The following is a 72,089-nucleotide window of genomic DNA, read 5'->3' on the forward strand; positions in this document are numbered from 1 at the left end:
ATGTCACCATTCAAGAAAGCAGTAACAATGTCTGATTGATGTACATCCCAACCAAAATGAGCTACCAATGCACAGAAAACGCACAGTAGTCATATGACAAGTGGGAGCAAAAGTCTCTTCATAATCTATGCCTTTTTGCTGTGCATAACCCTTTGCAACAAGTCCAGCCTTATGGCAATCAATCTCACCATCTGGCTTGCGTTTCAACTTGTAAACCCACTTCGTACCAATGGCCTTTTTGACAGGGGGCAAATCACATAAAGTCCACGTGTCATTTTCTATAAGTGCATCATATTCTGATTCCATGGCAGCCATCCAATTTTTTGAATTATGTGCTTCATCAAAAGATAGAGGCTCCTTAACATCATGTAAGCTAGACACAGCCAAAGCATAACAATTTGATGCATAAGATGCATGGCGAGAGCCTGAACGAGTACGACTAGACAAAGGTGCATCCAATTTACTGTCACGCAAAGTGTGCACCAGCCATTTTGGCATACCTCTAGCCTGCTCACTTTCAGCCCTTTCCTCATCAACCACATCATGTACATCGGCATTAGTAATAGGCTGATCTGTAACATTTTCAGAAACCCCCATAGGCTGTACATTTGCCTCATTGGAACTTACATTCGTATTTCCACCACTGAAAAGAGGCAACAAAGTGTCATAAATGTCATGTGAGATTACATTACTGTCTCTAGTACATGATAGCAAGGGTTGAACAGAATCTTCCACAAACACTACATCTCGTGAAACCAAAATACGTTTTGTTTGCGAATGATACAACCTGTAACCTTTGCTTTCAGCACTATAACCAACAAAAATACATTTGACAGCCTTATCATCCAATTTTCTGCGCTTTGTTTGTGGCGCCAAAGCATATGCCAAACAGCCAAAAACACGCATGTGCTCAATAGAAGGCTTTCTATCATGCCATGCTTCATATGGAGTAATAGACTGCAAAGCTTTCATAGGACACTTGTTTAGTACATAAGTGGCACACATGATGGCCCCAAGCCAAAAGGAATGCGGCAAAGCTTGACTTTTGACCATACATCATGCCATTTTCGTAAGTGTACCTATTTTTCGTCTCAGCAACACCATTTTGCTGAGGTGTATAAGGCATTGTACATTGGTGTTTTATCCCACGACTAGCCAGAAATGCATTGAATTCATGAGACATATACTCCCCCCCTCGATCGCAACAGAGGGTGCCCATAGTACATTTCGAGACATTTTTAGCCATAGCTAGAAATTGTTTGAAGCACATAAAAACTTTGGACTTCGCTTTAAGCGGAAATACCCATGCATGCCTGGAGTAATCATCAATGAAAGTCACGAAGTACAGGTAATTGCCCAAAGACAGAGTTTGCATGGACCCACAAACATCACTATGCACAAGCTGCAACTTGTTTGTGGCCCTAAATGAACCATCCTTTGGAAACTTAGAACGCTGCATTTTACCCAGAATACAACCTTCACAAACATGTTTGACAGGTGCTTCAAGAGGCGGCAAAGAAGCAACCATATCAGATTTCTGCAAACCCAACAAACTGGCAAAATTCAGATGACCAAAACGTACATGCAAAAGTTTTGCATCTGAAATAGCCCTTGAATCTGCAACTGCATTTGCAAAAATTTTGTCCACACTTGTCATACAAAGTGAGCTTATACAGCCCACGACACAAAAGGCCAGATGCAACAATTTCATCACTGTATTGTGAAAACCAAACACCCAATGTATCAATCATTAAACTCATCGTCGTCAAAAGTTATGTAACAATCCATGTTACGTAGTAATCCGCTACTAGCGAGGCTATGCCAATGTTTATTGTGGGTGTTTTCATATTTACTTTGCCTTGAGATTTAACTAGATTTATACGTTGAAGTTGATAGACTACTCCCATCTACACCACCTTGACAACATATGAAAAATTTCCATTGAGGATCTTGGTGTTTAGGCTTTCCTTAGCCACCTTCGCTCCTTGAATCAACATTGAAAGGCCAATCTATTCCTTCCACTGCACTTGGGCATCATTCTCTCTATCCCATGTGACCATATGCACCTCACTCATAGATTAGAGCATGCCCACAAACAATGGACCACTGATTGAGCAACTGCTACCACTTTAGATTCCGTTCTCTCTCTTGCATTGTCCAGCTCCTTAGGGAGGACTAACTTGGTTGTTTTAGCATGTGAGTTTGAGCAAGTACATGGATATTCTTTCATGCATGCTACTCTAGGTCCGCTATTGCTCCTAGGAGCATGGATTTACCGAGGATGCTACTAAGGAGAGTGGGACACATAACTTCTAGGCTTAGGGAGGATGCAAGCAGAGGTAAATTAACATTGAGAAGAGATCACTGAGAAATGGGACATGACAAGGGGTTGATATTGCAAGGGGGCAAGATTAGTGAAAAGGCCCAAGTGTAAAGCTACGACTCTCTCTCTCTCTCTCTCTCTCTCTCTCTCTCATAAGCTATGGCTCTCTCTCTCTCTCTCTCTCATAACCTTTTACTTGTGAGTGTAAAGGTGGTAAATATAAAGGGACCTTAGGATCATTATTGCATGACCTTAGGATCACTATTGCATGCAATGAAAGGAAATTGCCATATTTAGAGGGCTTCCAGACTATCATTGAAAATGCCATACAAAAGTTATCACAACGGAAGTTTGAGTGCTTGCTAATATAAAATTCAATCATATTGTCAAATTTGTGTCAATGCTTGGTATAGAAGCCATTCCCATTGTTGAGAAGTGAGGATATTGCTTTTTAAGTTTGTAAATTTGTCTTCATGTTCATGTACCTAGGGCCATTTGCATTTTCAATGGCATCAAGCTCTAAGGTAGGGCACAAAATGTGTACCTGAAAAAGAGAGGCCTTGCACATCAAATGGATATAGACTCTCTCTTTAGGTGGAACAATGCACCCCATGTGCTCTTGGTGTTCCTTCGATTCTTCCAACTTTACCAGTAAAGTGTAGGCTTTACTATTAAAGTCGTTGGCTTTACAATATTAAAACTAGAGAAAAGCAGCATAAAGGCAGCAACAAAGAGGGGCTTTTAAAAGGTTGGTTGAGAAAAAGCTTTAAAAGTAAAAAGTCGTTTTGGCTTTAAAAAAATGAAAGGTGTACTACTCTAGCTTTAGCGACTAGCACTAAGCCACCAGTCACTCAAATGTGACATTTCAATAGCGCAGAAACGGACGCCAGTGAGATTTGAACTGCCACCTGGCCAGCGCTCCTCCACGAGCTCCCAAATGCCAGAAAGCCTTTTTGCATTGCAAATGGTCGCTTGCCAAGTGTACGGATGTGCTGACGCCACGTGGCCTACTGGCCCCCACCATGTGAACGGCCGGCAACTTCGGACAAAACTCGAAAGGCAAGGCTTAGTTGCACGAAAAGAAACCCGCTTTTCGAAAAGTGCGTGCCACGCTGAAATTTTCTGCGACTGTGGCGCCCGTAATGTTTGAAAACTTTCCACGTGGCGAGTGTTTGTCAGCACGATCGAGCAAACAACGGTGGAGATTAAGTTCTTGCCTAAATGCCATCCGATCCGGCTTTCTGCCTACCTGGACATTATGCAGATAAGCGTCCACGCTGGCTGTTTACATGTCTTGCTTCGGAAAGATTGACGGCCTAGATGAGTTTGCAGGAGTCCAGGTGGATCTCTTGCTGACATGGATGTACCACGTGTTAGGACAGGACGGCTGACGTGGACCCCGGCATCACTCTTACTAACTAAAGCTCAGCTTTTGCTTGCCCATTTTTGGGCTCCCGCGCTCTCTGCAGAAAAACCCTAAAGCGACTTTCCCAATTTCGCCATAGCCACGGTCCCTCAAGCTCTAGCTCCGATACTTCTTCTTGCAGAAAACGCACAGAAGCTCAGTATCACGCATAATTCTTTCGGCGCTGCCAAAGATTTGCAGACGCACCCTCCATCCTCTCACACCCTTCGCTGCCGTACATGTAGCGGCGACGCCATGGAAAAACTCACCCTTGAAAACGGTGGAAGGGCAGGCAAGCCTGTGCCTTGCCCGCGGTGTCAAAGCTCCAACACTAAATTTTGCTATTTCAACAACCACAATGTGAACCAGCCCCGCCATTTTTGTAGAGATTGCCAGAGATATTGGACAGCAGGAGGCTCTCTGCGCAATGTTCCAATCGGGGCAGGCAAGCGGAAGCACAAGGGCCCCCATGCCATTCCCACCAAACCAGACAACCTGCCGAACATCTTCTCTTTTCATCCAGATCAAGGTGTGTATCCTCCATCTGGTGAATCCCCCAACGTTTTGTCTTTCAAGCAGCATGTAGCACATAGCTATGTTGAAAGTATGCCAGTGGAAACGCACACAGCTGCCGTGCCACAAATGCCTGTTGTGGTTGAGAGCAAACCCCAGGTCATGCCTACTTTTGCATCGCGACCTCATGTATCTGTGAGCTATGATCATGCAGCAAATGTTGCACCACCACAGACAAGAGCTTTTGTATGCTCGCCAGGTTCAGACAAGATAGGGTTCACTGATTTGAGAAAGCAGCCGTCACTTTCCCTCGGGTTGAATCTTTCCAAGGAGGCAAATGTGCAAGAAGGCGTTGGAAAAATGGCGTCACACATCAACCAACAGCTGCCTGGTCTCTCATCATCGCAGAATGTTTGCAAGCAAGATTTGCGACCCCTGCAATATAGCACCGAGCGGGATGAATCTACTGGATGCTCATCAGTAACAGCAAATTTAGGGCCTTCTGGCTTGGAAGCAGCGGCAGAGTCCACAAACCCTACATCGAAGGCGCCCGCAATGCCCCCAGTGGAGCAGGCTACGGGCGTGATGAACCCCATGGCTGCATTGGGGGCATCAATGTGTCCGCCTTGGTTATGGCCCTTCATTTTGAGTGGCCGTAATGTCGTACCTTCTGCTGGTGTCCCTCAAGTTGACCCGACTTTTGCTGCTGCAGCTATGGGTGCCATGGCTAGCATGTCCCCAATTAACCCAGCGTTTGCAGCAGCCATGGGGGCTATGGCTGGTGGCAGGCTACCACAGATTGACCCGAACGTTATGGCAGCGGTTACCGCAAGTTTTATGCAGCTTCCACATGTTTGGAATCCATACACATGGGGCTTACCATGGAATTCACCATGGAATATGACAAATGCAGTAGTAAATGCACCAAATGCCTTCAACAAGCGCCCAGCATCCCCCACCCAACAGGAGGGCGGAGCCTCAAAATTAGCGAAAAAAGATCATCTCCAAGAAGCATCTCAAAGCAGTGGTGTGCAGACCGCTGAGGTAGTGAATGCTGCAAACTTTCCATGTCCTGCTGGATATTTCGACGCTTTTAGACCAAAGACTGATGCATCCCCGTGTAAGCCCTCTGCGGCTGTGCAGACGGATGAGCATGTGGATACGCATCAACAACAAGCGTCACCACACTTGAATCCGGCAGCTCAAGCCAGATCAGCTGCCTTTCAAGAAGGTAATTGAATCTGAATCTAACATTAAGCACCTACTACTGGGTGGTATACAACCTACACTCGTGTTGGCAGATCATTGGCGGGCCAGCCATTGCTATGTATTTTCTCTTTGACAGGTAAAAGTTTGATCACTTACGATTACCATACTATTTTTACGTGCTCACAGTGTCCATTTTTCAGTACATTTAATGCTTTGGACTTCATGGCAATTTGGATTTTCAGTATTTATGGTCGTGTTTTACAAGTATAGTGCTAGTACAGTTTAGGCACTCGTGCACTTCTGTCGCATTTCTAGCATCAAAGCTGTTGGCAAGATAAATGAGCTCTTCCTTATTTTGGGGCAAAAAGATGAGTACAGTAAGTACCCTGCAAAAGAGAAGAGCACAGGCCCTCACAAAAGGTTAGTTTTCATTGCAATTATAAGGGCAGTAATTTTCTATTGTGATTCATGGTGTATGCAAAACTATCCTGTTATGAGCATCAATTGAGACAAGTTAGCCTTTCATGGGAGTCTATTTGAGGCAAGTTACCACAATGATTTGTTTACCTGCAGAGCTTATATACAAGGAAGGTGTCACATCACTCGAAAAACGCGCATAATTGAGGAACTACTAATTTCAATGCTTACAATAAACTGGCTTTTGATGCACCTTTACCAAGGCAAGTTCTGAGGCTTCCCTTGGAAAGTCTTTAAATTTTGCACTTCACACATTGGCAATTTGTTGATACCCGATGGTTTAAGGTCATGATACTTTTGATTTGCAATGAATTTTGTCATTTACTTCTTGTTTTAAGTGGCCTTTAATTTTTCATATATAATAGAGTTGTGAGAGTAAATTCATTGAGATCAATCTTACTCCTCCAACCGTGTTCTCTCACTTTGCTCAAGGAGAGGAGGAGGCTATGTGTTGCGTAGTTGCCTCATGTGTATTTTATCCTTCACCAACAATCCTCATGTGTATTTTATCCTTCATGTGAGGTATCAATGCATTGATATCTTATGCTAGTGCTCACTATTTAGGGTTAAGTGAGCCTCAATATTGAGGATGTACAAATTTATTTTTTTCGACACACAAGAGGGCCCACAGGAGGAGGTGCTTATCCCTTCCAAATATTAGCCATGTTACATGGTCGGGCAAGGCCCGTGTCGGATCGGGCAAGAGCCACACGCAGGCATCACCATAACCACCTAATTGATGCACCATGTGTTGTGAATGACGGAGAGAACTCGTAGCAACCAACTAGGAACCTCCTCCTTGAGTGACCCACCCTAGGAAGAGGATGCACTCGAGCTGAGGGCAAGAGCTCTAGCAACGTGAACACCAGGTGAGCACAAGGTGTCCCTCTAGAGTGTGAGATTTAAACCCACAACCCGTAAAGCCTTACGGTTAGACCAACTCTTTGAGGACGATGGACAATTTTCTTCTTTATACATGTCTCAATTTTTGGCTCTCTAAAAGAAGCCTTGGAGGAGAAAAGAGTTAGGTAGAGATTTGAAACTTTATTATTTTCAATACTTAGTTGATGTCCTTTTCATGTGAACAATTGAGTTCTTTTGTTTAGTTTTTCAATGGGTCGTTTTCATATCACAGCCTTAGATGACTTTACTTCTTTCTCAAATTTTTTCTTTTAGAATGTGAGCATGAACCCTCACCTTGTTTTTCTTCAATTGTTCATCTACCTTGGTCAATGTGAGTAGATGACCAAGGTAGCACATCTCCTCATCTACCTTGGCCCTTGCGACAGTGAGTTTTGTTATGTAGGTGCTAGCAATTGCTCTAGCATCGGCTCTTGTTATTACTTTGGGAAAAATGAATTCATGCTCCGCTTTATGTTTAGATAAGTTTGGAGAGAGAATCACTTCGAAATGATACAATGGTGTTTAGCTTGTCTTTGTACTTTTTTAGGCAAGTTCTTGGTAGGTGATCTACGCTATGTTTTGCACATCGTATAGGAACATCTAGCCAACTTGCTTTGCACCTTTCTAGCTCTTTATGGGAGTTTAGTTGACTGTATCTTTGCTCGCATAGATCTTGAAATATTTTGTGTATGAAACACCTGAGACACATTGAGTTATCAAACAACAGAGTGAGCCTATATAGGAAGATGTACACGAGCAACCAGGAATCAACAATAAAAAATCGTTTGCATCAATCCTCATGCTAGCTAATCACTTGTTGGTTTCTCCACTAAACAAACTTCAAAAACTACCAAAATCTAAGAGACTAGGCAAGGGTTAATAGAACACATTTGGACCAATGAACGAATTTCAAACACTACGAAACTCTAAGAGACTAGGCAAGGGTTAATAGAACACATTTGGACCGTGGAATCCCATTTTTGAAAGGTACATAAATTGTGATCGTTATTTTATCGATTTTTAGGTTAGCAAAAACTGAACAAAAGTCATCTAACATCGCGTCGTAGGGTTTAGAAACAATGTTCTACCAAAAGATTAGCATTTACACTTGATAATATCACAAAAACTCACAAAGCATAGTCGCAAATCTTCACCAAACTCACATTTAGTACATTGAAATGATAGAAAAAGAAGAGAAACACAATGCACTTAACGGATATTGATTTGAATTACCACATTGCAAGATATGTTGATTACAAAGTAGCAATGCTCTCTTCTCTACTCGCCCGCACAAGAGTTCTCCTTGAAGCTTCTTAGTGAGTGACTTGTATACTTGAGGCTTCTAAAAACGATCTTTAAGCTCAATTCCCATAAGCATTATACATTTCCATCAAAAGTGGGACAAATCCACTTAAATCATACTATGTGAGCTTTATGTATATTTACAATAAGAATACAAATGAAGAATCTAGTAGGAAATTGGTTAGATGGGCATTTGTAGTTGGCATCTTCAAACACTTCTTAGCTTGTCCCTTGGCATGACCATGTGCAGGATGGTCTTCGGATTGGTCGTCTTTGAGTGAAGAGCTTCAAAACTCCTTTTCCGTTGATGACACTCCCCTTCCTTGTGACTGATCTTTGTCTTTGTAAGTTCTCGTTGTTACATTGACATTGAGGAATCTTGTAAGGTACATGCAAAACTAATCACAAACCAAGTGACTAGAATACGCTTTCTGTGTCAATGACCATAACTAAATCATAAAACAAAATCGAAGATAACTTAAGCAATTGCAATCCAATTTGACCAAATTTCATTAGTAGACCTAAACCATGACTATCCATACGTGCAAGAATGTATACAAGAAAATCACCAAGAAACACATGCGATGTAAGAATGGAGTTGATGGGTGCTTCAAGGACCAAACTTCACCAATAGACTTGAACTATGACTATTCAGAAGTGCGAATATATACAAGAAAATTGTCAAGAGAAACATGTGGTGTAAGAATGGAGTTGATGGGTGCTTCAGAGGAACAAATGTAGCACATGTGACATCAAAAGAGGTTTCAATAGCTTCCACTTTTTCAATAAGGGTTTTTGTTATAGAATCTCCTCCACTCATATCTCATGGCACTCATTGTGTGGGTGTCTTTTGGATTTTTCTTCTTCACATTACCATATTTAAATTACATAGACTTCGACTCTTGTGCTCACCTATACTAGCATGAGTGACACAATGTAGATATGATCAACTCTTCTAGCTTGAGGAATACCTTAGCTCTAAAACCCTTAGACTTCAAAAAGTATTACTTGAAGCTTTGGGACTAATGCCTTGCTTGTTTTTCAACTTAGCTGTCCAAATTCGACTATGTCAAAGGATGTTTTTTGCACCTTGGTGGTTTGATTTAAATTCTTATGCTTACCTCAAACATGTCATCTGGACCTTATAAGTTTGGATCTTCAAAAAGAGGATTGTTGAAGGAGCTTTGCCATATCTATTTGGTTGTTTCTGAATCTGTCACTCATGTAGTGGCCTTGTCCTTTTTAGATTCTCAAAATTCCACTACCTGCTTTACTTTCAGAGTAGACTATTTATAAGAGTCTTTGATGATAATTTAGTTCATGTTGCGTGTCCTTTGTTTAGACTTTGGCTTAGCTTATAAAAGGATTTTGGAACCCATATCCTTGTGTTACCTTGATAGAACCCTTGTGCTTCAAGTAGCATGACAGGAACAATCTTTCGTCAATGTTTAACATAGGATTCCATTGATCAAGTAGAATTGGATTCCTCCATACTTTTGCAGTAACATGAGACTTTGGAACCCACTCCCATTTCCTGTCGAAAGGTTCTTGGGAGATAAAAGCCTTTAATTGTTGTCCTTGTTTTATTTTTGTTCCACCAACTTGTTTTCACTTCTTGGTTGATGATTTCTTCATGCCGTAACAGTCCTTGGCTTCTCTGCATAGACTGTGATTTGTGGGATTGGTACCCATAATTGAATTTGACCTTCAAACTAGTTTGGCACTTCCAAGTTGTAACGAGAAGCTATCCAAACCATGTGCTCATGCCTCCTTGCTACTTGTGGATCTTCCATCCAGACTGGATCATCGATTTAAACATGATTGCTTGGGACAAACACTTCTCCCACATATTTTTTCTTTAAAGGTCTCATGGAAGAATATTTTGGTTGATAAACCTTCGATTTTATGTTGAAAGCTAGATATGAGGAGCCGTTATTGATTAGCTCCTATCATTGACTAATTTTTTGTTTCATTGCATCCTTTGCAATATCTATCTGCACTATGGATTTTTGGGGCTTTATTGCAATGAAAATTTGGTTGCTCAATTTTTTGCTTAGGCTTCTATTGCGTTGCACTTCATTGATTATTTTTGGCTTTTTTGAGGGCTTTGTTGCAATGGAAATTTTGGTTGCTAAACTGTTTGCTTAGGTAAAGTTGGCTTGCACACTGATCTACTTCACAGTTGAATTTAACTTTACATTTCTCAGTTATGAATGGTTTTTTCTTTGTCACATGGGCTTGTGATGCTTCTGGGACTGTTGATGTTACTATTGTTGACACTCTTTGTGGTAGTTCAAAAAACGATGTTTATCTCCTTTTTGTTAGGACTAGTCTCTCTTTGATGTAATAAGAGTCTATTATCTAGCCACATCAAAGTTAGGAATTGGTGTTTTAGAACTTGTGTACTCTATTTCTTCCACCTCTTTCATCATCAAAGCTAGGAATTGGTGTTTTAGAACTTGTGTAACATGTTTCTTCTTCCTCTTTGATTGATGGAATTTTCATCATTATCTAAGTGCTGTAAGAATTAAATTCTCTATAGCATAAGGATCTATTATAGTTGAACATGTAACTTTGATTCTTGTCTTCCCACATATGTGCAAGTTGATCATTGTAGGCAATAATTAATCTTTCACACTTTCTTTGGTCTTCTCTTGATCTTGAATTTGTTGAACATCTTGTGTCAAACTTGAAAACATTGCTTCTTCGTAAACTTTTAGTTTTGCATTATTTGGAGTAAGACCCTTTGAAAAAATTGTTGCCGATTTTTCAAGTATGTCGATGATGAAATATTCATGTTGCTGATCTCCTCCCATGCTTTGTGCTTTTGCAACATGATCCGTGATGTACCCACTTATTCTAATTTCTTTGCTCTTTAAGTCAAAGTTCTCATTAGCTTTTTTCAAAATACTTAGCATAAAATAGAGAACTATGTCGTACAAAAATTTGTCTTAGAGAAATATCTTATGGATGTTTTGTTTCTTAATTGTATGCACAAAGTTTCATTTTCCATACATCTTTCTTTGTTGTCACTAGGGCTCTCTTGAATTATTCCAACCATTTGGAGGGAAAGGATGTCGTATCCATCTTCATCACAAACCTTTGTAGGAGTTATTTCATTTACAAATACATACAATGTGGCTAGTATGTGATCCCAATCAAAAGGTTCAAACAGATGTTTGAGAAAAGGCTTTGGAACATACCCTTTGTTCTCTACCGTCCTCCCCAATATACAGTCCTCTTTTTATAGGTCTCCACACTCAGATGCACCACACATCCAAATGGATTTTTTCGATTGCATTCATTTAGGAATATCCCGTTTGATCTTGGTACTTGATCAAATTCCTCAACCGGTGTCTTCGTGACATTTTTATAGGAGTAGTCTTTGAGATCTACCGTGGTTGTTGTGTTGTCATGCCTTATGTAGATGTGGTCATAACTCCAATCTTGAACCATTTTGAGCTATCGCATGAACAAACGTCCCAAAATGATGTTAAAATTGTTGTCCTTACCAAAATCCACTATGGAAAATGTGTGCTCTTACTCTATTCCACAGGAAGTGACTATCACATGCTTTAATATCCCTATGGGTCACTCTACATAGCCATTTTCCAATTGAAGCTTCATGCATGTCTGTCTTAGCGATGGTTTTCCCCACTTCTACCATATTTCCTTCATAACTATGCCTATTGCTACTCCACTATATAAAATGCATGTTGTTTTGACATTCTCATATTCTACGGGTACGGTGGTGTTCGCATCTTCTCCTTTGCAATTTTTGCCCATTTTTTATAGAAATGGTCTCGATGCTTTTTTGTTATATGTATTTTGCTTCCTTTGGCTCTAATACAATGGTTTTGAAAGAAACAATTACGCTCTTTTTTTAAACTTCAACTCATACATGCAGTTTTGCTAGCGTTCTAGTACACTAGATGGGAGTTGATATGAGTTCTTGTAATCCGCTAGAATCTATTGTTTTAGGGGTGGTCTTTCATTGTAATGGCAAAAATTTGACTGCCGAGTTAGCCTCATGTTCTTTGATGTGAGAGGGCAAGACCCTCAATGTGCAAGGTTTGCTTTCTTTTGAAGCGATATATCCCATGTCACCATAGAGAGACTTGATATCAAGGTCTAGGTGCTTATGTTCCATATTGATCCTAGGGATGGGGATGGGCTGATAGGTTGCGCTTCCCTCTTTTGTGTTTCTTAGGTTGAGTCCTAATGGATCTAAAATCAGTTTTTTTTGGGTTTAACGCAGTTTGTCCCTCTTACCCACAATTTTATTCATGGATTTTCGAGCATGAGCTCTTGTTACCACACTAAGAGGAACAATTTCCTTGGTGTTCGACCCACTTGAACTAGGTACAAGGCGGAATTTCTATCATGTTGGTCGCTGTTTTTCCTTCTCTATTAGGATTTTCTGGGCAATCTTGAATGAGATGCATCATGGCACACTCTATAAAAAATCCAAATAGTGGCACTGCTTCTTCTTTGTACAAAAAACATATAGGCCAATGATTACCTTCACACTCATAACATGTTCCTTTTTGCTGAGGTTTTTGCAGTGGTCATTGATTCATGGATATAGCCACTCTAACATGGTTACAGTTTTTGTTACACTCATGCTTTATCCGTTTTTGTTTGATTGCGCACCATTTTGGTTTTTGTGGCTCGTTTTTCTCTAATGGTTGCGTTTAAGTGTATGTAACATCAACTTTTTTGTCATTAGAAAATGGTGGATGTGGTCCTAGCATAGGGTGCAATCTCTTAGTCCCTAGTATAATATTGTCTTGTCCCACTCCATATCTTGGTGGTGGTATTTGGTTCATAGGTGGAGGATTGTATGGTTGCTCTCTCACTAGACTTTGATTGTAGTAGTACTCATTGGTTTCACAATTGGTCCCTTTTATTCAAAGGTACATCATCCTGGTTGGTGTGGTACATTTGGTAGTGTGGGTTTTGGTTGTGTGTAACACTGAGTGGTAGGATGATCACCTCCATACACGTCACACTTCCTCATTTGAATTTTTTAAAAATTTTGTGCTTGTTTAAAGGGTTGGTTCATCCTTCTGACTACCTCTTGAACTAGTTGTTTGCCATTGGCTAGTGGTTGGGTTGTGTTGGTTGTTTGAGCTGTAACTTCACTAGCGGTGGAACTCAATTTAGTGGTTAAGGCATCAATGTCTTCTGATGCTTTGTAGTTGTCCACAAGATACAACTTTGCCAGGTGACTACCCACTTTGTGAAGACACTAATGGAGTTATCTGTGTTTTGATTCCTTGAATTTTCTAGGGTACATAATCACATTTGAACTCCAGATTTTACTAGCAGCTAGATGATGCTATTTGTAATCTATTCCCCTATTTTGTGATTAGTTTGGATCCCAAAATTACAAGATCCTTCGTATTTTAAAAATTTAGATTGTGTTTCTAGTTTGCTTGATTTGAAGGGGTTTTCACAATCTTTTTGAACTCAAAAAGTTGGTTATGGCTTTAGCAAATCCCTATGTTTCAATCTGCACTCTTTTTCCAACTTTTTGGTATGAGGTACATGAACCAAGTTTTATGTTTCTTCACATATGGACTTGAGCTTTGTGTAGCTTGTCATGCTCTATGTCTACAAGCTATTCCAATTTGAACTTCTTTGATGGGTCAAATCTCAGTTGTTTGGTTTATACCTCCGTTTTTATTCATCTGTCTATTTTTGGCAAGTTTGCTTTGATCTTTTTCAACGTTTGTGATGGCCAAAATACCTACGTTGGTTTCTCCTTACTGTCTCTATATCCTGGTTATCTTTTTGGCCAAAAATCACTCCAAGGTACATGAATTCCATTTCAATTTTGGCAAGATTTTGCTTCAAGGTTTATATCACCTATAAAGGAGGTCATTTTCAATTTATTGCAATTTTTTTTTTGTGATTTGAACCTCAAAAAGTCAAAATCTCCTTGTGTTTTGTTCTAGTGACTTGACTTGTCCTAGTTTTGTGGTTTTGATGTGGTTTCAAGGATCTTTTTGCATCCAAATGGGTGCTCTTGATCTTTGCAACTGTGATGAAGACTCATGATCAACGAAACATTTTGAGTTTTTTCTTCGAGGTATATGAATCGTGATGTAATTTTTTGCAAAATTGAACCAAACTTATCACACATGTTCCTCAGGGTACATGGAAGCTACTCCCATAATTTTTGTGTGATTTGGATTTGACTTGCCCTGTTTTCCAACACTTCTTCAAATTTCAAATATTTATGGTCATTTTGTCCAAAATTTGGTTTTTGTCCAATTTTTGCATCTCAAAGTGATAGTATTTTGATTACCCAACCTACTCCTATGAACTTGAAATGATAGAATGCAAAGAAATGAACACAACTTGAAAAAATGGCTAATGTTAGTGGAATGCACAACACTCTGAAAGCAATAAGAAAATTGGAAGTGAAATGTTATGTTTACCTTTAATCACAAACCTCTTTGCTACCAAATGAAAGAGGTAGCCAATCCTTGACTCCTAGACTCTATCAAGTGAAAAGACCTCATTTTGTCACTATGTTGCTAGTGAAATGGAATGGGTTTTAAGGTTTAGAAGAACACTAGTATGGCTACAAAGTCATTCAACCATCGAAAATGGTGCTAATGTTTGAGAATCTTTGTGACAGATGTCTATATCATATCTATCTGTACTAACATATACAATATGAGCGACCTAATGAGGTATGTAGACTCATATAGTTTATTAGACTTGATGGATTGAACCTATGTAGGAAGATGCAACAAGAGCGTTCACAAATCAACAATTAATTTTGTTAGGCAAATAGACTTTCATTGCATGCAATTACTAAGGTTCCTTTATATTTACCACCTTCACACTCACTAGTCAAAGGTTATGAGTGTGTGTGTGTGTGTGTGTGTGTGTGTGTGAGAGAGAGAGAGAGAGAGAGAGAGAGAGAGAGAGAGAGAGAGAGAGAGAGAGAGAGAGAATGAGTGTGGAGTAGCTTTATGAAGTGGAATTGGAACACAATTGATGCGCTTGAAGAGCGATTGTGCTCATCATCTAGGATGGTCGCTTCCCTTCCCACACCTTGTGGAGACAAAGTACTAAAGAGATTGGGCGAGGGACCTAATACATGTGTAAGACCTAGCTAAAAACATTATTATTAAGGAGAAAATAATTCCAAGAGGACATTTGACATGTTTCGACACTTTCCCCTCTCGCTATTTCTAGCCTCTCTCTCTCTCTCTCTCACACACACACACACACACACACACACACACACACACCCCTAAGTACTTATACATCTAGTATTTAACCTAGTACAAAAGCTGACTCTTTACGAGGTTGGTTAGGGTTTAAAAAAAAATTATCCCCTCAACCCCTCAATACAAATTCCCCACCCTCCCGCTCCCTCCCTCCTTTTGGGACTGGCCCCTCAAGCATCACTTTGATAAATTTTTAGCCTCTCAAAGGTACATGAAGTATGGGACACTACCCCAAAATAATGGTAACGGGTGGGCATTTCTGGATACTGAGTTTAATGACTTTGTGCATATCGAGTAGTTCACACTTGTCATTTACAATATTTACCTCACGACCTTACTGCCACATGAGCTCTGTGCTCCTGCATGCTGCATGATGATGTTCTTTCTCTCTTCTCTCCCACTCAATCCCCTATGGGACCATGACGATTGTCGTTTGTAGCCAGACACTTTGGAAATCGAGAAGAATTCAAATACGCAAGTCTGCATCATCATGAAGCACTATATAAAGGTGAGGATGGCCCTAAGCCCCTCACTTAGTCTTTTTGCGTGGTGTTTATGTTGGACTAAAGAGAGATTTTGAGGGATTTTCACGGAAGCTTGCCTACTCTCTAACCATGGAGCTTATGGAAAAAGATGGTGCTTCTCAGGTTCGCTTTTTGTAAAAGTATATTTTTACTAGCTTTTTTGCAGCAGACGTTCTGGTTTTATATGGTTTGCAAGGAAATTTTCTAAACTAAATTAAGAGAGATGGTGTGGCTTGAAATTTAGCAGCCATGAGAATTAAAACAAACTAGTCCATTAACTTACGTGCTTTCTTTGGTCTTTTTAGATGACACACGTAAAAAAACAGTGGTCGACAGACCTTTTTTTTAAATTTGTTTTGACTTTGGGCATAAAAGTCACTTGGCCTGAGTAGATGAATGAGGATCGGAGGGTTAAACCCTTGCCACTGGCAAACTTAAACATAGCTATGGGCTAACTTAGAAAGTGTAAAAAAAGGGGGAGGCACACATCAAGTGCCCAATAGGTACTTGTCTGATGGTCAAATGTCGGATTTTAATTGTTTACTACACCTTATTATGTTTTATGCTTGGGTGGGGCATGTACTCTGTAAAAACTGAGATCATGGCCATCTTTGGATGAATAAAGATACTTGACACTGGTTCGTTCCCATGCACTTCAAATGTAAGCTTGGTAAAGCTTTTGAGGCCTAAGTATTGGCTCGTTTTTCTATTGACTCACCATTTTAGGCTATAGACTATGGTTTTGAGCCGCTGATGCCATTGAAGGAGGGTAGGATGCACCGGGGATTCATCTGCTTACTGGCTAGTCTAATATCGTGAGAAAGAAGAGAGGGGATGCAAGTATAATTTACCCCTTGTGTCTTCGGGCTGTACAAGAGAGTTTGGCACTGAATTTTTTTTGGTGTTTCCATCATGAAGCAATTCCTTGCAAGCGATGCAAAGGACAAAGTGCTCACTAAATGGCGGAGTTTGAGGCTTCTCTCTCATGAGTCTATCCACATATATGTGGACAAGTTTTGGGATTTACATCTCAAGGCTACTGTCTTTCAAAAGATAGACTTTGTCGAGCAAAAGCAACAATTTTTTTGTGCGGAATTACCTGAAGAAATGATCGAGTTTGTCAACTCCCAATGGCCTGGTTCTAACACCAAAGTAATCCACCATACCATGGTTGCTTCTCGCATCAATTTCCAACAAGGGGCTAGACGGAATGTCAAACCCATGGAAAACAAAGAAAAAAATGATGCAAAGGGAAAAACCAATGCCGAAACGTCTTCCCAAGGCACTTCCTACAACAACAACAATAGGTCCAAGGAGAAGGGAGTTTACAAAGGTAAAAACAAACTCTCTCATGAAGAGCTTGAAGCTTTTCGCAAGGACCATAAGTGTTTTAAGTGCGGGGAGCAAGGACATGGCTATCGTTCTTGTCCCAAGAAAAATGCTCGCAATGAGACTCCTAGGGCTTCCACCATTGAAGCTCGAAAAGAGGATGCTCATTGAAAAGGATCATCTCTCTCCTATGCTTGGGGGAAGGTAAGGGAGAATGATGCCTTCATCTTGTTTGACCCTGGCTCTACTCACAACTTCATATCAATGGAGTTGGCCACCAAGTTAGGCATTCAAGGTTTTGAGGTGGGAGATATTGTAACGGCTGACACAGATTTCAAGGGACAACAAGACTCCGTTACTCCCTTGATTGTGAAGTTGACACTTTATGTCCAAAGCTATGTCGACAAAGAAAACTTTTTCATCTCTCCTCTCAAACATGAGGATGATATCCTAGGGGCGCCATGGTTTGATCACATGGCTGCCAACATGAAGTTCCTTGAGAGGAGAATCTACTTCACCTACGAGGGAAAGAACATGTATATAGATGCTAATGAGTCTGGTTTTACTATACCACTTGTAGATCCTCTTGCCCTTGATAAATCAATGAAGAGATCAGTTTCTGCGTACATGATTTTTGTCAAAGAGTCCCTAAAAGGTCCTAATGTTTCATCAAAGGTGAATGGTGGGAATCAAGAAGAGTTAGAATTGTCTAACTTTCTAAAAAGGATTCCAATATGTGCTCATAGATGATATCCCTATGGACTTACCTCCAAAATGAGGGGATGATGACCATGAAATTGAGCTCCTATCAGGAAGCTCACCACCTAACAAACATCCTTATCAAGTTTCCCAAGCTGAATAAGAGGAGATCATGAGGCAAGTACAAGAATTGGTAGACAAATGGATGGTGAGGCCTAGCTCCTCTCCCTTTTGTTCTCCAGTCCTTTTAGTGCAAAAGAAAGATGGAACATACCGCATGTGTGTGGAGTATCATGCACTAAACTATATCACTATCAAAAACAGATTTCCCGTACCTCGGGTAGAAGATCTGTTTGATAATCTACAAGGCTCTACCTACTTTAGTAGGATTGACCTTAAAAGTGGCTATCATCAAATAAGGATAGTGGAAGAAGGTATCCTTAAGACCGCGTTTTGTACAACGTTTGGTCTTTATGAATATCTAGTCATGCCTTTTGGATTGACCAATGCACCTGCCACATTCAATCGTTTAATGGAGGAAATGTTTAGACCCCACCGCAAGTTCACTGGAGTGTTCTTTGATGATATTGTCATCTACTCCAAGTCCTTGGAGGAACACAAGAAACATCTTCAAGTGATTTTTCAAGCATTGAGGGAGAACAAGCTTTTTCTCAACAAAAAGAAAAGCAAATTTTTCCTTCAAGAGATTCAACATTTAGGTCGTATTATCTCTCAAGATGGTATCCGTATGGATCCATCAAAGTTAGAGGTAATAAAAGCATGGCCTAATCCAAGGAATCTACATTAGCTGAGAAGCTTATTGGTATGTGTGCATATTATAGAGGCTTCATAGCAAAATTTTCTCAAAAATAGCAGGACCATTACATGACTTAACAAAGAAGAACGTTAAGTGTTCATGGATTGATAAGGAGCAAAGACTTTGACAAACTCAAAGAGAAGCTTATGTCTCAACCAGTCCTCATACTTCTGGATCTCTCAAAGCCATTTGAGGTCCAATGTGATGCTTGTGGTGATTGCCTTGGAGCAGTCATGCTTCAAGAAGGGCATGCCATAGCATATGAGAGCCGAAGGCTCAATACGGATGATTAGGTCTTGGGAATTTATGAGAAAGGGATTTTAGTTGTTCTACATGCCCTATACACATGGAAGCACTATCTATTTGGGACTCCATTCATTTTACGAATAGACCATCAAAGTCTCAAGTACTTCATGACACAAACAAAGCTTTCCGACAAACAAATGAGGTGGGTAAATTTTCTTTTGCAATTTAATTTCCACATTGCTCACATTGCTGGTAAGCACAATCAAGTGACTGATGCACTTTCACAATGACCAAAAAGTTAATGCTGTGTCTATATCAAGTCACAATGATCTATCCTCTATGATGGATGAGTATGCTACTGACCCTGACTTTAAAGACATAATGTCAGCCCTTGCTCCATGGATTTTATCTTTGGATTACCCAAGTCTATCCATGGGAATATGGACAATAGTCGATAGGTTTAGCAAGCAAGCACACTTTATCCCTATCAAGAAGATTATATAGGCACACCAAATGGAAACTCTCTTCATATCCCAGATTTTCAAACACCATAGATTGCCAACATCCATCATGTCAGATAGAGATCCTAGAATGACCAGTAATTTTTGGAAAGGTCTCTTCAAAAATCTAGGTACAAGATTGAATTTCTCTTTGGCCTATCACCCACAAACAAATGGCCAAAGTGAGATAGCCAATCTTACTATTCTTGATCTACTAAAGACCTATGTTACAAAAGTAGATCAACGCTCTCAATGGGAAAAGTAGTTACCTCTTGTAGAGTATGCGTATAATAATACCATCTAAACTTCTACGGGAAAAGCATCTTTTGAAATCATAGAGGGAAGACCTAAATGTCCCTTTCTACTTGAAGTACATGGGAAGATCTTTGCTGCTACGATGAGTATAGCCGTGACCTGCAAGCATCTTTTCAAAAGATTAAGGAGGCTATATCTATCTCTCAACTAAGGCAAAAAGCTGCTGCTAACAAGCACAGAAGGGCCTTAATGTTCGAAGAAAATGATTGGGTCTTACTTAAGTTTCCTAAGGCTCGGTTAAGGCAAACGACGAGCAAAAATCCTACAGGCCATCAAAAGTATTATGCTAAACTAGCAAAAAGATACTTTGGTCCTTTTAAATTTTTGAAGCCAATCAATGAGGTGGCTTATCAACTCAAGTTACCTAACCATTGGCTCATACACAATGCTTTTCATGTAAGCCTACTTAAGCCCTACAAAGGAGAGCCTCCAAATGAACCAATTATTGAAGATGCTCCCAAACTCAAAGACCAAGAAGAGGTGCTACAACCCGAAGCTATCCTTCGGCATGAAGACAAGGTACTACAACATGGTAAGATTATCAGATGGTATCTTATTAAGTTCAAAAATTATCCTTTTGAAGATGCTAGATGGATGCAAGGAATCCAGCTTAAGGATAGTATGAACCTTGTCAATGCTTACAATGCTGCATTAGAGTAAGAAAATGTACATGTTTCTTTTAAATGATCAATGTTTTTGTCTTATAAGACTAATTCTCTCTTTATTGTGCACAAATTTAAGTAGTATGCATACTAAGAATCATGTTTGTGATGACGACGTCTCTCAAACACCATGTAGAATTTGTCAATCTACTTGGGAGGTTGAAATGGACTAAAGAGCAGATATGCTTGCGGCAGCTATGTCTCACAAGCACCAAATGGATTGGTCATCCATCTTGGAATGATGTCATGGGGTAAACAGGGATCCTCTACCCGCTAAGACAAATTGACTAATGGCTATGGCTTTATCTCTTTTACCTCATAGTTAAGGATGACTATGATTTCAAGAGAGAGGTAATGTCATAAAATCTAGTATCTAACCAACCCAAATGATTTTCTCATATTAAACTGATCATTTAATGTGGGATAATAAACAAGAAAAAGAGTTAGAATATAGACATGTGCTTAAGGATTTATCTCAATACGGGGCCAATGGTAAAGGGGTCCAAATGAGAGATGGTCTGTCAAAGAGCAATGCTACCTAGCTAATGGAGCTTAAAGACCTTAGGGTTAGCTTCATTAAAGATCTCCAAAAGTTAGTGCTAAAAAGTCCTTTGAACTTATGCAAGCTAGGGCTAATCTCGAGGTGGGAATGGTACCCAAGCATGAGGTGCTAAGACGCTTAAAATGGTTGTGAGAACCTTGCCCAAAGCTTGAGGTTATTTTTATGCTTAAATGACTAAGGTTTTTGAAATGTTAAATTCAAAGATAAGTTCTCAAGAGGCATGAACTCCCATGCTTGATTGACTAAGGCTTGAAGTATTTAGTTCAAAACAAATGACACATGCTTGCTTGATTGAATAAGTCCTTGAAGTATTCCATTCAACCAAATGACTTAATAAGCATAAAAGGTACATGTTCAAATGATCCGCCACATGTGGCCCTCATGATGTGCTTGAATGCTATTGGTTAGGTTTTAAAGGGGTCTAATGAGAATTTAGATACATAAAAATAAATAATTAAGTTCTTTCTCTCGAAAGAGGAAACATGTCCAAAGGAAATAAGAAAATAATGAGAGAGAGAGAGAGAGAGAGAGAGAGAGAGAGAGAGAGAGAGAGAGAGAGAGAGAGGGAGAGGTGTGGACCAAGTATGAGAGGGGGGATATACTCTCCCACACACACACACACACACACACACACACACACACACACACACATTCTCTCATTGTGTGGAGTGAAAAAATGCAAGAGCTCCATCTCCTTCTCCAAGTTTGTTGAGAAGTGGAGAGCCTACACCAACACTCTTGGCTATGGAATGCAAAACCAACCAAGAGCCATGTTTCAATGCTTAAGCTTGCCATATTCTTCATCTTCATTACTATGCTATTATGCTATGCTAAGCAAGAAGAGTGATGATAAGTGAAGAACTATTTCTTTCTCCTATAGAATGTTTCTTCTTCCTCTTCCCTACCCTCATTCCCCGCTAGCTCTCTCCACCTTCAAAGGTGTTTGACGCCTTGGGACTGAGGCTTGGGATAGTTAATGCTTTTTGCAAATTTTATATTAAGCTCGTGATTCATGAAGCTTTCCATCTTCATAGCATCACCAAAGTCACAAGGAACACAAAGATTGCATTGTAACAAAGTCTCTCTTGATGGGAGAATCTATAATACAAACGGCTTTTTTGGAGGGGGAACCGGCTCCAAGTAGATCCGGTCCTCATTTGTTGTCATGTTCTCTAATACTCTCTCTCTTGCAAAAGTATTGTTCATGCCAAGTTGATTAACTACTACGTTTATGTTGCTACCATCAATTAAGTTCACCCTCCAAGTTCTCAAAGTAATCTCACAAAAATGCTCACTCTAATTCTCTTGATTCCGCTATTCTCAAAGTTCATAGGCCATTTCCATTACAACTTTACAAAATTGTAATACATGTGCACTTTGAATGATTGTTTTAAGTTCAAAAAGTTGTAAGTTAGACATGGATAACAACTGTTTTAGTCTGTTGACACCTGTAAAATGCATTCAAGGCTAACATATCTGTTGTCTTGTTTGAATGGATGTAGGTGAGGACTCTATCCTTTCTTGGATTTTTTTTGTCTTGAAGCAAATGTCTGTCCATGATTTCACTTGCTCCTATTACTTGGGAAGTACTTCTTTGATGAGTCATTATCATTGTATACTAGAATGAGGCCTCATTCTCATAAGCCATGTACAAAGATGGGGATTTTATTTTTGCGAGCTTTCATTTTCGAGCTTTTACAACTGGAACTGTTTTTTTGAGCTTTTGAACCCTGATTTTATACTAATGATATCTTCAAGTATCATTGTGTAGTGAAAAAACTCAAAACCTCATAGTAAAATCCTTCAACTACCAAACACTGTTTAGAAATATGGAATCACAACAATGCTTATGCAAAATGAAACTTTATAAAAAGCACCATTTGTATGTATTTTTGAGCTTGTACATAAAACGTGATTCTAGAATTTTTTGCCAGAGTCTCCTTTTATGGAGACCTCTTCTTAAAAAAACTTGTACACCCTTTCTTGGGCTCCCACATGGGATTTACTTCACATAAACTCTTATTTCCACTACTTAAACAATTTTGTTATCCCACAAAAATCAACACACAATCCAATGGTGTCAGCATAATCTAACTACATAGGAAAGCTCCAGTAAATGTCATCTCCACATCATGTGGCCATCATGTACCAAACAAACACAAAAGAAATATCCAAATGAAATGTATGGAGCATACCAAAATGCCATGTCAATGTCATATGGCTGCCATGTACATAAAAACATAAGTAAAAAAATCAAGATGTGTACTGTTAGAATAGTGTTTCCTCAACCAAGTGTGCATCCACAATCAACATTTAATAGGTCCACATGCAATGTCGGTCAAATATCTTTCATAGAGAACACCATCTAGCTCTAGACACATACAATGCCTCATATCTTCTGTAGAAGCTCAACCCAAACCACCACACCGCGCAAACAAGTCCAAAACATAGTCATGAGGCTCAGTAAACGTTGCCAAAAACCACCTAACTATATAAAAAGTAAATTAGAAACCTAATGCAAACACATATATACCATAAAATTCACTAGTATCATAATTTGGACTAGTCTTAACGAAAGAACAAAGAAGATCGCTCTGCCTAGCCTCTAAGAATAACACCATCAATCTCAATGGGGAAGACTACATCATCTATCATGTAGGTACAATCTGTTGGAAACAATCTCTCGGCAATTTTCTCCCCTTCCTCTCTATCATAGTGTGTCACAGGATGGCCAATACGATACCAAAGACACATGGTAAGATCAAGTACCTGCATAAATAAATAACTCAAAGAATGAATGTCATAGCTACAAAGTTTTTAGTTAGGAAATTAAACTATGAAACTAAGTTTTTTATCTCACCGCCTCTCTAGTGAGTGGATGTTGATATGCCTTCTTGCTACACATGAGGATCCATGTACTTAAGAGCACAAGTCCTACCCTAGTTGCATCCGTAATAAAATCCCCAATATGCTCGGTCATGCACATGGTGACTAAAAACCCCTCATTTGCCAAAAACTCACGAGCCACATCCATGCACCCTGTCACTAGACCCCTGGAAAATGTGTTCCACTTGGGAACACTCATGCCCTCTACAAAAGTGAATGATGACATGTAAGAATACAACCATAGTTAGTTGTAGGTACATATTCAGAAAAAAAATTACCCAATGGGATTGGTCCTAGACCATCCACAAGAAAACTTGTAGGAAAATATGCAAAGATAAGCTTAGCAACCTCACAACAAGGCAAACCATCTTTGCTATATAGATTTGTATTGTGTGTCGCAAGAAAAATGTTGATGCTACAAGAAAACCAAACATGAATCATGTTCAAAATCATAGAGTAATTCAAGAAGAAAATGCAAATAACTAAGCATTATGGAAATCTACCTATTAAGGGCAAACTTATCAATTGTGATATATCCACAAGCAAAACATCTACAATGGTTTGGTAATGGAACCCTGCAAAAATTAGCAAAATTAGCTTTGAATTAGGAAATATGGAGGATAGATTTTCTAACAATTTTATTCAACTTACCAACAGATCATGTGATCGCCCTTCTCTCCCAAGCCTCTCACCCAAGTGAAGACTCTACAACAAACAAAGTAGTGTGCACTAATGAGGATGTCATGGACACATTAGAAGAGTGTGCCATATGGCGTATAGTGGTTTACAAAGAGGACATGGCGGGCTTCATAGATGGCACAATGGGAGGCATTGAAGAAGGAGTGGGTAACCTTGATGTACTTGGAGGCTCCATTTTCCCTTTACCCTTCTTGAGTACATTGGTTGCTAGTGGAGTACCTTGAGAGCCACTCTCAATGGTGTTTTGAGTAACTCCATGTGAAACGGGAGGGAGAGAATCTTCTTGTGTCTCCTCTAAGTACTCATCACTCTCTTTTTGAAACCCTTCACTCAACAACCATACAACACAATATCACATAAATTAGCACTAAAGTAAGACATACATTCTCAAAAGAAAGAGCCACAAGTGTTTAGCTGCTTACTCTCTCGTAATTCAAACTCTTGCTTTTGAATAACTCCTAATGGATAATCCAACCACCAAGGACAAACATTGGCTTCCCATATTGTCAAATTCCTTCCAACCAAAGAGGGAGAGAACATTGTATTCTCATCACGCACATTAATCCACTCTCTAGTGAATGATGGGGCTTCATTCAATTCATGCGTCTCAATGCATTGCATAACCCATCTACAAAATTTTAGGGCATCATCCACTTTGAAAAGCACATACATACAATAATATAATAAATGACATGTAACAAAAACGAACCCGCCAGAATCTTCTTTTTATGAAGTACACTTTTTCAAAATAAACCATAAACCCTAGGGTGTCTTGGGCTCCCACAAGGGATTTAAGTGTTTTCAACATTGACATTATACACGTGCGTATTGTCAAAAAAACCATCCACCCCAAATTGGGCTTCCACAGGGAATTTAAGGATTTTCTGTAAACAAAAAATGATATTTCGCCAATCTCAAAATGACCCACTGTCACCAAAATATGGCAAAAAAATGAAATGCTCTTTTTTTTGCAAAGAGTGCAATGGAAGATGCAAACATGTAAATCACTCTCTTAGCTGACAATACAAGCTCCGACATCTTCTCATTAGAGTCAAAAGATTTCACCGCATCCATTAGAAAAATAAAAGATTACATACATAGTAACAATCAAAAAACATACTCAACTTGATCTTGTGTAACTTAAAACATGTCTATATTCTATTAAAAACAATGGTCAAATATCTACCCGCAAAATATCGTTTTTCATGCTCATCTTTTAGAATAGGTCAAGAGAACTTGGAAGTGGTGGACCTTCTACTTGCAGCCTTTCAATCATAAGTGTAGCTTCCCATGCAAGTGAGCCCAATAAATCTCCTTTTTCATGTAACTTCTAAAAAGCTTGTAATAACCAAAATGAAGATATTGTGGATCCTTAGACTTAGAGAGGTTCATGAGGTGCAAAGTTATCTTCTTTCTAGGAGCAATAAGAACAACATGTCACTTAATCATATAGAAAAACAAGATGGAAGAAACACAATTACAAATGAGAAACTACTAGCTACAATACCTCTCAAAAGTGATCTTAGAGCTTGTCAAACAATAGAGCTTATCTCTAATGATCTTTAGCATTCCAGGTCATCCCATTTAATGCTAAAAAGCAACTTGAAGAACTCATCACCATTAATTAGAGAATTGGCGATTGATAAGTACTTGTAGCCTCTATCTTTCAACTGTTCCTCTTCTACCTTTGTGGCCTTGTTAAGTCCCTTCTTCTTCTCAACATCATTTAGTCCAAGAGCATCTAGCTTTGATCTTTCCTTGGACATAAATGCAGTGAACTCATCCTAATACAAAACACTGTATTGAAACCATAATAAAATTTTTCATTAATTACCCAACATGTAGAGTAGGTATCACCTTACACACAAGTTGAGATATCAATCCACATGGAGTGTTGTACCATGGTGCAACACCATGGTAATACCGTGCCTGCACAGTCATCTCCACTCTAGCCCATTCTCTCATATCGGGTGTCAATTTTTGAAGGATAGACTCTTTATTTGCCATGGAATTTCTTTGAAACATATACACTTGATGAGTAATGTTTGGCATGACATGTGCCCTAGAAATGCTGTAGAAAAGTATAAAACATAGAGTTGAACACAAGCATTGTTTTCATAAAAAAGAGAGTTAACATTCGATTAACAAACTTATGTATTGGAAGTGTCAAGTGCAAGAAGAAACTCTACTTCTTTTGCTCTAGAAAACTCAACGAATTGGCAACGAACACTAACATGGTATTGACCATTTTCCAAATACTCTATCACAAAAACGTTAATCATCATTTATAAAAACAAAGATTTACAACAAAAGAGTGAAAAAGGTGAAAGATCTCACTTTCTTTGATTCTTTTCCACCATGTTCTTAGCCTATGGTTGCCATTCCATACTAGAATTTTTTTCCTTTGAGCTCCTGCCACTCTCTACCAAGTGCTCTCTCAAACTCAACATTTCTTTCTCGCCAAAGTGGTCACCATTCCTCCAAATCCTCTACGGTCATGAGAATGGTATCTCCTCTAGAATCCCCAACGGGCACACGAAAATGCCCCATAGTTTCTAAATACCTAGCAGAATCAAAAGAGGAAATGACGCCATTCTACATCATCTCTAGCAAACTTAACAGCCTCATGCACCGTGAGTCGACAGAGTGGAACAGGAGGAGGTAATGTCTTCTTCTTGACAAAAACAATAGTCTAAAGTATTTAATTTACAAAAATATTGCCAGAGTCTTCTTTGTACGGTGAAAACGTTTTCAAAATAAACCGCACACCCTATATAGGGCTCTCACATGAGATTTAAGGACCTTTTCAAAACAATACTTAATATTTTCTCAGTAACTATCAATGGTATGTATATAAAAAATGGTTCACCCTTTCTTAATCTTCCACATAGTTGATTATAACCAAACTTTCTTGACAAGAATAAAACGTCCATCGAATTTAACCATCTACCATTGCAGAGTTTATAATACAAACTATGTTTCAACATAAAACTATAACATACACTCATAATTTACCTGTGATCTCTACATCATCTTTGACATTGTTGGAGTCTTCATCAACTTGAGCCTCATCATCAATAAAAAACACCTTTAGAGAATCCTTTTTGTTTTATTGGGTGGAGTGTCCAAATGTCGGACTCGTGATGATGCCTCTTGATTGAAAGTTCCCTTTGATATACAATTAGTCCTTAGCTTCATTCTCACTTGACGGTTGCTAAAGAAAGACTGGAGGTTTTATTTTCTTGCTATCCCTCTTTGGTGCCATTATCTACAAAACATATATTATATAGTTTTTAGTTTATATAAGACCAATAACTTGCAGTTAGGTACATATTACAATAAGTAGACTACCTACTACTTGAAAAACATACTTTAGAATGTAGATTATAGTATATAACACTATATGTGGTATACTATAATATATAGTAAGAATATACTATATATTCTATATACTCTACATTATATATATACTATATATATATATATATATATATATATATATATATATATATATATATTTACTTCATATATACACTATAAGTATAACTTTATACACTATACACTCTATATACTATGTACTTTATATTATATACCTTACATTATATAGATATTCTATTTAGTATATACTATTTACTATGAGTATAACTTTATATACTATATATAATGTACTATATACTATTTACTATAAGTATAACTTTATATACTATATACTTTATATTAGAAATATACTATTTATATATATATATATATATAATTTAGTATATACACTATATACTATATATAATATATACTTTATTATCTATTAATAATATACTATATTTTCATTAAAACCGATTTCTCTTGATACATATTTGGGATTAACCACAACAAAAAACACAAAAAAAAGGGGGAGACTGAGCTCCCCCATCATCGAGCGGATGATGGGGGAGCTCAGTCTCCCCCTTTTTTTTGTGATTTTTGTTGTGGCTAATCCCAAATATGTATAAAGAAAAATCGGTTTTAGTGCAAATATAGTAATCAAAAGCAATTTATTAACGCAATTGTTCACAAGGTTCATCGATTGGACAAAAAAAGGGGGAGGCAGAGCTCCCCCATCATCCACGTTGTGTTGATGTTGAGCAGTTAATACAAACATGTAATGAAATCTCTATTGATAATCAACTGATCTAGTGCCAAAAAATGTAAAAAAAAAAGCTATTGACATGATTGCCCATTGCAAAGCATTGAGACAATATGTTCTGACGCTTCAAAGTAGTCTGCTCAAAGCCGATGAATGCAAAAAAAAGGGGGGCGGATGATGGGGGGGCTATGTCCCCCCCTTTTTTTTGCATTCACCGGCTCTGAGCGCGAACTATTTTTGAAGTGCCAAAATGGACTATAGAGAGAGAGAGAGAGAGAGAGAGAGAGAGAGAGAGAGAGAGAGAGAGAGAGAGAGAGAGAGAGAGAGAGAGAGAGAGAGAGAGAGAGAGAGAGAGAGAGAGAGCATCGCTATGCTTGCACTAGAGAGAGAGGACTAACCCGCTATATGCGCATGTGAGAGAGAGATGGTAGTACTTGTGGTAGCTCGTGCAGGTGGACGAAGAGCTCCCAGAGAAGAATGCTTCAACCCTAAGATAGAGACAATTCACATTATGTACGGACAAAAACTAAACTAACTAAAAACAAACAGAACTTGACTAGTATATATCCATACATAATACATTAAGTATATATTACGAACATAGTTATATAGTATTAGTATATCATATCTTATAATATATATACGTGTAATACATAGTATAAAAGACACATTATCATATAGTATATATTTGTTAATATGTAGTATATAATGTATAATTACGTTAAGTATATTAGTATATATTATACGTATATTTTCTAATATATATAGTATATAATATAATTTACGTATATTAGTTAATATATAGTATATAATATACGTTAAGATATTGTATATAGTATATAAGTTATGTATATTATATAGTATATAATACAAGCTATACATATTAGTTAATATATAGTATATAATATATGTTAATAGGTAGTATATATACGTTAATATATAGTTACGTTAAGTATACTAGTATATATCATATAGAGTTATAAAATATTAGTATACTATATCTTATAGTATATATACGTATAATATATATATAATAAACATACGATATACATGTAAAATATATAATTATATAAAACGTATAGTCTATATGTTAAGTATATAGTATATAGATTGATAATATTAGTATAATATATTTTATAGTAAATATGCATATAATACATATATATAATAAGCATACGATATACATTTATAATATATAAGTATATAATATGTATAGTTTATATGTTAATAATATAAGTCTAATACGCATAGTCTAATATACTCTATATTATATTCATGTTATTATCTTATAGTATATATACGTATAATATATATATAATAAACATACAATATACATGTAAAATATATAATTATATAAAACGTATAGTCTATATGTTAAGTATATAGTATATAGATTGATAATATTAGTATAATATATTTTATAGTAAATATGCATATAATACATATATATAATAAGCATACGATATACATTTATAATATATAAGTATATAATATGTATAGTTTATATGTTAATAATATAAGTCTAATACGCATAGTCTAATATACTCTATATTATATTCATGTTATTATATTAAATAAGTATATATATAAGTATAAGTATAGCTATAAATATATTTTATACGTGGTATATATTATAAGTATAGCTATATATTATATACTATATACTCTATATCATATACATACTATTAAGCAAGTATATACTAAAACTATAAGTATATATTATAGGTATAAGTATACTCTATAGCTATTGGTATAAATATATAAGTATATCAAGTATAACTCTATATATATTATCTACTATACACTCTATATTATGTACGTACTAACTATATAACATATATATGTATAATTATATATGTAGCTATAATTATATTACATAACTATTCTATTAAGTATAAATTATATCATTAGAGTATAACTATGAACTAAACGTATAGTATGTGTAGTATATAATATACCAATATATTGTACAATATAATATAACTATATTATGTTAGTATAGTTCTATATACTATATATACTTAAATACCATATATTCTATATATACTATGTCCATTTTAATTTTAGAGTGCTTAATTGGGGATATTAAAACTATACTCTACACAATATATATATATATATATATATATATATATATATATATATATATATATATATATATATATATATATATATATATTATATATATATATATATATATATACACACACACACACGTATAATATGTGATTCTTAAAGCATCGTATATTTTATATATACTATGTTCTTTTTTTTAATGCGCTATTTCATGAGATTTTGAAAGCTCGAACGGTTAACAAATGGATTTGACAAAATTCTGATCCGAATGTATCTTAATAGCTATGATTGTGCATACCTTAAAGACTTAATATTCCAAATCTATTTAGAATAGTTTTCAATGAACGCATTAACTTCTTGCAGATGCACGCTTTTACACTTTCTTCGTACCTTATGCACATTCTCTTCCTTCTCTTTTTGTCATTCTATTTACCTCAAGGATTATTCCTCCCTGTCTGTCTCAAACATGACAACTACATCTACAACTATGCTTTCATGGATGATTGATGGTGCTCAAATGGATTATAGAGTCTCATTACAAAATGGAGAGCTTCTACTTAGTGAATATTTTCTTCAAAGCTTGTTGCCTCCTTGTATTAAGTTTGAAGGCTTGCAAGCAGTCGTTCAGATAGGGAGCTCAGAGTCTAAGGTTAATGTGTTGCCAAGATGGGATCATGAAGATCAAAAGCATTACCTTCTTGACCATACTCTGTCCTCAGCTTACCACATTCTTCATTTGGATGACTTTGTTTATGTGACTGAGAGCTTAGAAACAAGTGAAGAAGTCGGTGATTCTTCTATGTTTGCTACACAATGTAACGAAAGTTTGACTACATCACATTTAAATGTTGATATTGATGAAGATACATACACAATTGTTTTAGAGACAGTGGAACTAACCAGGCCACCAGAGCCCTTTCAAGACACACAAGATGGGGTGGAGTATACAAGGCATGATACATCCATCATTTCATGGATCAAAGACAAAGGTAAATCGTGCAGGATGAGCTCGCAAATTTTTATAATGGCATTGTCTGTTTTGAGCTTCCTCCAGTTCACAACAATAGAAGGATGCTTGATATGGAGTAGAAGTATGACGGTCACCTTTGGTCTCGCCCAGCATTGACCAACATGACCGTAGATTGCATTGTACATTTGATTTATTGCCTTGGAAGCCTTCAATGTTGTAGAGTGACATGCCCTTTTTACCTTGGTCAAAGGAGATACAATGATGCCTTCTTTCATAGACATTTGGACAGACAAATCACCATGGGCCATCCTGCTAGAGAAGGTAAATCTAAAATAACCTGCCACTATTGTGACAGAACGGTCACTTGTTCAAATGTTTGCAAGTGTATGACGTATTATGTGATGCCAAAGAAAACAACAATAACACATTTGGTCATCCATCTAGGAGTGCATGACCACAATGTACAACCAAGAACTAGAAGGGCAACTCTTGAAAAGATGTACAATCTTGTTAAGATAGTTTTAAAGATTGAGTAGGGGGGTCCTAGAAAAGTACAGCTGCTAGTTCTCATCAAATGCTATTCCAATCTTTGACTAAAGAAGATGATTTAAAAGCCACTGATGTAGAGCTTAACCATTTTCTTGAGGAAATGATGCCCCTTGTTTGAAATAGGGGATTCAAAAGTATTGTGTTAAATGAGAAAGCTAAATAGGGTCAAGTTGTCAGTGATGGATACTACAATCTAGTATTGCTATAGAAACGGTGTGTTTTTTCATTCTTTCATGGAAGCCGTTTTCCAGGCCAAGGTGGGCCTAACGATAAATGCTATGTATTCAAAATGTCCACAAAAGGACCTGCTTCTGGAATTGAACTAGTCAATAGAATGAGGCAAGGAGGGACAAGAGATTTGAGTAGTGCTTGGGTGCATTTTGATCATATACATTGGATTGAAGGATGGGCAACTATGTCCTGCTCGGTTTATGATCCTAGGTAAGTGAATTTATAAAAATATGATAGATAGCATGTTTTGATATAAGACAATTTTTATTACTTATTTCTTCTTTTCGTACAACATGAGAGCATTGCAGGTGATAGCAATATGTGAATGTAAAGAAGAAGACAAAGATACACAAATCTTGTTTTGGAGAAATTTAAACAAAGTTATGGAGAGGTGTGGGCATGAACCAACAGACTTTGTTGGATTTATGTCTGATGAAGCCGGGGCTAATTGGCTGGCAATACGAGTTGTATACAATGGAGGATGGCATAATGTAATGGAGGGGAGGGAGCTTTTTCATTGGGAGCAGAGTCTACACAAACACACAAAAGAACATGTGGCTACAGATAGACAAATGCATCACATTGAAATGTGTGAAGCATGGTGCTTAACAAAGACTACAAATGAGGCCTCCCTTATAGCTTCCACAATACAAGAATGGTGGGTGAAATATGTTACATGGGATAATAAAAAGGCTTTAGAGGGATGGTTTAATTGGTGGGAGCAACAGATTTCCCATTAGGTGACAAAGAGATAGTACAACAGAGGAAGAAAACTAGTGCAGTCGGTACAAGCTCACATAAACCTGGATATGTGATGGAAGCAAGACATCGCAAAACCAGAGGGAGACCACATACTATACATTTTGATAGAGAGGATAATGAAGAAGTATATGTCTTCATTGACAGTGAAGTAGCAGAGAGCATTCCAGTGCAGCCTGGGGAGAATTCAACAAGGTGCATTCAAGAGGTCAAAGTTGCCCGTGAAGAGTGGGCTTTATGGAGGATGCCAGCCAATTGCATGAGGAAATGTTTTGGAATGGTAGGGAAGAAAAGTTGTGGTAACAATTTATAGAGCCGTCAAGTGGGAATGGTTGCTCCTTGTTTTTGGTCTGAGATAAATTTTAAAGACAAGACAATTGCACAGTGGATATGGTTCTGCAATTATGAAGTAGGCCACACACAAAAAGCACAGAGGCAAGTTAAATTATTGCTTGTCACTCCTAATTTTTGGAAAATGGATATGGGAACAAACTTATCAAAGGAAGAGAGTGACAGCTTGGTGCAAAGTGGATTTCAATTTGTAAATTTTGCAGCACCACTATGACCCATGAACAACACAAATGCTGCTCTTACTCAAGGAGGATCCAATAGCAGGAAGTGTAAAGAAGCGCAAAAGAGGTTGCAGTCATCTGCAAGTATGGTTGCAACGTTCTTGGACGAGAAACTAGAAAGCGAAAAACACATAGTTTTTTGGGTATTGATAGAGAGTTTTTATGATGTACACGTTAAGGTAGAGCCTAGTTGCACCTGTCCCGATTTTCAGAAGAGAGAATCTATACATAAAGTGTTTTCGGCATGTAAGCACATGTACTATGTGTATGTGCATATTTTAGGGCTTCAACCAAAAGAGCACATGATCATTCATTAGCCTGCACTAACTCCCATAGACCTTGCATCTGTATAAGGGTAAACCCACAAGATAAAGCCTGTGGTGTAGTGAACCTAAATCTTGGAGAATGTCATGTAGAGGTATACAGTGAAGGAGATTTCTCTAATGTATTAGATGTGGAGTAGCTTTTCTAGACTAATGAGACATTATTTGAATTCCTTTTTGTAAGACAAGCATGCTTTATGGTATCTATGTAGAAGATTGTACAATCTCAAAACTAGGGCTTTTGGAAACGTGTACATGTTTTTGGTGTGTATCGTTAAAAGAGACTTAAAATCTTTAGCCAAATTGTTGCAAGATGATATGTATATTTTGTTGTGTATAATATTCTAATGTCTTTGTTTTGGAATAATTTTTTTGTGTCGTTAGAAAAGGCTCTGAACCTAAAATAAAAAAGCTTGTAAAAATGGTTTTGATTGCAAAAGCTCAAATTCAAAAGCTCGCAAGTCTTAGACTGAGTTGTTTTTGTAGTAATCATTGCCTTTTCTTTAAATCCAGTTGTCTTTTGAATGTTAAAGTTCATTATGTCTTATTATATAAGTAAAAACAACCACACACACACACACACACACACACACACACACACACACACACACACACACACACACACACACACAAACACACACACACACACACACACACACACACACACACACACACACACACACACACACACACACACACACACACACACACACAAACCAACACAGAGTTCAAAAAGGGAAAGGTCTGCTAGACTTTCTCTCACCATGCACAAAAGATTACATATGCCTACTAAGCTGCATCACGCCCTTCATAGAGACACTTGGGCCTTTTCCCTAATGTTGCCCCCCTTTGCAATATAACAACCCCTTGTCATGCCCCATCTCTCAATGATATCTTCTCAATGTTAATTTACCTCCTCTTACATCCTCCCTAAGCCTAGAAGATGTGTGTCCCACTCTTTTTAGTAGCATCCGCAGTAGGTCCGTGCTCCTAGGTGGACCTATAATATCATGCATGAAATAATAGTCATGTACTTGCTCAAACTCACATGCTAAAACAACCAAGTTATTCCCTAAGGAGCTAGAAAAATCAAGAGAAAATGGAATCTAAAGTGGCAGCAATTGCTTGACCAGTGGTCTATTGCTTGTGGGCATGCTCTAATCTAAGAAAGAGGTGTATATGGTCACATGGGATAGAGAGTATGAGGTCCAAGTGTAGTAAAAGGAATAAATTGGCCTTTCAATGAGGATTCAAGGAGTGAAGGTGGCTAAGGAAAGCCTACGAATCAAGATCCTTAATGGAAAATTTGCATATGTTGTCAAGGTGGTGAAGATGGGAGTGGTTTATCAACTTCAATGTATGAATCTAGTTAAATTGCAACTCAAAGCAAATTTGAAAACACCCACAATAAACATTGTCATAGCCTTGCTACCAGCGGATTATGTAACATGGATTGCTAGGTAGCTTTTGAAATGAGTTTAGATTGGGTGTTTGGTTTTTTCAATAGAGCCTTCTATATGAAATGTTACCGTGGTTATGCAATGGGATGGACAACAAACACCATAGCTTTTCATTGAAAAAGCAGTATGTCACATGGTCATTATGAGGTCTATCCGCTAGAGTATCTTTTCTGTAAAGATCTACACCATGCACTGCACCATCTCAATTGACCAAGACATGTGGGAGATGATGACATGGGTACACAATGATTTTTTGACCGTAGGCATGTCCATGAGGTTTATGGATGATGGGTTCCTACATAAATGGCTAAAGGAAGTATCTACATGACTAAGGGGAATAAGGAAGTCTTGCCCCAATAAATTTCCCCCTCGGGCCAAAGCCTATGACATCAAGAATGCGTTCTTTCCCTTCAACAATGTCCACAAAAGTGTAAGATAATTAGGTGCATACCCTAGAGTGATATGAACTAGAAAAATTCATGACTCTTGTATGGATGTTATGAGCCAAGACCAGCATAACATTAGCAAAAGTATCCACATGAAATGTCATAAATATTAACTTCTAACCTTCTAAAAGAATTTTCCAACTTAAAATGGCCACTTAAGTCCAGGGAAAAATATAAAGAGAGTAAGCGAGATTGATTAAGTGCTAATGGACCAACCTGGTCAAGGCTTGGGATCAAAAGGGGGAAAGTCCATAAAAGAGCAAGGGTAATTGATAATTAATTATCTCTATCATAGGTACATGTCAAGGAAGGATAAATGTATCCCAGTTAGCCTTGATCAAAGGTATATGACAAAGGAGATGATCAAGAGAAATTATATGAGTCTAAAAATAGAAAGTTATTGTGCTAAGCTCAAGTCATTAGAATAACTCTTTAGACTCCAAGTATGAAGTCTAAGAAGCCTTAGGGTGAAGTTTTAACTTGCCATAAATTGTCTAAATTTAGAAGGTTCTGGGAGCAGCTTGGTGGCACCTTCAAATTCACAAGAGGTGAAAGTTTTGAAGCCAAAGTGGTGAGCTTTATTTTTACCAAAGTTTATCCTAATTTAGCAGGTCCTAAATTATCAAGGAGGCTATAGCTGCAAGTCAACTTCCTAAGCCTTCCAGGTTTGTGCAAAGACATTGTACATGTGCTAATTAATTTAAAGGTAAGTTTATTTTTTTAATTAAATGAATGGGAAAAGATAAAGATTAAAGCTAAATTGGCCCTTCCTCAATTAGTAAGTTGACTCTAGTCTTGGTTTACTAAGCCTAAGTAAGCCACATGTCCAAAGTAGCCTACACTTGATTTGAGTGAACTTAACAAGTGTGTATGTGGTGTTTCCACTTGCCAAGATGAGTCCCAAGAAGGGGAGGGGGTTCTAGAATGCAAGATAAGAGGGAAAAAGTGTTGGGCATGCTTGAGTTTCATTAGGAGGTGTTCTCACCTCATTGGTCAAGTGTGAAGCATTCTAATTCAAGTCTAGCTGCACACTAGCATAGCTATATAAGAGAGGGATCATTTCATTTTTGAAGTGCTTTCTCCTCTCACTCACTCTTTCAAGTGCCCAATATTTGAAAATCTCTCTCTCTCTCTCTCTCTCTCTCTCTCTCCCATGGGAGCTCTAGAGACAGACTCTATGCTCAAGCTCTTGGCTATGGATGCAAATCCAAGCCAATGAAAGTTTCTTATTCTTCATTTCTACTATTCTATTACTAAGCTATGCTAAGATCTTGATCATGAGCAAGTGTACATGGAATATCAACTCTCTTGCTTGAAAAATACTTCTCTTCATCTTTATCTTTCTTTTCCCCACAATTTATTTCTCCTTGTTGGGGTGTTTTCGGTTGGGAAGGAGGGTTAAACCATGGAATCTTGAAGACTCCATCTTCTTCATTCAAGAAAGGCTCCGGAAGGGCACACACATGTATTGCAACAAAGCTCTCTTTTGTGAGGATTATAATACAAGTCCTTTTGGGGGGGGGGGGGGGGGGGGGGGGGGGGGGGGGACCGATTCAAAGTAAATCCAGTCCTTATCGAGTCATCAATATTAATTGGTTATTCTCTTTGAATTATGTGCATGTTTAAAGTGTTTTTAATACGTGCTTGTGTAAATAATTCAGTCTGACACAACCTATGTTCTCCTTCCTATCTCTCTCTTAAAGAAAAAATCTCTCCTTGCCTAGTTAAATGTCATTGAATCTAAAAGTAAGTGTTATATTCTTTGATGACAAAAAAAGTAGAACTGTGAACTGTGTAGAGACTATGAAGGAGAAGAAGAGAAAACATAGCTCTGGGTGGATCACAATATGAAGATAACACACCTCACAACTCTTTATTCTATTGTGAATAAGGTCAAATCCGTTAGTAATGGACATGGACATCCAACTAGTTGGCTTGACCCCAACAATCAAAGGTGCAAAGGCAAGACCAATCTATCTTAGGGAGGAATATGTCAACACATTTTTACATTTTGAAGATAATATGCTCACGACAATAACCTTAGAGGATGCACTACCTTCCTTGTGGTCCTTTGTGGTCGCATTGTTTTACAAGAAATTGACTTTCATTCCTTTGTGGGATAGTATGCAAGACTTTCTCACTATAGCCACACGAAAAATGAAGAAGAGGACATGGATTCACAGTGCCTCTTTTGGAATGTCTCAATGAAACATTGGTCAAACGTGGGCGTGAATCGGAAAATTTATTTGGATTCATGGAAGATGAAGTGTAGGCTAGTTGGAATGCATTGCACCATGTGTTCAACTGCGATGATGGAAATGTGATGGAGGGCCAAGAGAGAATTCCTGCCTATTTCATTGGAAGCAAAGTATGAATCATCACACGATGAAGTTTATAGTTTCACCCTTTCAAGAAACACATATAGAAATGTGTGAAAAGTGAAGACAAGAACCATCCAAGGAGACATGTGCTACCAAATCCTGATTGATATGATATTAGTGGCAATTAGGAAATTGCATGGACAAAAACCTTGCATACATGGATTCATGGTTAAGCTGGTGGGAGGTCCACATTTCCTATTAAGGTAGCATAATGACCTCCATTGAACAGAAGGTCCCAACACCCTACACACAAATCTTGCTGAAAGGAAACGTAGGAGCTGGCTGGTAGGAGAGGGATTCAAGGAGGATATCATTATACATTGCATGGAAGCTATTTCATACTTGCACAAAAAACATTTAGGAAAGGCTCCATCCTTACAAAGTCTTATGCCATTGCGAAGTCTGACCCTCCTAAAAGCAATGTGAAAATTGAGGAGCTCCATGTAGTTGAGTCTCCCCCACCTCTCCCTTTTCACGTTCCAAAATGCAACAATATTTCTTGAAATGTCCTTTCTTGTGGCAATGATAGCATTCCACATTTCACAAGTCACGTCCATGACTCTTGCTACAAGCATTCTTTCAAACTTGTGAGTGACCGACACTATGACTGCGGGCTCTTTGCTTGGGAAGACCATTATCAGCCATATTTGCATCACCATGTCCACTAGTGGCAAGATACTAGCATCAATCTCTTTTGTGAGCAAAGCACTAGTAACATCATTGAAAATGGGACAAAATTACTAAAGATAGCAATGTAAAATGTGTCCCACAACGAAGGCAAATAACATAGCAAGAAATATGGCTTTCATTTCATCATTGAAATTGAGTCTCTTAGATGTCAGCTATGAAAACACGTTGATTAATTTATTCGAGCGTGGATTGACACTACAACACATGACCTTTTTCATAAGAAAAAAATTACTCAAAGCACTCTTGCCATCTCAAGATGAGCATAAGGACTCCCATAACTCCTTTGTAATGGTCATATACATAGCGGTAAACAAAATAGACTCACCAAGGTCCATGCAAATGGTTTCCATTGCACGAGCATCAATCTCCTCCCATTGATCACATGTGTATACACCCTCTTTACACTCTTTCAATGGCATGACAAGGCCCTTATTGACCAATACATCATGCATATGCTACTTCCAAATGGTGAAGTTTGTGCCATGAAACTTCTTGATATGATCCTCTTCTTTCTCAGAAGGTCCAGCCATAACCAACAAGAGAAAATGCAAGAGAGTGAAACTAATAAATTATGGGAAAAATTTTGCGAAAATTTTGGTAGACTCTGTACAAATATCAAAATCTGAACCAAAACTCAGCAAATCAATGCATAAACCATAAGAAGCGTGTTGATAGGGTATCAGTTGGTATACAATACTCAAAATAGCTATCAAAAGACTGAAATTGGCAAAAAAACACCTATACCCTTCTGTATATATCTTATGGTGAGGCCACAAGGCTATATGGGATAACTATCCTCTTTCTATCACGGATCATGTTCTAGAACGAGTAGCTGGGAAACAGGCTTATAGCTTCTTGGATGGATTCTTTGATTACAATCAGTTAGCCATAGATTCCAACATCAACATGGGTATCTCCAACAACCTAATCCACATCACATTAAGAGATCTGCACCCCATTTCTTGGCTTAAAAAAACCTCATGCAATGACCCTCACAAAAGGTTATGTAGAGACGACTAGCCATAGTCTCAAAAAGGGCTCTTCTAGATCAAGTCTCAAAAATGGTCGAGGTTGCCAAAACAAACCAAAATTGGCTCCACAATGGCATACATTGGCACTATCCACAACATAGCCTACATGGGTCATAAAATCACTACAAGATGCAGGGAATGCGCTCAAATAGACACTAGCAAGTGTGCAAGAAAAAAATATAGAATTCAACTCCCTACAGGGAGTAAAACGCTCTCAACAGAGCTCATAGCATAAAATCTGTGCCAACATATGCATAATCCATACACATAAAACTCTCACTAGGATTGAAATGCCTATCACTATCAAAGATGCTCGCTGATCTACTATGTCAAAAGAACCTATGATTGTCCTTGTGCTTGTAGACCTATATTTGAGAGCTGTCTCTGACAAGTCATCAATGGCTGTGCTTAGACAATACCACAGGAACATACATCATGGCCAAACACGCATATGACATACCCAAATCTACTCTCAAAATGCATAGAGATCACAATACACATTTGTATGCAAAAATTATTTTTTGTGACAAGTAAAGTCCACCTATAAAGTGCCAAAATATACCCCTCGATTAGAATGCAGACTCGATCGAAACTCCAACACTAACACCGCATGTGATTCCAATGCAAAAAAATCTACCTTTAAGCAGTGTGCTAAAAAAAACAGTCTCTTGGGAGACTCTATGAGAGTGAAAGGTACACTCCCATTGCATGATTACACCGTGGTAGCTCTCAAACACCGACTGGCACTCTCTTGAAGTAGAGCACATGGGTGTCAATATGAAGAATATGTGCAAGTGTGATGTTGATGTCGTATGATGATTGTCAAAGGTAGATAGTCGATGGCACAAACACAAGGGATGTCAAAGATCAACAAGATGCAAGGAGATCAATTGTCAAAAAATCAAATCAATGTCGTAAGCCAAGAAGCACCAAGAGTCAAATTTGATATCAACAACATTGGCTAAAAACTACCTTCTATTGTGCTACTCAAATAAATATTCTTAGAGCATAAATGGCTTTGAAATGGGGGAAAAACCGCACAACACTAGGACACCTGATGAAAATACTCCCAGTAGGATGAAGAATCTACAACAACAACCAAAATCAAAATCTGACCTGAAACTATGCACTCTCAAACGCCAATTTTGAGATCTTTCACAAGAAGGGTTCATTGTTAGACATCAATGGTCATATTCCAAGGCTATCAAGTTTAGTCCCTGTGGGGTTAAAAGGTTTTAGCCTTCTAACCCAAAAGTTTCATGATCCCCTTGTACACTTTCTCAAACCTAATTGGGCTCAAAATGAGCACATTGCTGTATTGGTCATGTATTTTTATTTTTGAAGTTACCTTTTCTTTTTCATTGCTTTAAATTTGGTTTTGAGTTGAATATCTTTTTAGTGCTATGTAATGCCACACCATCATTTCCTCTTCTTGGAAATGTCTCATAATATCCTACCTTAATGGGGTCCAAGTGAAAAGATGCTACCAGCAGGCTCCATCCCATGTTGCTTCAAACCTAAAGAATCATAAGGTGGGAAGGCCCATGGTTTCATTAAGGCCTACACATGTATACAAATTGCAAGATGCATCCGTCACGTGTAGCATAGCACCTCAAGATATGTTTCCCCTTGCCGTTGATTGAGAAAGGGATGCTTGTCATAGGTTTAGAGTTTCCAATTTCAATATTTTTTCTTTGTGTGAAAATTTCAGGCATGTACCATCCTAAGTAGACCAAGGATCTACTATTCCTTAAGTCATTCAAGGTATTCATTCTTCAGAGGGGCATACAATTTGGCCCCATGCATACATTGATTATTGAAAACACTTCAACAAAATGACTTTTGAGAGTCATGCAGTACAACTTATTGTGTCCCCCCAAATATGAAGGTGGATCCATGGATGACTAGTTGTCATTTCTCTCATTGCCTTAACTACAAAAAAATTTATAGTTATAGGGCATCGCTCTAGAATTTTCATAACTACTTCCTTATGAAAGACATGTACTTTAGGTGCATGCAAGGGCCATGCAGATAAACCCCATGCATTGCAATAGCTAGGAACACAGAAGCCCTACGAAATACCAAAAATAATGTGCTACAAACCATAAGACAACAAATTTACATACCCTACGTATCACCTGAGCACATAGTTGATGATATCAAAGATTTGAAAGAGATAGAGAGTGAGATAGAGCAAGAGAACATGTGCAGGTGTACCTTCTAGAGCGGAGTACTACATCGGGATGGTGGAAGAGGAGAGGTGAGAACAGAGAAGATGAACACAAACATTGGGTGTAATCTCCCCGTTTGCAAGAGTGAGCATTTTCCTCTTGTACGAATCTATTTATAGATATCTTAAATGCTCAAAAAATGAATACAGACTATCCACCCGGACATAAATTGACCATAGCTTATAATGATCTTTTTTAATAATACAATGTCCATGAACATGACATCCTTTTGCATTTTCCATTGACCACTTATGCTTTTGCCACCTGTGTCAGCTACAATAAATCACTATTTATCAATTTCCACTATATACCTCTCCGTTAGAAAGCAACTATCCTCAGTTGCTAGTTAAGCATCCACAAAAAATACTTGTCAACAACAATGGCTATAATTTGTCAAAAAATGATGTATCAAAATAAAAACTCATTAACTTAAAGAAAATAATTTTCTTATGACGGCCGTCATCCATATACTCCATATTCTAATGTCCCATACCCCAAGAATAAGCAACATATGTCATATATCCAGATGAATCAGAATATCATTGGTCACCAACATCCTTGAATAATCAATTCTCATAAATTTTAAGTTCAATTCCATAAACATTGTCGACAATAAATCATCTTAGGTCAAATCAATTCCATTGTATATGTATATATATCTGGATAATAAAATCCTAATGCGGGCAATGGTGGCCAACCATTACAACGTGATTTTGTAATTGGTGTTGCCTAATATGGCAAATTGACACAAATAAGATGTGTTGTCTAAATTGACAAATCTGCATTTGTGCTACCTAAACCGACAAATTTTCACTTATTATTGTTTGAAGTAGTGAATCTATTGTTTATTGGTGTATTGCTTGAATCAAAAAATCTATAGTCGTGCTGTCTAAATCGACAAATTTGTACTCATGTTACCTAAATCATCAAATCAGCACGGATAACTAGTGTTTCCTAAATTGGGAAATCTATACTAGGATGAACATCTAAACACAACCTAGATCGACAAATATGTGTGCACATGACCAATGGATTAAACAAGGCATAAAAGATAACACATATATTACCTATTCGATACCAAAGTGAAATAGTTTTGATCGACCATTTTAAATCACCTTACCTCATGTGAGTAGCTTTATATCTCAATGAAAAGTCATCTCAAGAGTAATTTCAGTTAGTGCAAGTGCAAGCCAGGACGTTAGAGATTTTTTATTTTATAGTCCATAAGCCAATGTAGGTAAAGTGTCCAGCTGTATATCTCCTTGTTATAAAAATACTTGAGTGTAACCACTTAAGTATATCTGCAAAGAGAGTAACTTACAAGGAAATAATTAAAGTGATCATTCATCAAACATGTATAGTAGCCTATGGGATTTTTGTATAAGAATATATTGTAAGAGATGGTGTATAATATGGGGACCTTAAGGAAAAGGAGGGAATCCAATTTATATATGGCATTTGGGGCTATAGAGAGAGGTAACCCATCACAAAAAACCCAATTGGTGTAGTTAAATATATTGACAATTGATGTACATGGAGTTTATAGGAAGAAGTAGGTGGTAATCAGCTGATAAGTAAGCCATATGATTGGAAATTTTTGTATTTATATTGGTCTCTTAGAATGGGATGTATGAGAGAGTTAACATGCTGAACTAGCTAAGTGCTATGAATTATAGACTATCCTAGATATTTGATTGGCAACAATCAAGGAGTTTATTCTAGATCCTATACAATGTCACTAGATTATCACATAAAATTTTGGATTGACATTTGCAAAATAGAGGAAAACCAAAAGAGTGGACTTATCCAATTGCTTCTCTTTGATGACATTTGTTCTTGATGGTGTCCATGTGGTAGGTCTATCATGTGGAGTACATCTGCCAGTGCCAAAAAAGAGGAAAAGAGAAAAGAGACCTTTGGAGGCTCATGGTTAGGACAAAGCTGAAATACGGTAACAAAGAGTAAAAAACTCCACAAATTTGTAGGTGCTATAGGATTCAAGTACTAAGGGTGTGCTTCATAACATCAATTTATAAAAGAAATCGTGCAAAGTCTATGAAGTGGACCTTAACATTAATTGGGGATCAAGCTTATAGTAGAAATAAAAAATCATGCTCGGATTTCTAGGTAGTTCATCATCCATTTCTCATCATAGAGCGAGTGGACTCGACCCCGACTCTTCTTGATTTTCAGAGCCTAAACAAAGTGAGCTTTATTGTAGGTTTTTGATTGTAGGAAAGTCTCCCTGGAGAGAAGCCTTACCTTCTTGGTATCTTCTAGTTGCTCATTAGCAAGGTTATATTTAGCTTCAAACCACCGCGTGTGCTCATCCTTAGTAGCAAGCCCATCTACCTTTCTGGAGGTAAGCAGCTCCACCTCAATTGTGAGATGCTCGAGGTGCACCTTCCTGCCTTTTTTCATCGAAGGGCCCGAGCTTTTGATTTCTTTCTGAATTCTTGAAGCGAATAGGTCCCACACATTGTGTTTGTTGATATTGACATCTTTTCTCAACTTAGCCAGTGCTTTCTTGGTTAGATTCTGAAAAGAGGGTCTTTGAAAAGGTGCACCCTTGCTACCAACAGTTTTCCCCCCCCTCTCGGGGTCTGCTCTTGCCCTTTATTTTTCTTAAGCTATATGTTCAGGGGTATGTGATCTGATAAACTTTTTGTTGGGAACACCTTCATCTCTAGCATCGACAAGATGTAGCCAGTTTGTTGCAAGCAATAACATTTGTCAAGCCTAGAGGTAGCACGGACATACTAGATACTTGTGTAGATGAAACCAGGCGTGCTACTCCATCGTCCTACTTCCCATAAGTCGATCATAGCCCACTTATCACACAAGATTTTCCATTTAGTATTATTCAAGCCAGCCAGCATTTTGGCGGAAGATAGCAGCCAAATCTTCAACACGTAAGCTACTAGGAAGATAGTACTCCATGTACTTAATCAAGCTTTGCATGGCTGAGAGAACCTTACTCATTCAACAGGCTTTTAACACAAGTAGAAAGAAAAAATCTCAAGAACACTCTCTTGACTCCTTTAGAATGTTGTGAGTGACACTAAAAGTTGGTACCAAGGATAACTTCAAAGCTACTCTACTTCAGCATCAATTACGATCATTCAAGGCAACTCATAAGCACCCAAGAGATTCTTCAAAATGGTTTAAAGGAATCAATGGTGCTTAATTGGTCCGGGTAAATGCTCGCAATGCAAAACAACTAGCAAAGGCCTAGAGGGAGTCAAGATGGGAGGTGGTCGTGAAGAACATATGGTGCCCGCATTGGCCTCATGGGTTAAAGCTTTTCATGTGGAAGGTTTTATGGGGAGCTTTGCCAACGGGGATTAATATTTCCATTAGGGGAATTTATCCGGTTAAATGCTCGCAATGCAAAACAGCTAGCAAAGGCCTCTCTCACCTATTCAAGGCAAGCCTGGTGATTTTTGGACTAACAGGGAAGATCTACAAATGAATGCAGAAAACCTGGAAAATAGGATTCTTCAAGAACGATCTCTTCTTGGGAGGGAAGGTGTTCAAGAGCCAAGCGATGCTTATTGTTACACAAATAGTGAGTTCTTGTTACTTCAAGCACATTTGGAAGGCAAGGAACTATCAACAGATCTTCGAGAATACCATGGAAACAACTAAGTTCAAAGTGATTATCCAAGAAAGTAGGGGGACGATCATTACCATGGGAAAACGTATGAAATCTGATGAGTGGAAAAGGGCGTTGGATGCTTCATTGACCGGCTTGCATGGGCAAAGTTGTGGGCTCATTCTCGATCATGGGGTGGCTCCCTTGTCAGCCGATGTAACCTTGACCCTTTGTAGTTGCCATGACTCATCACCAGCGTGGTAGAAATTTGTAATTGTTTAGATTTGATAATATAATGCACTCACTGAGGTCTCTCTCCCCCCCCCCCCCCCCCCCCCCACAAACACACACACACACACAAAAAAGCTTGGCCTCATAACCAAAAAGAAAATTTGAAGAACACTAGGTTATGCCGTATATGGTGAATTTTGGGGTAGTGCTATAAGTCAATTCTAAAGATGACTTCAAGGATTTTCTATTTCAAAGAAAATATACTGTCTTCTAAGGATTTTCTATTTCAAAGAAAATCTACAAAAATAGACTATCTTCAGGCTGGAAGTAGCACTTAACAAGCTTCTAAGGATTTTTTTAAAAGTCACAACCATAACAGTGTGGCCCTTGGGAGTTAGACCAAGCAACTAACCAATCTTACATTAAAGTGGAAGTTTTAAGAAGGGCAACATGACATAATTGGTGCACAACGTCCTTGAACTCTGCAAGAGCGGCAGAGTTCAAGGATGATGTGCACTCTTGGGAATTAGACCATGCAACTAACCAATCTTACAGTGAAGTGGGGAATTTTACACAATAAGACTCAAGAAGGAAAACATGAAATACTTGGTGCACAAAATCCTTGAACTGTGCAAGGGCTTCCAATGCCATCACCTTGGAGCACTTGATGGAAGTCTCCATTGGTATCAACAAGGGGCTTTGTTGAGCGGATTCTATGCTTGTTTGAATTCCCAAGGGCATTAGCAATGGCTAGTTAGCATGATTGGAGATGGTTTCTTTCTCTTAAGGGCCATGTGTTCACTCTAGGGGATTGTAGAATCTATCCCATGGTGTGCTATGTGTGAGTGGGCACACATAGCACTAACCAATCTTACAGTGAAGTGGGGAATTTTACACAATAAGACTCAAGAAGGAAAACATGAGATACTTGGTGCACAGAATCCTTGAACTCTGCAAGGGCTTCCAATGCCATCACCTTGGCGCACCTCGATGGAAGTCTCCATTGGTATCAACAAGGGGCTTTGTTGAGCGGATTCTATGCTTGTTTGAATTCCCAAGGGCATTAGCAATGGCTAGTTAGCATGATTGGATATGGTTTCTTTCTCTTAAGGGCCATGTGTTCACTCTAGGGGATTGTAGAATCTATCCCATGGTGTGCTATGTGTGAGTGGGCACACATAGCACTAACCAATCTTACAGTGAAGTGGGGAATTTTACACAATAAGACTCAAGAAGGAAAACATGAGATACTTGGTGCACAGAATCCTTGAACTCTGCAAGGGCTTCCAATGCCATCACCTTGGCGCACCTCGATGGAAGTCTCCATTGGTATCAACAAGGGGCTTTGTTGAGCGGATTCTATGCTTGTTTGAATTCCCAAGGGCATTAGCAATGGCTAGTTAGCATGATTGGATATGGTTTCTTTCTCTTAAGGGCCATGTGTTCACTCTAGGGGATTGTAGAATCTATCCCATGGTGTGCTATGTGTGAGTGGGAACACATAGCACTAACCAATCTTACAGTGAAGTGGGGAATTTTACACAATAAGACTCAAGAAGGAAAACATGAGATACTTGGTGCACAAAATCCTTGAACTCTGCAAGGGCTTCCAATGCCATCACCTTGGCGCACCTCGATGGAAGTCTCCATTGGTATCAACAAGGGGCTTTGTTGAGCAGATTCTATGCTTGTTGGAATTCCCAAGGGCATTAGAAATGGCTAGTCAACATGATTGGAGATGGTTTCTTTCTCTCAAGGGCCATGTGTTCACTCTAGGGAATTGTAGAATCTATCCCATGGTGTGCTATGTGTGAGTGGACACTACTAGGTTTCTCACTCGCTAAAGAGAAGCATGAAGAGACATGTCTAGACCATTTCCAAATTCAACCTTGCTCTCCACAACACTATTTTAGATCCTTTTTTTTTTTTTGGGGGGGGGCGGGGGGGGGGGGGGGGGCAAAACTCACAATTGTGAGTGGTTGCTATATTAAAATGTCATAAAGAAAATTACAAAGCAGCCTCAAGCTCATGCTGAGCCTTGAGGGACAGAAAGTTACATCAGAACTTAGCCGGTAGAGTATTGTTACCAAACCCCAACTGGATGGTGAAAGTTTCCCTAATCCAATCATCTGAGTTATTTCTTTTACTTACCACACACATTATCTCCTTACTTTCTTGTACAATCTCTAACAATCTAGCCACAGAGAGGGGGCTATAGAATACGCGTTAGTTCCTGGCCTTCCAAATGTTGATGAAGAAACAATATCTGACAATTTGAGTACAAATAAGCAGTGCAAAACTGTGAAAGTGTTAGGATCTATGAAAAACCCTATCTTCCACGTTCTTTGTATCCATTTGCACACTTTTCATGCTAGGCTTCTATTAGCCGGTCACTATTCTAGATCCTATTTAGAATTATGTTAATATGATGCAAATGCACTTGGAGTGTTATGTTACTATAATAGTTAAGAGTTTTAGATTACTATTGTTTAGTACTATGTTAGGGCCAGAACTGTAATTTATTGTGTTAGTCATTGATCTACAAATGGATATACAAAGATATAGAACCAAAGTGTGCCAAACGTTCTTATTGAGGGGAATCAAAACAGATGCTAAGTTGTGGATTGAAAAGAAAAAGGAAAAGTTAAGCTGAAAGAGAAAAGTAAAAGGCCAAGTTTGGATCAAAGTTAAGTTCTGAACATGTATCTCCTTAGCTTGCAAGTCAGCAAGACGCACTTTGACCTCAAGCCATCTTTTGTGCTCTTCCTCAAGAGCTCTCCCTTCTTGCTTTCTTTTGGAGAGCTCTTTCACTTCTTCCTTCAACTCCCCGTTGGCAACCTCTCGAGCCTTTCTCATTTTGGGCCCCGCACATTTTATCCATGATTGGATTCTACGCACCAGTGAGGACCAAGCTTGAGATTCAGCACCTTTCACATCATGCCTTAGCTTGCCAAGAGCCGCCTTGGCTAGGGATCTAAAAAGAGATTCCTTAAAGGGATGATCCCCTGAGACTAAGTTCTTTTTCTTCCCTTCCGGGGAGCAAGTGTCATTGCTCGCTTTGGCTACGTGAAGCTTTAGAGGAAACTGATCCGACATACTCTTGGAGGTAACAACACATAGCACCACAGAGGGGGGAAGGCAGTCCGCGTCATGGGAGATGTAGCACCTGTCTAGATGGAGCGTTTTATTGGAATATTGGAGGCTCGTGTACGTCAAACTAGGAGAGCTACTCTATGGACCTACATTCCACAAATCTAGCAGCGCCCATTTCTCATAAAATGCTTGCCATTTGGATTTTTTAGAGCCATCTAGTGGACTAGTTGACCCCATCTTATCCTTTTGAGCTTCCGCCATATAAAAATCACCCATGATGCATCAGTCTCCTTTGGGAGGCTGCTACTTAAGTTCCACCCAGAGTTTGGCTCTCCCCTTTGCATCACAGGGAGCATAGATGTTACTAACGATGAAGGATTGGCCTGCCCACTTAATCCTTACCCCAAGGACTCTCCCTGAGGCACTTTTAAACAAAACCTGTGGCTCCAACTCCTTGTAAAAAATGGAGAGCACTTTACTATGCCCCAGGGTTCCATCACCGTAATACACCAAATTGTTCCCTATTTTGTGATTCCTAGAATAGGAGGTGTCGAGATGGTGCTCTTGAATTAGCCAACAATTTGTATCTTCTTTTTTGACCTCCTCCCAAAAGAGAGCGCTTTTCTTGGCAAATTTTATGCCCTTCACATTCCAAGACTGAATATGTAAGTCGTCCATTATTGGGAGAGTGGGAAAAACTCCTCCGTGTCTGGAGAACCACACCTAGCCACCTCTCTTTTGCTCTTGTCCTCAAAGGTGTTATCCAGACTGATGGGAGCTTTTTGCAAACCAGGAGGATTCCCCTTGCAGTGGAAGTTTCTCCATGCCAATGCTTTTACTCTCTTGCATTTAATCATAGAGATTTGCTGCCGACCCTCTTTCAATGGCTTGGGGGCCGGGGACAAGGAAATTTTTTGATGAGGCTTCATGGGAGATTTGACCACAGGGAATGCGGAAAAATGCAAGCTTTGTGTGGCTTGATTGTTGTTACTATGAGGGCTCGACTCAACAATTAGCAGATGTACTCGGGTTCTTATCAGTTATAGTGGGGTCATTGAATCTGGCAGTGAAGAACCATTTGGTTAAATACTAGACGTAGTCAATCATTCCACCATGGTTTAGGACCATGGGACCAGAGATCCACCTAGTGAGCTCTACATGTGATGGTGTTCTACCCATAAAGCCAAACACCAGGGACGAATTGTCCACCATAGCAAGCTTCTTTTTAATCAACACCGGTAGATAGATACCGTACACACATTTTTCATTTCAACCACCTATGGTAAGCTTTTCTTCAGGGCCTGGAAGGTCTTCTCCCCAATCAACGGGATCTGGGCAGACTTGTCTCACCTCGCCCCTTCAGCAGACCTCTTAAGGTGACCATCTTGCTGAGTCTTAATGCTTTCTTGCTCACCTCCATTGGGACCGGATGGTTGTGCCTCGAGATGATGGCCCTTGGAAGTCCCTCACCCTAGGCCACTACCTTTGCATACAAGACCTTCGGTGGGTCTCCATTAAACTAAGCCCTTGTAGTGGACTTACCCTATTTACCTATGGTGGGAACAGAACCTAGGTGCTCAAAAATAACCCCCAAAGTCGGTAGTAAAAGTAGCACTGAAGATGAGGTGCAAGATGCACCGAAGATAAGTCACACAAAAGATGGTAAGTTAGGGGTGCAAAAGATGCTCCAGAAGTCGTGCAACAGCTAGGGATCAGAGCCTTGCTGTGCGAGTAGGGAGTTGGACTCCCTGCACAAACCAATGCACTTACATTGACCTTTCACTAGTACAATCCAAACGGGGGAGTTTGTGACAGCTCGACACTCAAACACCCTACCCACCTCACTCACCTGCTCGTTCAAGAACAAGTTGATCACTATGGCCACATGCTTGACCATATCAGTAAAACTATTGGTTAGCCAAAGGTTGTTGCCCAAGGGGTCAAAGAGGCCATAGCCCGTCTCCTTGGGATGGTCAAGTGTGATATACTCCCTATTGAAGCAAAAGTTTTAGAGAGACCAATCTCTATCAATGAATGTTGGACTGCCTTGCAGGAAATGGGGAAGGAAAAGTCCTTTGGGTGGGATGGACTCATTGTCAAACTCTTCAAAGAATTTTGGGAGGATCTCAAAATCCCAATGTCATAGCTAGGTAATAGAGCTCTTTTGGAGGGGCAATTGGATGCCAGCCTTAGAAGAGGACTGATGAAACCTATACCCAAGTTGGTCTGTTGCTCACTGCTTAAGCATTGATGGCCTATCTCCATGATGACAATTGCGTTCAAGATCATTGCTATGGTAGTTGCATCAAGACATGCTTCAACCTAGTGCCTTGGGTGCCTGAATATAGTGCCTTTGCCTATAACAAAAGTGCAACAAAGCATTTCAACCCTAAAATGGGGGGAAAATTTCAGATACTTCAGGGATTTCTCTCTCAACCGGTCCCACTGGCTTTGCAAACTTGGGAAGGGTTCCTTAGACCCCTTTTGTAGGGAAGTTGCATGCTTGGTAAACAACAAAGGAAATTCTAAAGTCTCTCATCTTTGGGATGACATAAGCTTTTGATGAAAGAATGTGGAGCTTGTAGTGATGCAACTTAACTTGGGTATGTACAAAAGGCTTCTGATTTGGTAGACTTTTGGAAGTGCTTGCAGTCTCACCTCCTAAGTTGTATTATATGCTATACGAGATACGTATAATACGTCATATACGGGCGTATTTTACATGACCTCATATTATACAAACGTATTATACGATGCCACATCAGCAAAAACGGGCAACCGAATATTTTCTTAGTTTTTCGATTGAAAGAAACTTCGATAAAAAAAAGATTCGATCAAAAAATACTTCGCACAAAGTACTTTTTGATCGAAGAATATATTGATCGAAAAAATATATATATAGCGGCAACGTGCCTTGCTGAGACTAGTATTCATCACAAAAGGTATTCCATGTCAATAGTAGAGACAAAAATGAAATTTTCTACAATTAAAAAATTATTGAAATTTAAAATAGTTTTAAAATCTTTTGTTTAAAATCAATTTAATGGTTTTTTTTAAATTTGATTGATTCTTTTCTTTTTAGGTTCAAATTATGTAAAGCTTTGTATGTTGTGTAGAGCTCAAACTCTCACTCAAACAAGGTGTTTATTTTTTAGGAGTCACTTGCTACGTGCTCAATTTACTGACATGTGGAAGGAAATTAGTGATATAATTTAGAGATTGCCGTTGCGTGCAGAGTGTACTATCACATGAGGTTATCAATTTACAAAATATAATAGAATAGAGGTCAGTTTTATTTTAGGTAGGTTCGATTTTTACGTGTATTTATTTTCTCACCTCAAAGTGTACATAGATAGAAATTTTTTTGTCCTATGTAGAGACATCACACTATGCTCTCACTAGTATTAAAATTTAGGAATCTCATGTCCAAATACATTGATAGTAAATTATCTTTATTTGGATTACTACGTCTATCATATTGTGTGATCGTACACGTGCAGCAACTGCAGATAGATAAACTCTCAAAGATCTATTGTGGAGTGTTAGAACTTCATATTCCCACTTCAGATAAATATGACAATTGTCAAAGTTTGCAATTAATCCTCATGTTCCAATGAGAACAATTGCAAGATTTGATTAATGTTATCAATTATCATATTATGTGAAAGCCGTAAGTTTGCACTTTAGATAAATTGATTTAGTGCGACGTGATCATGAGATTTATTTGTATTGTGTTAAGTAAATGATTAAGATTATCAATTATTGTAATGTGTGAAAGTAAAAAACTTTCACTTTAGATGAATCGGTATAGTGCAATGTGAGCATTGTGATTGAAATGTTTTGTTTGAAGTGATAAAGTTATATGAATATATAATTTGTTTGATATGAGTTTATAGAAGAGCAATAAGACTATCATTGTTTATTGTTAATTGATAATGTAGTGCAAATCTAATTTATACGTGGACAGATTTTGATCACTATATTGATAAATAGAGCATTGCTTGTGTAGTTTGTTGCTTTGAATTAATTTTGACCTCAAAATTGAAAGGTGGATTAGTTGATCTAGCAGATTAAATTCATATGACAACATGGTGAAAGGACATGAGTGGAGTTATGTTCACAAGCTGCATGCCAAAAAGAATACATCTCAATTGAAATGCAAGACCTGCGGCCATGAGTTCAATGGTAATGCGACAAGAATCAAAGAGCATTTGTTTGAAGTCCCTGGTAATGTGTCCAAGTGTACGGTTCCGCCAAGAGCATGCTAGATTGCCAAAGTATGCTTGCATAGCAGAGTAATTTCTTGCAGCTGAAAAGAAAAGTGCTAATGCCAAACAAGTTGCAACGAATGTTGAAATGTCTGTTGCAATGAGAGGACAGAGCATGTGACTATGGAAGCAAATGATCACACTCCCCAGTCAATCCTCTTCATGGACATGAATGCTGTATGAAACGTTAGATAAGCAATGGTTGCTTGAGTTGCACTTGAAATGGACGCAAGCTTTTGTGGTGTGTGGTATACCATTCAATGCTATGCGCAATCCCATATTTCAAGATGCTTTAATGAGCACAACCAAAAAAGGGTTTGTGCTTGCTGATTATAATAAGATGCACACAGAGTATCTAGATAAAATGAAAGACAGTACTGAAGCCATCCTCAAGTGCGCGGTGGTAGACTTTGTTCTTGCATATGGTTGCACCATAGCATTGGATGGATGGATTAGCTGTCAAAAGAAGCCACTCATCAATGTGATGCTTATCAACCCTAGAGGGTCTATGTTTGTAGAAGCCATTGACACCTCTTTAAAAGAGAAGACCGGCACTTATCTAACAAAGATATGTGAGCGTGCCATAGAAAAGGCAGGCGGACCGAAGAATATGACTGCAATTATCACAAATAAGTCATCCAATTACAAGGTTGCAGGGAGGGCTATCCAAGCTAAGAACCCAGAGATTTCTTGGGTGCCATGTGCCACGCATACTCTTAATTTGCTATTAAAAGACATTGATAAAATGGCCGTCACATAAAACAAACGCTACTGGATGCAAATTATGTGGTGAAATTTATTAGAGAGCATCAATTTTGGTAGCTCTTTTTCCAATAAAATCACCCAACAAAACTTTACACATATTTGGTGCCACAAGGTTTGCAACCGCATACTATGTTCTTGCCACCTTGCAAGAAGTGAAGCCTGCTTTGATTGAAACAATATCCATAGACAATGGGATGCTTGGATCAACAAGTATCCTAGCTACCAAGAGGAATCTACAAGATGTGCACAGCTTGTGAACTTGCAATTTTTTTGGTGCAATGTAGAGAGAATTTTCACCGTGGCCAAACCATTTGTAGATATTTTGCAAATGGTCAACAAAGACTCTTTCCTCTTTGGTCGAGTTTATTGGTATATGTCACAGGCATTACACAAAGTAAGAGAGCATGTTGGATTTGGTGCACAGGACAAAGCTTCCATAATCACAACTACCAACAAGTGATGGGTGCAATTGCATACGCCATTGCATGGTGTTGCATTTATATTGGATCCCAAATTTCAAATGCACAAACAATTGGCCAATAAATAATTCATGACTAACTTCAAAAAAATGTGCTCTCAACTATTGGGACAAGAGGAAGGGGAAAATGCTTTTCGTCAACGAGTTGATTATGCTAACATAACCAGCATGTTCCAGGATCCATGGCATATAGATGCCATTGCACACACAAGTGCGCCTCTATGGTGGAAGGAGTATGGTGGGCGAAAGTGGAGTTGCAATATATTGCAGTTAGGGTTCTATCTATTTCAATATCAAGTGGAAGCTGTGAGAGAAATTGGTTGGCTTTTGACTTTATGCATACCAAGAAACAAAACTGGCTTCACCCTAAATGGGCTGTTGATTTGGTTTCTGTTTTTTGCAACATGAGACTTATCCATAAGCCAGTGAACATTGCATCAAGAGCAACACAAAAGCATTACGATGTCTTTCAAACCCATGAAACTATAGCTATGAAAGTAGACAATGACGATGATATGGATGGGAGATAACTTCAGAATGCTCTGATATGGATGAAATAGATGATATGGTTGGTGTGTTTGATGGAGACGAAGATGTTTGACTAAAGGTCTATAAGTTTTTCTTGGTGTGAGTACGTGAAAATATGACACATCGCCATGTTACACTACGCGATGTTCACCTCTCTCTCTCTCTCTCTCTCTCTCTCTCTCTCTCTCTCTCTCTCTCTCTCTCTCTCTTTAATTTTTCAATAAGAGTCATAATTACAGTTAGATACAAGACAATTGTTTGATCGAGAATACACAAATGGACAACTGAGGGGATAAATGACGAGCTATGATTACAAAAACTGTAGCACTTTGCATTTTCTTCAAGGTAGCTTTGAGGTCTTTCTCTTGGTCATAACGCTCTCTCTGTGACTTGTAGATGGCATGTGCTTCAGCATGGTTAAGTTCTTCTTCCATATATGCCAATCAAGAAAATATATCATCATTAGAAAGACTTTAATCTTTAGCTGTTCGTAACCCAAAAATAATTACAATGTCATAATCCACTCTATGGGCACCGATTAGATAGAGAGAAAGATCACAAGCGTTAGGTCGGGTTGAGGGATTGTTTTGCTTTCCACTCTCAAGGTGGGTGAGTACATTGCTTAAAAACTCCCTTTTATTTTTCTCTTGTACCAAAAAATATATACATATAAAACGTCATTATACGTCGAAATCCCGAATAATCATCAAATATCGTATTTTTTCTTTTCGATCAAAACATATTTCGATCAAAAAATCTTTCGATCGAAATATTTTTTGATTGAAAGAATTATTTAAATAAAGACCGTCGCCGATTTCGATCAAAACCAACGACTGCAGTTGAGAGAGAAACAGACAGCTAGAGCTTATTGAGGTATACTTTTAAAGTTGTTTACATTTGTTTTAACTTGTATTTGTGTGTTGTGCCAGACTCGTGTGGTGCATTAGTTTTTCTCTCACAACAGAGTTGGCTTGTAGGTTATAGGCCACTTCGTGGTGTGTAACTATCCTGTGTAACTATCCAGCTCACTCCAAAAGTAAGTAGAAGCTAGTTGCTTTTCTTGCGCCGTGCAGCCCCTTGGCTCACTACAGGAAAGGGTTTTAGGACGGACTTAGATTCTCACTCGTGTGGTGCAGTAGTATACTCGTGGTTGACTCGTGGAGTGCACCTCTCACTTCATAGTGACCTATAGGTTTCTCAATTTTAGATCATCTCAAATCATCGTTTGTACCACGTAGAAACGCAAGAGTTCTGCTCGTCAAATAGAGAGCGGAGAGATGCATAGTTTATGCCCTATTCATCTCTGTGTGATGCACTGTTTACTCTTCTGCTTTGAACTTCAAAGACACATCATTGTTCATCACTAGATGGCTTGGTGTTGTCTTGGATGTTGATACATACGATATTTGGAAAACACTCTATCCTTTGGCCAATGCCACGCTCTCCAATCAATTTTTGATATATTGACAGGTGGAGGTGAGAGTGATATATTTGATCCAAGATGGTGGTTGCTTGTTTTGACGATATTGTGTGCATGAGCACTAAGCTTATCCATGGTCCTAGATCTAGAAGAGGGTTAGTGGGGATAAGGATGAAGATTGGACTCATGCACTGAGTTGCTTGGAACACTCAAGAGCGTAGGTTTGTAACTGTTGGTATTGTGTCTTTACTTGTGTACAAGCCTCTGTTGGAACCCTAGTCCCCCAAAGACACATGTAGTGCTTGTGGTGAATTGTATTCTTTTGGAGTTAATGTAAATTTTCTCAACTCATAATTGTAAGTATGATGAAGAAAAAAAGTTTTGAACATGTAGGTCTCATGAACGTTTTTTTTAATGCTGCTTAAGTAACTGGAATCTGAGGGAGATGCTTGTTAAAGTTTAGGCATCTCAAGTGCACTGCCCAATGTGATCCCATTATTTAGTTTGGATTTTAGGTATTTATTTTACTTATTTGTCAAAGTATTGAGTAGGGAAATTTACTAGGATTTCTACATAAGCAACCCCTTGCCTCCATTGTATACACATTTAGTTATTCATTTCCAAGGTTGATTGGTTCACGAGACTCTCTCTCTCTCTCTCTCTCTCTCTCTCTCTCTCTCTCTCTCTCTCTCTCTCTCTCTCTCTCTCTCTCATTCTCACTCCCCTTGGTCTCTATGCTTTCGCATCATCAACTTTGACATGGTATCAAAGCTTAGTGTAGCTCGGTGAACAAAGCCCTTGGCGTGGAGGAGCAAAGAGGAGAAGAAGAAGACCCGAACACCCTTGTTGCTGCCCTTCAGTGTTCTAAAATTCTCTAGAGTTTGCCTTATCACTCCTGGCGCCGCTGGTCCAATACATTTTAAAATGCTGCCCATTGGCAACCACAGGCGGCACCCACAGACAAGCTCATGCGTGCGTTTCAAAATGCTGCAGCAAGTCGACATCTGCTATTGGCAATACAGAGGGACCCTCCCCTTGCATTTTAGAAAGCACGTAGTGTGAGGTTTTGGGAGCGACGATGACAACACCCACTATGGACAGCGTGCTGAAATGCTGTGTGTGGCTTGGGACATCGCCTCCCCCATTTCCCTCGTGCAATGATAGCCAGGCACCTGGTGTTTTGAAATGCAGGTGGCCCAGCACCTTGGCAACACCCTGAGCAAAGCCCAATGTTTTGAAATGCTAAGTGCTATGAGTAGTGGAGGGCAGCTCTCAAAGAGGGAGAGGTCACATGGCTTGAGCGAGCAAATTAAGAGAGGACCGGCTTGGAAATTTTGCGCCTTGGGAGCACAACCTTGCGGAGCGGGGAAACTAGGGTTGAAGAGAGTGATTGCAGAGGGTGCGGAGCAGCTTGGGATTAATGCAAAGGAGTGGAACGACATCATCTTGGTTATTCATGCGTCTTGGGATTCGTGCAGCCACCTTTGGAGTGCAAAAAGGTATATAACGGATTACCAGTTCTTTGCAACTTGATCATGGCCTTCCCTTTCTTGAGCGTGATTGACAACATTGACCAAAACCAACCAAAAGCTATGGATAACGGATCATCAACCATCCATTTAGCAGCCTGTGCATCGGCACATTTTTCAAGGAACCCGACAAATTGTTTGGCTCGAGTTTGTGAAGCAAATGGAGGAGTTTGGCTCGAGAGTTTGAAGCCAAAGGCAAAAGCAAGAACTCACAGATTGATAAGGATAAAGGCAAGTTGGACAAAGATTACGGTAATAAATATTTGACAGAGGAGATCGGCATGGCACTTGTGGCGGTGGCCACAATGGCCTCGACCCAGATTTCTAGTCAAATGACAGGTGTCACCACTAGCTTCAGCCAGAGAGAGGCTTGTGAGTGGAAGAGAGGGGCAAGCACTGCTCCCAATAATTAATTTGGACCCTTGTGTTGGAGTTCAAGTTATTGGTGTTTGGACTCGTATGTCGGAGTTTAATGCACATGCATCTGGCAGGGAACCAATCAAACGTCAAAACACAATTTGGTCCTCGAAAACAAAAGTGATGATATATTCTTAAGGACACGAATGTTTTCCACAGTGACACCTCCCTCAAGCCTAGCTATTCTTTTGATTGGCACACGCACTACAAGAGATTGGACGTCAGATTACCAACGTTAATGGCGAGTGTTGGTATATGTGTAGGTAAATTTGAAGGGAGAATACCTTTATTTTTTTTCCCAAATATTTGACGCCAATTTTGAGGCGCATATGGGCGCCTATATCGATGCATATACCATCACCAATTACGATCCGCATTTTGATGCTTATACTAGCGCATGTACCAATGGATTTTGCAAAAACAAAATCCGCAGGTTTTCTGTGCATTTTGCTCATTTTTCTCCTCTTCTCTTGGTTGCCCTCCTCCTCCTCACTTGCTGCAGATCTGCTACCGTAGGGCTTGCAGGACTTGAGATTTCCACTCACGCGCTCCTCCCCATCAACAAGGTAAGCTTCGTTTCAAGATTTGTAGTAGGTTTGTTCACTTTTGTGTGTGTGCGGGTAACATAGTGTGTGTCTGTGTGTTTTTTTTTTTGTAGGTTTGACAATATTTCTTCAAGTGTTTCTTGCTAAAAAAGAGGACATATGTGAGTGCTCTATCATTTTCTTTTCTTGCACGCGCGCATGCACGCGCTTACACACACACACACACACATGTACACATTCATATAAAAATGCACGCAGATGAATAAAAATGCACATCAAACAATCTAAACACACTATGTATGGCGCACACACACATTTTCAATTCAAACAAAGAAAAAATTGGGAAAAAATATAACTTTTGCTAGTTTATAAATTTTATTCATTAAAATTCATCATTAACAAATAAAGATAATAGCATTTGATCATTTAAAAAAAGAAATATTTTGATTTATATCATTTTGTAATTAGTTTTGTTATTTCTATGTAAATTAATTAGAAATTAAGAAATTATATTTTTTAAATAAAATTGTGACTTGTCGTAAGTGTTGTCAATGTTAATTAGAAACTTGATAGTGTGAGGTTTTAAGTACCTTTGATTAGCTTTATTTGTTTTGCAAATCGTCAATTGGCGTTGTTATGTCGATCGCTTATGACAAATCGACGTTATGTCGGTTGGACTTAATTGCTCGCTTTGGGCTATTCACTTAATTAGGGTTAGCTCTTTAAGGCTAAACATTTAGGTAATAAGGGGCTTTACCGTTTAGGATTGGTCGGTATTTAGACCATTGAAGGCTAGCTGCTTAGGTATTCAATCGCTTAACCAAGCCGCTTAGTCCTACTCGCTTCATTATTTAGCCACTTAGCCGCTTAGGGCTAGTCATTTAGGTCTAATCAATAATCAGAGGGCTTATTAGGGCTTGCCACTTAAGGCTAGCCGCTTATGTATTTAGTCGCTTAGCCGCTCAAGACTAGTTTGTATTTAGGCCGTTGAAGGCTAGACACTTAGGGCTAGCCGCTTAATGTTATCCGCTTTTGACTAGCTGTTTATTATGGCTAACCACTTAGGTATTTAGTCGCTTAGTTATGTTGCTTAGTCCTGTCCCCTTCTTTATTTAGCCGCTTAACCACTTAGGACTAGTTGCATATGGCTAATCAATATTCACACCGCTTAATTAGGGTTGGACGCTTAGGGCCAATCGCTTAGCCACGTTGCTTAGGCCCACCCGCTTCATTATTTACCCATTTAGACGTTTAACTAGGACTAGTCGCTTAGGACGAATTGGTATTGATACCGCTTAGGACTTATTTCTTAGGGCTTGCCGCTTAGGGATAGCTGCTTAGGTTAAAAGCCTCTTTGTCGAAATGTTTAAGCCTACCCGCTTCATTATTTAGTTGCTTGGCAACTTATGGCTGTTTTTCTAGGGCTAGCCAATTAGTTCTTGATATCCGTGCACCTCTAGATCTAGGTGTGCGAGGATCGGGCATGGCTAGAGAATGTGAGGTAGTTAGAGCTAGTGGCAAATGGTAGAAAAAATACAAACAGACTTAAAAAACACAAACAAAATTAAAAAACGACTTGTGTACTTCAAAAGCGCAATCAAACTTCGACAAACAAAGTAAAATAATGTAAATGGACTTCAATAATGCAAATAGACTTCAGAAACACAAAAAAATTTAAAAAACGCTTAGGATTGGTCGATTATGTATTCAATTGCTTAGGGCTAGCCAATTAGGTATTCAGTTGCTTAGCTGCTTAGGGCTAGCCGATTAGGTATATTTTAGTCGCTTAGCCGCTTAGGACTAGCCACTAAGGGCTAGTCGGTATTCATGCCCGTTAGGGCCAGCTGCTTATGGTATGTTGCTTAGGGTAAGCGGTTTGAATATTTTAGTTCGCTTAAGGTTTAGATCTTAGGTAGGGCGTCGCTTATGTGTTTGGCCGTACGAAGACACTCAAGGTTTAGTTGCTAAGTTATAGCTGTGTTTCGATGATTTAGGGTAGAAAAAATACAAATGGACTTCAAAAATACAATCAGACTTCAAAAATGGCTTGCGTACTTAAAAAAACACAAACAGACTTCGACAAATGAAGTAAAATAACGCAAACAGACTTCAATAATGCAAAAAGACATAAAAAATGGCTTGTGTACTTCAGAAACGCAAACTAACTTTGATAAATGAAGTAAAATAACGTAAACGTACTTCAAAGCACAAGTAGACTTAAAAAATGCAACAGATTCCAAAAACGCAAATGATTTTACGATCTGTTGAGGATCGATATTTATTAGATTGGTCCATTTAAGTAATCTGCATGTACTAGATTAGAGTTTGTACTAGAGCTACATATATGCATTAATTGTCATGTAGACATGGGTGTGTACTTATCTCAAACCCTCAAATATAGACATTGACCAATAAAGACGAGATTATCATCTTGTGGTCTTGATCTCCTTGCACCTCTAGACCGAGGTGTGCGGGAATCGAGCATGGCTAGAGAATGTGAGGTAGTTAGAGCTAGCGACAAATGGTAGAAAAAACGTAAACGGGCTTCGATAAACAAAGTAAAATAACGTAAACGAACTGTATAGATTTGGGTTTGTACTTGATCTACGTACATGCATTGTCATGTAGTCATAGGTGTGTACTTATGTCGAACCCTAGAATATAGGTATTGATCAATAAAGACGAGATTTTTATCCGATGGTCCTGATCTATGTGCACCTTTACACAAGGATGTGTGGGAATCACGCAAGAGAATATAAGGTAGTTAGAGATAGCGACAAATGGTAGAAAAAATACAAACGACAGTTAACTTCAAATAACCTCACCATGACGCTCACAAATGATCCTATAATATACATGCATGCACACACCCCAAGTCATACATGTGTATACACTAGATTTCCTAGAAAGGGAAATATCAACCACACAAACATAGAGAAGAAAATATCGCATGCATATACAAACAAGGGAGATAGAAGGGGACCAAAAATTGGTGCTAATTGCACCAAACAATGTGTGAAAACATGTGCTAGTAGGTGAAACAAGAAACTCAAAACCTCTTAAGAAGATTACAATAAGCTCCCACGTTACTCAAAGCATACACACAAGGCATCTAAAGAACATAGGGCTACAAAAAATAAAAATAAAAATCTCAAAATGGGCCACTAGTAATATACATATCTTAAATGAGTGTCAACATGCTCAAACACTACAAGAGGTTGTGTGCTCTTGTGACGCTTTTAGCGACGGAAATACACTGGGTTTTTATAACCCCGACGTCGCTAAGAGCGTCGATACGAAGACGTCGCTATGACAGTCGCTATATAGCGACGCCTATAGAAACGACTATAGCGCTGCAGAGCCATCAATAGCGACGCAGCAGAGCCTTATATAGCGACGGTCATAGCGACGTCCGAGAGGAAATTTTTTTGGTGGCAGGGCATTCACTCAACAACCATATTGAATGTTGCATTTGTGTATTTACCTTTGAAAAAAAGTACAAAGATAAAGATAGACCCAAAATAGTCACCCACAAGACAATATAATCATTAACTCCATCATCCATAGTACGTATTGTTTGCAAAATAAAGATAAAAAACTGACAAGCATGAATTGATGAAAGTAAATCAATGACAATTGTACACATAGGCAAAATCACTTGTGTTAATCATTGCAAATGTAATAGTTACAAACCATTGTCATTATTTAAAAAATATACATGGTTTTCAAAAGATGTATAAAAATCGTCTCATGATACATAAGCTATGACAAAAAGAAACTAATGCTATCTAGCTATGGCTAAACTGACGTCGTCTAATCAGACGTCTCATCACGTCCAAGCGGCGTATCTGTCGGATTCTGCAAAAAAAAACAATAAGATAGCTTTTTGTAAGTATAAACATATAGCAACGTTTATAAAACAATACAATAAATAGAAAAGAATAAACCCTAATACTAACCATGCCGCCGCAAGAACTCAAGATGTATATAAGGGCATTTAAGCCCTTCCTGCCTGCGTACTCACGCTCGTACGGTGTGGGATCACGTCCTGTAAACGACCACTGTCAAAACATACAAAGAATCCATTATGTTAGAATTTAAAATCCCATAAACCCTAAACTATCAAACATAGATGTGAAAACACTTACAAAATTGGCCTCAAATGATGCCCACCCGTCGCTCCCCAAGTGGTGCGACCTCCTTGCGTCTACTCGCGCTCTGGCTACCTCCTCTTGTTGCTTCCACTTGTCGGGGTTCTCGCGCGCTTCTTTCTTCGCATGCTTCCAATCTTCTTTGGCCAGCCAATCTGGTCTGCTCCACCCATGCTTGATTGCTTTTTGCACTTCGGAGTTTTAAACGTGACATGTTCACAATTCACGAATGGGGATTATTGGATGTAGTGTGATCTATATTTCAAAGGTTCTACAAAGGCAACCGATGCTTAGGATGCAATTACTTTCAAGTACAAAGTTGAGGAGAGCAACACCGAGGTGTATCCAGTATCCCGGCCAATGCTAGGGTATCCATGGTAGCTTCTTCATCGACTTGGTCTCACTATTGATGTACACTATGAGATGCAAAGAGGGTGTTAAAATTTAGGCATCTCAAGTGAACTACCCAATGTGATCCCATTATTTAGTTTGTCTTTTAGGTATTTAATTTACTTATTTGTGAAAGTCTTGGGTAGGGAAATTTACTGGGATTGCTATATAAGCAACCCCTTGCCTCCATTGTGTACACATTCAGTTATTCATTGCCAAGGTTGATTGGTTTAAGAGACTCTCTCTCTCTCTCTCTCTCTCTCTCTTGTTCTCTCTCTTCCTGTCGTGCTCACTCCCCTTGGTCTCTACGCTTCTGCATCGTCGACTTTCACAATTCTCTCGTGCCTTTGAAGGGAAAAAGGTTGAATTGGTACATGGAAGAGAGAGAGAGAGAGAGAGAGAGAGAGAGAGAGAAAGAGAGAGATATTGGCAAATTTTTTGGGATTTTTGGAGTACAGGCGATGCCTTTGTCTCCTGGTCTGGATAGAACTTTAAGGTCTCTTGGGATGGTTTCCTACGATGTTTAAAATTATCTTCTTCTTCTTCTTCTCACGCTCGTCCCACTTATAGGCATGCTCTCTCTCTCTCTCTCTCTCTCTCTCTCTCTCTCTCTCTCTCTCTCTCGCGGAGGGTGTAGGTGGAGGTCAGAACACTCTTTGGTTTGTCCGAGGGTAGAGCATCCTAAGGGTAATTATGATAAGGGTAGGAGCGGCAATTCATCACTGTGTTAAAGGCAGAGTGTGGTGGGGGACGATGGAAGGGCAAGGCAGGGTATGTATTTCTCTCTCTCAACCCATGCGTCTATCTCTTTGTCTACCTAGAAGTTGGATTTTTAAAGGGGTATCTAAGAGAGATACCCAATAAGATGTTTTCATGTTTCAAAATGGAAAGAAAAGTGGGGTGTACGATCAAGGGACAAAAGTGTTTTTTTCCTGCCATCCAGAGATATTTTTCTTTCTCTCTCCTTTCTCTTTTCTCTCTTTTTTTTCTATAGAAAAATACAAAACCCCGTAGGTCTTCTATCTACTACAAGACCACCTCGATTGGCTGCACGTACAAACGCCTCAGAGCGTAGCTGCTTGCAAGTTGCAACGTTTCTATGCTACATCGAGTTGTTTTTTAACACTCAGCACTATCCCTGCGTGGTCATCATCAGAGTTGATGACATAAAAATCATCTTCTAGCCCTGGAAAAAGCCCTTGCTTTATTCTTAGAATTGAGGCCTCATTTGTAGGTAGAAATTCAAGAGCTTTAGCTCCAATATTAGCCAAGGCCCCATTAGGTCTCCCCAATCTCACGAAAAAAAAAAAAAATCTTTCAAAACTTATTGAGTGCATAAGTGAACGGTGAGTTTAGGAAATGAAGAGACATACGAAGGTGGAAAGTCAATAGACTTATGAAGTCAAAAGATATACGAATGTACGAAGTCAAAAGACCTTCTGTGTCCATATAAAGAGGTGTTTCTCTTCTCCTTTTTTTTTAGCGTTTTCTTCTCTTTAAAATGTTATCTCTCTCTCTCTCTCTCTCTCTCTCTCTCTCTCTCGGAATGTTGTGTCCGTCTTTCCCAACAAATACTGTTGTAAATCTACGTGCTTCCTTATTGCCCATTGTTACTTGCTATAGACTAATGCATTGTTTTTGTTGTTGTTGAGGGAAAATATATTTTATTTTTTATTTTTTTGAAGCTATTAGAAATACCTTTTAGTTTTTATTGTTGTTGGCCAAAAAATAATTTCTTGAACCGTTTGTCCGATCTTGAAGTTGAAGTCATACTTGGGAGAATTCTTTAATAAATGAAATCTATTCTCTCTCTCTCTCTCTCTCTCTCTCTCTCTCTCTCTCTCTCTCTCTCTGTGATAATCTTGTAGGCGGAATAGCCTCATCACTATGTGGCACGACAACTTTTCCAGAGGGGATCGAGGGATGGGGGAGTAAGGGGGATGAGAGCCGTCCGATTGGGGGGGGGACCTTGGTTCAGGCGATGGCGGCACATTGAATGAAGGTGGAGCGTGAGCATTCAAGGGCCTGGAGAGTGAACTACCCTCGGTGAACTGCAGGCCTACTGTGCGGTTTGCTTTCCGGCTTACGTGCCTCCCTCCATCTCCTCCCCTGCGTTCTCCCTCCCCTGCGTGTCGTGCGTCAGGTCGGCCCCCAGCGCGAGCCCCTGCCACCCCAATCCGACCTCGCCTCTGCCCGAGCCTGCAGCGCCTAGTTGGGCTCCTGTGCGACACTTGGTTTAGCCCCGGCACGAGCTTGCAGCACCCACAATAGGCCTGCATTTCCTCCTGCTCACCATATCGTGGTTTTCCGCCTTCGATAACGACTCTCACATTGGATGATGGTCATGGTCCTTTGCTTGCACCCGTGAAGCAAGGAAAAAAAATGAAATTCATAGAGGGTACTCTCGTACCATTAGGTGCTTCCTTGCTTGAAAATTCGTTGTCCATTCAAAGAGGAAAACGGGTAAAACTTTGTTCATGTAGAAATATAAATCATGCATATAGTGAATAAGGTTACTTAGCTTCTCTTGATCTTGTCAATATACTTTAGATTCGGGTGACCATTGGTTAGTCAAAGCAAATCCAAATGATTAGTAACTCTCCTCTTTGCAAAAGCAACATGCCACTTTCTTTGGTAATAAGCAAAGGGGGAATTAACTTGGAAGTAAGTAGTAGTAATGGCAACGAGTCCATAAAAGCAAAGTGAATATTACCATCCTCTAAAGGTTTGACATTCTCTATCATTTGTTAATGTTTGAATTTGCTTTGACATATAGTTTTGAAAGTGGATCATCGATTCACTTTAGATCTCATCGATCTAATATAATTTCGGGAGTGGACATGAAAATGCTTGAAGATATTTCTCATGCCAAAGCTTCCACAAAAACAATGAATTTGTTTATGATGTAAGTATAGCTTAGAGCTCATTTCTATGCTTTCAAAAATATTTCGTGTATTATGTAAGTTTTCAACGCAATGTCTTTGTTTTTTTGGTGATAGTTGGATAGAAAACACATTGCCTAAAAAGATTTTAGAAAAAGTTTGGTTCATGGATAGTTTATGGTATGACTATGTTACACTACGTCACCATGAAGACATTGGAGTTATCAAGAATTACTTGCAAGGTTTAGATATGTCTAAACATTGGTTCCTTTTTCTACCAATAGTTAGTAGGTATGCTTTATTCTTTTTCTTTTAGCTTGAAAGTGATGTGATGTACCTTTGGTTGTCATGCTTAATTTGTTGCATATTTATGTCTTGTTTAAGGAACCATTGGGTCCTTTATGTCATCTTCAACAATCACTTCAAAAAGCTTGACAAATTTCCATGGGATTCGCATGCTATCATGTACTTCAATTCATTGCCGGATTCTAATGGCACAACCTATCTTGCTAGTGTTTATAGGTATGTATGTGGTAAGGAATATAGAGGTTATTGGGTGAGAGTTGGATCTAAGAGCATTCCTTGTAGGGTTCTTGAGAGTTCTTGAGATTCTATCTCAGAATTGTTTGAACGAGGGTTTGAAAGAGTTCATGGCAAAACCAAGAAAAGGACTTTCACCACTAGAAATACATGAGATGTGTCAATGGCTCAAGTGTTGTACACATGTGTTGTCATGTTGATAAGATCAATTTATATGATTTTTCACTATTGAAAATTGATGCATGTCTCTAGGTTCCTTGTCAACCACATGCCCATGATTGTGGGTTTTATGTTATGGCTTATATGAAGCATCTTATTACTGGGGCCTTTGGCAAACGATCAAAGAGCTGGGTATGTAAATGTTTTTCATTGAAAAAACACTTAACTTTATGTGATGGTCTATCTTTAGTGATTTACATGGTTCACTAACTCTCTATGTTTGATGTACATCTCACAAAGACTTGGTTCAAGCACCAATCCATTCAAAGGCTAAAAGAGGAGCTTATAACATGGAGAAAAAAGTCTCTAGGACTTGATGGAGTGCAAGGATGATGTGTTTTGGACACCCCATACTAAGATATCTATGTACCATCTCTTTTATAAGGTATACTTTATGTATTGCCACGATCTCTCCACTAAGTTGGTAGTGTCAAAATTTCCATAGTTGAATAAACGACCAAACTTGGGCCATCTTCTGCGCCATGGGCAGTCACGTCCACACCAATCATTTTTCACATACCTCTGCATAGTGTTGAATAAGTTCTTGGTAGTGATTCTCAAATTATACCTCGTTGAAGGCATGCATAAGTGTTGTCATTGATGAATAAAGATGATCTTGGAGCTCCTTTGGTACCTACATCTACAAGAACAATTGGTTATCAAGGTGCACAGAGACCCACACATGCATTGCATTCACAAAGAAGAGTCCACAAACCTTTGGAAGAAGATTTTCCACCCATGCTTTCTTTGTGTGGAACCAACACACAATAATGTGGCAAAAACGTTGCTCTCGGGGTCCTGTTTCATAAGAATGCCAACAACATTCATCTCCATTGATGACCTTTGAGAATGCTTCAAGCTCTAAAGCCGATTTGTCAATGACAAGGGCTGTAGGTCTAACATTCCCCATTCTAGATAGGATTGTAGATAATGTTATCTCTCATGCTATCCTCTCATGGTCTGAGCCTGGGTCATTAGAGCACATCATAAACCAAATTGGAATACGCACACCATGTTGGTTTGGCAAGATAGCGAAATATAGTGGTAGCCCAAATGCATTCGTCTTAAAAGTGCTATCAATAGCCCATGAGTTATGCCGAGAGAATCGCATAGCCATTTCCAACATCCATTGGTCTTGAATGATAAGAATAAAGGGCTTTTCACTGTCATTTGCTGCATGAGGACTGTAAGGTTGGTAGTAGCACACCTACATGTTTTCACAAAAAAAGCTTCAATAGGCACTATGCTCAAACAACTTTTGCTCACTACAACTCTCACAAACGAGCACAAAATATTATGGATACCTTTCCCTGCTTCTTTAGCATTGTAGCCTCGGTCAACGTACATGTCCAATCATCCCTAGAAAGTTTTCCTTGGAGCACAAAATGAGAAGTATACCTAAAATGCATTAGTTTCACCACGAGAAATTACAAAGTGTACTTGAATCAAAGAGATAGCCCTGTAAATACCTTGATTTCGTATTTGAAATGACATCATTGAAACTTCCCTTTGTATCATAAAGAATCTGAAGGTCACTTGATCAACAGAAGAAGACCGTTCATAATGTAATTGCTCTTTTGATAAGGACATCTTTGTAAAACTTTGTGCATTGCCAACATCAAACAAATCTTCCATACAACACTCAATCACATTTGGGTGGATAGGTAAGTGGTATAAATCCTCACGACTACCAGGGTATGTCCTTCATGAAGAGGAAACAACAAAATGGAGGCCTTTTTGTTACCATCAAGATATTCTACTTTGACTTTGAAAGGGCATCCACACTTCTTTGTTTTTCTAAGCCTCTTTTTGGTACCTTTATTATGGGGTTGTCCACCTCTATGACAAATGTAATCGATAGTGGTCTTAGAGATACCATAGCTCTTACTAGAGAGGACCATAACAAGTCTCACTTTATGCTCAACCATAATATCCACCAAAGCTGCTTTTACTTCTGATACATCTACACTTTTGTGATGCGGAAAACGCACATATGTATGCTTTCTTTTGGCACTATTGCATGCCTCTAAGTATTCCTTCCATCGGTTACACTCACAAGGACTGAGAAGGTCCTTCACATAGTCAAGTGGAATCCCATGTCTTTTAATGTCCACACACCAGTCTAGCTTGATCATTTTTATGGTATCTTCTATCCCCAAGTGATTTTGTTCATACCCCTTTGTGTGGCAACCTTGGACAATGTTCCCCCATTCTTCGAGATAAGATATCTTGAGCTTTGAAGATGATGAGGGTAAACAAAGATAACTCATGAGATAACTCATGCCATCTTCAGGTTGTCCCAAGCACAAACCTTCCTTCATTTTTCTCCATCTACCCAAATCTAGCACCCCTCTAGTATCACAAGCTTTAAGAGCTACCAAGGTGATTAAAGTGTCATCCCTAATCACATTCTTCATCAAATCATAAGTACTCCTTTCAAAAGAATAGATAATAGGAGAAACATATGCTAGTGGATCGAAGGAAGGTAACCTTGTTTGTGTCCTTCGCGATAAGACTTCATCACCTTCAAAGGAGCTCGGAGAGTCACTAGCTTGATCACATGTGTTGCTACTGCTTGAGTCACTCTCCCACTCTAGGTCCGATATGATCTCGGTGCCCGCATGGTCTTCAAGTGATTCCATATTGTAGGAAGCTGAGTTTAGTTCATTCCTAGTTCATCCTTAGTTCACCTCTGTGAACCCACATTGCAAGGCCAAGTTCACCACTAGTTTACCCTTAGTTCACCCCTAGTTCAGTATGGTGAAGTAAAAAAACCTTAGTTTACCTCTAGTTCACCATAGTTTACTGTTAGTTCACTAATTTCAAATCTCTCTCTCCTCACTATACGTGCACATTAGAGTCCCCCTATGTGAAGGTTTGGCTTTTTAAAATGTGCCTTCTCAAAGTAATAATGTCTGCCCTTTAACTGTCCTTGGATTATGTGCAAATCTACTTTTCAGGCCTAGTTTACCCCAAGTTCACCTCCAATCATTAATCAATCTTCCTAAAAAGATGTGCAATTTGCTTTTCCACCCTAGTTCACCACATCCTAGTTCAACCCTAGTTCACACGTAGTTCACCCCTAGTTCACCCCTAGTTCACCGATTCACCGGACGACTAGGATTACGTTTCGCTTCCCGCTTCCCTTTCCCACCATAGATCCCCTCTGGAATCCAGCCATGCCACATAGTGACGAGGGGCGCACTAGAGGCACCCTGACTCTATCTCTCTCTGCTGCAGGTTCGCGACCAGGAGAGGCGTTCTCTCAACCACGGAAGAATGCATACCCGCTGATGTAGATCTATAGGCACAATAGAGGCATCTCTCTCTCTCTCTCTCTCTCTCTCTCTCTCTCTCTCTCTCTCTCTCTCTCTCTCTCTCTCTCTCTCTCTCTCTCTCTCTCTCTCATCTTGCATTGGAACTATCTGTCGCAGGGAATGATGAATGTATGGACGGACTCAAACACAGACAGAGAGCAAGAAGGGTCCAATGGCGTTGCAAGGGCACATCACGAGGATCTCTCTTTCTCTCTCTCTCTCTCTCTCTCTCTCTCTCTCTCTCTCTCTCTCTCTCTCTCTCTAAGAGGCCTCTGTGATGCCTCTATCCGCTGAGATTTAAATGGTGTATTTGGGAACCTTTCATGGTCATGGCCCTTGCTGGGGTTCCTCCTCGCTTCTTGGGTTTCCGCCTTTGTGTGGGTTATCACCCTCTTTTGCTCTAGTTACCTACTACTACTCGGTCTATATTGTTTTATTAGCATAAATGTTCCAAGATCCCCCCTTTTTGAATTTCCGTGCAAAGCCGTCATGCCCCCCCTCCCCCCCCCCCCCCCCCCCCCCCCCCCCCCCCCCCCCCCGGCAGTGTGCAGACATCCTACTCAGCTCTAGCAGATGTGGCGCGTAGCTCCTCCTTGCCCTATCCGCACTTTGTCGGCCTACATGTGCTCGATAGCTGCTTCCCCTGCACCCGCAAAGGCAATGGGAAAAACACACACACACACAACACACACATCCTGATTGATAGCCTCGCAACCTCCAAGACTCCTTGGTGTTCGCCCTAACACGCAGTAGTTGTCTCTCTCTCTCTCTCTCTCTCTCTCTCTCTCTCTCTCTCTCTCTCTCTCTCTCTCTCTCTCTCTCTCTCTCTCTCTCTCTCTCTATACGTTAGCCTCACACAAACCGCCTCTCTCTCTACCCCTCATAGTCCACCGCCGCCGTCTGCTCCTCGTTCCTCTTCCTGAGGTTGCACCTTGGCCTCACAGAGAGCCAATCTCTCTCGTCCTCTGATCACTTTCTTACACCCTCCAACCCTCACACATAGCGAATATGTGTCCCTCTCTCACTCTCCAACTGCAGCCGTGGCCATTTCCTCCTTGCTACGTGATTCCTTGCAGGGTAAGCCCACCCGTCACCACACAATAATGACCACATTCCTTCACCATACCGAGAAGATCTATTGCTTCCTCTTGGGTAATTGCATGCGAAATACAGATGGAGCACGCTCTGACAGCTTGCACCCACACCCTACCCTCCACTTGGATCCTAGTTGTCCTGCACCTGCCTCTTCCTTGCAACCACG

The 72,089-nt window shown here is 39.1% G+C and overlaps 1 protein-coding gene and 1 pseudogene across 4 annotated transcripts; one reads left to right on the forward strand and one right to left on the reverse strand.

The window, feature by feature from the left end:
* The first annotated feature begins 3,757 nt into the window (after window positions 1-3,757).
* LOC147417621 (uncharacterized) lies at window positions 3,758-22,730 on the forward strand. 4 transcript variants are annotated; one of them, XR_015187317.1, is made up of 4 exons: window positions 3,758-5,586; window positions 5,693-5,870; window positions 6,024-6,130; window positions 22,539-22,730. XR_015187317.1 is itself a non-coding variant. In XM_086507260.1 (1 exon), exon 1 carries the CDS (start codon window positions 3,984-3,986, stop codon window positions 5,478-5,480), a length of 1,497 nt encoding a protein of 498 aa, XP_086363386.1. In that variant the 5' UTR covers window positions 3,758-3,983; the 3' UTR covers window positions 5,481-5,619. The 4 variants fall into 4 exon arrangements, 1 of the variants encoding a protein (XP_086363386.1); XR_015187318.1 differs by lacking the exon at window positions 5,693-5,870 and having other exon boundaries at window positions 22,539-22,723; XR_015187316.1 differs by lacking the exon at window positions 22,539-22,730 and having other exon boundaries at window positions 6,024-6,207.
* A 45,721-nt stretch (window positions 22,731-68,451) lies between these two features.
* LOC147417622 (uncharacterized) lies at window positions 68,452-70,153 on the reverse strand (annotated as a pseudogene).
* Between the last annotated feature and the right edge of the window lie 1,936 nt (window positions 70,154-72,089).

Source organism: Adiantum capillus-veneris, chromosome 30, assembly GCF_014529385.1.
Source record: "Adiantum capillus-veneris isolate H3 chromosome 30, ASM1452938v2, whole genome shotgun sequence".
Taxonomy (NCBI): domain Eukaryota; kingdom Viridiplantae; phylum Streptophyta; class Polypodiopsida; order Polypodiales; family Pteridaceae; genus Adiantum; species Adiantum capillus-veneris.

Coding starts and splice junctions, on each gene's coding strand:
- LOC147417621 (XM_086507260.1), top strand. CDS start 3,984: ATGGAAAAACTCACCCTTGAAAACGGTGGAAGGGCAGGCAAGCCTGTG.